The following is a 71,725-nucleotide window of genomic DNA, read 5'->3' as shown; positions in this document are numbered from 1 at the left end:
CAAAATGCTGTTTTGTTATTAGCAAAGTAGTCAAATGTAATGTAATAAGTTGAGTAATTAATATAGTAACATTACCTATTACAGTTTAACAGGGTAACTAGTAACCTATAACTTAGCCCTATTACATGTCATAAGTGGTAGCTGTACGTTATACTACAATAGGACATAATTGAAACATAATGCAATATTGTACAGTGTTAACTACTAATGATATAATTAGGCCTTCCAGTAATAATAATAATCATATATTTTTGAGAACAATGTGCAAGTGTGTTATAAAGTGCAAGATTAAAAGTCTGTACCCCATTAGGTACAGAACTTATTTCATTTCATTTTTACTTGTTCCAGTCACACCAATGCACAACAAACAGATTTAGATTCAAAACAACCCTAATACACATTCCATGACCGAAAAGAAGCAGGGAGAAGAAAAAGAGATTATGTTACCTGCCCCTTTTTGAAAACATATATAATCAAAGCAGAATATGCTCTGTCAATTACAGTTACTTAACAAATAACACTTACAGGAAACCCAGATAAAAATACATTAAAAAAATCAAGAGCCGTACACCATAAGTCACCTTCAACAAGGGGACAGATTTTATCCAATAGCTTCATGTAGTGTAAACATCTGCTTTAATGTAGTCTGATAGTCATGATGTTATAGGTTTTGTGTTACATTGTGGACTTTGTTTTGGGGATTTCTGCTGTTTTCTTTTTACTAATGTACTGTTTCCTGTTTTATTTTGTAGAACCACTCCCCATGTGTCATGATATTTCCTGTCTTTGTGTGTTTTCCCACCTTAGTGTTTCACTGCTTACTTTCACCTGTACCTCACTAGGTGTAGGTTCCCTCATGGTTTTCCTGTGCCTTTAGTTGTCCCTGGCTTTGTCTGTTTCCTTCCTGTTTTTTTTATCAGTCTCATTTGTCCTGTCCTGTTAGCAGTCTTCCCTGTTTGCTCCACTCGTGTCCCCTGCCACGCCTTTGATTGTCAGTCAGTCCCTGTGTTTCCCTCCTTTTACCTGTGTCCACCTCCCCCAGCTGTGTCTCATTCACCTTATTAGTTCCCATATACCAGTGTGTTTCCCTTTCTTCCTCTTCAGTATGTCTGTGATCTTCCCTGATGTCTCCACTATGTTTGCTGCTGTCTTCAGTCTTCACCTGAGTTCTTCCTTGTGATTCTGGTTGGTTTCAGGTTTTTGGGGGTTTTTTTAGAATATTTTTTCTGGCTTTTAGCCTTTAATAGATAGGACAGCTGAAGCGTGAAGGGGGAGAGGGAGGGGATGACATGCAGCAAAGGGCCAGGGCCAGAAGTGAAACAGTTTATTTTTTTGTTCATGTTTCATGTGTACTTTGTGTTTTGGTTACCTGCTTGTTTTTTTTTTCTTGTTTTTTTGGGGCATTTTTGCCCCATACATAGATAATATCTTTAACTAAGCTTAATGTTTAAATCTCAATAATCCAAACAATCGTGACGTAATAAAAAAATCTCCTTGTATGTTCTATTGGGTCCACATTATGAATAATTCTCACTGGGTTTTTTTTTGTATTAGAAACTATGGCTTTGTGTTGCTCATGTATGTGTTGTCTCACACTTCCACACAGTAACTGAGATGCTGAGATTCATTAGCATCAACTGTATGAAAAACATTATTGCGGCACCTTTATGTAAATAAGACTTTTGGGATATGTTTGGTGACTCCTACAACATTTCCTGCTGCAGCATTACTTAACCCAGAAGATGCAATATTATTTTCTTCTGATCAGTTAACATGTATTGAAGAGGTGTTTAAGAAATAAAGCATAGAGCTGATGGGCAGTAGAAAGTATAGCAGCCAGTCTTTCACTCTGGTCACTCTTCAGCTGTAACAGTCTGCCCTTGTGCTGAATCTCCTAGCAACAGACACCTGTTTACCTACAAAAGCAGAACAACAGAGAGCTGCAGGTAAGGGAAGCTTTCCTTTCTTTTTATGGGATCATTTAAATCTGGTGTACATGTGTGTGTGTGTGTGTGTGTGTGTATATATATATATATATATATATATATAGAGAGAGAGAGAGAGATATAGATATATAGATAATATATAGAGAGAGAGAGAGAGAGATAGAGATAGATATAGATATATAGATAGATATGAATTTTCTCCTCACTCAAACAGCATTTGATAAAGGGAGCTCTTATTGCATTACAGACTCTGTAATCACTTCTTCAGAGAGTTGTGTTGGATTCTGTCAGAGCTAAAAAAAAAACAAAGGAGTTAACATTGATGCGGCTTTTGTTTGTGGTTACAGCACTGTGCACATGCCCTGAGGATTTTTGCCATCCATCACTGTTGTCACTGAGGGTTTCCATTACAGCAGTCACAGATGGCTGAGCAGGGGAGGATAGTCACGCTTAGTGTCGGAGCAACAGGCAGCAGGGGACCACTGACCGGCAACGCAGACAATACTTCTTACAGAGCGTCCTATGGTGAGAGAGTGCACGATGATGAGGGGACACTTTTATTTCACATTAAAGGATGCCTCAGTGTAAACATGAATAACTTTCTTAACTCTTACTGATCAGGAATAAGGTCAGATCCAGGCAGGTTGAGCTTCAACTCTTTTCTCGCACATCCCAGTAAGACTGGCTTCACATCAAACCAGAGACCAGCCATATATTACAAGCCCAGTTTGGACCTCACAGACAACCCTCAGTTTGGGTAAGAGTCAGAGCAGAAGACTGAAACAATTAAAATATGTTTGTGACTTGATTTAAAGGCCCAGCACAGGTGTTTTCACTCACCCTGTCTGACTGGACCTCTAGTGAAGTGGTAGCTGGGTGGAGTTATGCTGGAAATCTTGTGCTATACCAAAATATGATACTCAGATAAACAAGATAAAAGCATAAAGTGAGGATGTCAAATCAGACAAAATAAGTGAAAACACTTGTGTCAGCACACTATGTGTGTGTGGATTGTGTCAGGGGGCCTTAAAGGGCCAGTTCAGCCAAATCGCAACATGTCTCAGTAGGAAAAAGTATATGTGTAAATAAAAAAAGTAACAATGGCTGAGTTCTTTTAGCCCTTTGATGTTTGAATGTTTACTGTGTTCACAAGAAGAGACCATATCGTCGCCTCCGTGTTGTGGTATCCATGACCTCATAGGTGGAAATTTTCTGAGAGCTCAGACTTCACTTCACTTCATTTTTCTCGTGACATGTCACGTACGACACTAGCATAGCATGCTACACAAATTAGCATACTAGACTACGCTCTGTGGGAAAAGGACAACTGTCTCATTGGTGAAAGTCAGGCGTTTGTTTGACACCTCGTTGTGTCCTGCAATGGCACATGACTGGAAAATTACACCTGTTTATCTCAGTGAACCAACTCCCAAAGTTTTGCATAACAATAGTGAATGGAAAAGTGCGGAAATTTTCTTTTTCTGTGTGCCAATTTAAAAAAAAAATTGTTAAAATTTGCGCCATATTTGGATGGAAACCTGACTATCGTCATAGCATACTGGGACACTTGAGTATAACATCGTTAGTGTCATCACCTGCGCTTTTCTTACACTGTTAAGTCAAAGTGTCTTCTGTGAAAAAAGCTTTGTGATATGCCTTTTTTCCACAGCAGACGCTGTGACTTGCCAGTGTGAGTGTTAGTAAAGACACTAATTATGACTTTGTTTTATTCAAATGTTCCAGTGAGAGTGACAGTGAGCCAGCGTGCACAATATCAGGACCTTGGACCTGGAAACATTATTTACACCTGTGCTTTTCATGCAGTGACAAGTCAATATGCTGTGAAAAAGGCTTATAATAGAGGTGATATTTGTTCAGCCTCAGCAGGTGCAACAAAGCTAACAAGAGAGCTCAATGAAATGTTAAAAATCATGCACTGTCTCTACATGCTAACAGCCTGGAGGAGAGCTCTAATCTACTGAAAGGATTAAAATCACCAATTTCAATTGCTATGAGTGTGCAGGGCTTTTAAGATATACATCTAGTGAATAGAGGTTCATCTGCAGTGCTCATTTGATTAAAATATCTCTATTAATTGGATAATGTACAGACTTGGCTGTGAATATTTGATTCTTTCTACCACAGAAAAAGCCCCTATTATATGACACTATTACTGCTTTAAAAAAAATCAACAATAAGCCCTGAAAAGACAACTTTCCTGACCTCCGTTTGAGGCAAAACTCCTGAGAGGGGTGTCTTTAAGGCCCTGCACGCACACAATAAACACTGAGAAATAATAATAATCAAAAATAATTATAGATATTATAACAACAATAGTAATTACAATAATCAATAATAAGGCAAAAACAAACCTACAACTAGAATCCATTAGAAACAACAAAACAAACAAACAAAAATGTGTATTTTGTTATTTGCACTGTAAAAAATCCCAACAACTTAGTTTTTAATTTTAAAAAGTTGGTGTTCCGATTTTAAGTTGACTGAATTTTTAAAGACAAATTGAGGAAGCTTTTGATGATTCAAATTGTCTTCTCAAATTTCATCAATTTGACAATTTATAGCAGTCTAGATCTTTATTAAGTTAAAACAAAACATGTATTTTTACAGTGTGGATGACACTTTCATTTGATTCATTTGATAGCACAGATTCTTCTGTGTTTGTATTTTTGCAAACCAACTTCCTGAACTGATTAAATTGACTGTGATAAATAAAACTTTGTTGTTTATGTCTGCAGACACCTGTTGTCTGACAGCTTCATGTCACAAACTAAACTCCACTACCAGCCTCACATCCACTCTGATTGTTCGGGGTCTATGCCAAACATCATTAACAAACCCAGAGGGAGCGGCTACCATCAGCTGAGGAATCTTCCGAAGACAGTGAGCATGGAGGAAAAGGTAGGATGCGGAAAGAAAACAACATGCTGGAGATGTTGACAAGTGTCAGGTGTGCAGAAATGCTGAGTAATAAATTCCTAATTATCTCTCTTCATAAATATTTCTCCCCAGACGGAATACCAGAGATTGTTTGTGCCACATCGACTCACACCAACAGGTAAAATAATAAAGTTTGTAACTGTAAAGTTTAAAATTATTTTTTATCTTGTTTGCTAAAACTGTCACAGTAAATTGTGAGACAGATAGCTTGAAAATAAAATATGACTTAAAGTTATTTTTTTATGAAGGTTACATATTACAGCTTCAAACACATGACAATTATGAGGAGATGATGTGGGGAAGTGAAAAAACAAATAGTATTTATTTTCCAGGCTGCAATAGTTGCAATGATTAAGAGAATGAGGACTTCACCAGACCAGTTCTATAACTATTTTTACAAACAAACTCAATCAGCAAGGCTGTCCCACTATTCACCAGTCTACCATATACAGGCTTAGATTTTCAGGGCTCCCGCAGTATTTTAAATATGTGCATCTCCCCCCCCCCCAAAAAATATAAATAAATAAATTACTTTTATTTTGATAAGATTAAATAATAAAATATAACTGGTGCATAAAAATTCTCCAGAGGGAAGGAAATCAAGTATTTGATGATCAGGATTTTCATGCTGAGGACCTCCAAACATCCCCTTTGTGTACCCCTGATGCTGAAACTTAACTTACAACCCAGCTACCACAGTATAAAATATCATTTTAATAGATATTTTACTTTATTCCTTTATTATAGCTGCTGCAATATTTTATATTTTGGCTCAGATCAGATTTACTTAAATTATTTTTTTACACATACTTGTGGAGGCACTGTTGAAGGGAGCCTGAGAATTTGTCGATCAATGAAGTGCTTCACTGTCATCGCTGTGTGTTTGACAGTAAAGAACTTGCGATGACCTGATGTGATTTGTTTGTTTGGTGTGTTTATGCTGTTGCATTTCCTCCAGTTTCCCAGCACCATGTGATTGTGGGTCCAAAAGTACAAACTGGATTCACTCAAGAAACAGATCTTCAACTAAACACATTTCAAGATAAAAACTCCCACATGGTAAGTTTTAGCCATTCTTGTAAATTTAATCAAACATGCAATACATAAAAATGTAGGTACACCAGTTATTTCTTATGTGTGGTCCATCTTTCACTTTCAATTTCTTTTTTTGGTCTTGTTCAGGTTGAACTTCTGCAGGCTCCCGGCTCGGTGATGAAAACTGACTTCAAACGACCATCATTTCTGCAGGTTGACCCACAGGACTCAACCGCTCTGACCTTTCTTTTCAAAGGATGCCATTTTTAATAATATTAAAATATAAGGATTCCATATTTTTTAATAATATAGAATCTTCCAGGTTTAACGGCATCTTTCTGTACTTTGTGTTTGAAGTGCACTGAGGCGACAGCGAACCTGTGCAGCAGCCATTTCTCACGAGAATCAGGATACACTCGAGGTGCCACCGCTCCTCTGGCCTGGCCAGTGAGTATTCAGTCAGCTGTATTAGATCTGAATGATATCCCTTTAACTTTGAACATTCCCTCCTCTGCTCCTCTAGTCGTCCCTTCTGCCATCACCTCAGACTAAAAGTACTGCACCAACTGAGAGGACCATTGGAAAAAAGGTTTTATATTTTTCTCTTGTAGTTTTTTCCCAATAATCGTTATTACCTTTGTGTTTGGAGCTGTTATTTCAGTCTGTTGTTGTTTTCTAGGAACCCACAGGGCATCTTCTTAATGCTCCAAACAACCAGGTTTTCCCTAACACACCTTTTGATGGCTCACACTTCACTACACATTATAACAACATGTATGTATGTTTAACACTGTCAGATCACGCTGTGATTATAGGATATCATTCAAGAATCTGTTTGAATGACAAATATCCTCATTATTTTCCAGGTTCTGCCATGATGCTGGTTCTGAAAAGTTGAAATCTGGACACACTTGTTCAGGAATCTTCAGCGCAAAAAGAGACAGCGGCTTCAGTCGTCGAAGTGGACAGGTACACAAATAGGTGACAAACAAGCTGCACACATGAACTATGTTTCATTTGACTCACATGAGCTACTTTTAATTAACAGGTTCACCTCTAGGGGCTAGAGCTTCACACACCTATGTTGGCACCTGCATAATTTAAAATAAAATGTAGGTTTTTCTTGTTAACACTTTACTCTGATTCATTTGTGTTGAGAGAAAAACTGTGGGATGGATGGATTAATGAATGGGCCTAATGGGTGCAGGCCCAGCGGCCTAAAAGTGTCAGACGCTACCCTGGTCTTCACCTGGAAAATATCATATTTACACATACACACTAGTATTTCTAAAAATGACCACAAAGAGATGTAAAGGAACTGCAAAAAGACACAAAATTACCTAACAAGACACAAAATAACAACAATAACAATCTTCAAGAGACACAAAATTGCTACAAAAAGGGGCAAAGCAAATGGCTACAAAGAAACATAAAAAGTATGGAAAATATGCAAAACGATCTTAAAGACACAAAACAGCTACAAAGAGACACACACTTGACTCAGAGACAAAAAAATGGTCCAAAAATTACTTCAGAGAAACTTAAAAAATCTACTAAAGGGGGAAAACAACCACAAAGAGACAGAAAACTACAAAAAACAACAAAATGAATACAAAAAAGGCAAAAATCAACCAACAAAGGACACAAGATGACCCCAAAGAGTCACAAACAACTACAAAGAGACACACAATTGCTTCAGAGGCATAAAATGACCAAAAAAAAAAGAGAAAAAAATCCACACAAAGAGACACAAAACCACAAAAATCACAACTACAAAGAGAAGACCTCAAAATTACCTCAACAAAACACAAACCAACTACAAAAAGACACACCATTGCCTTAGAGACACAAAATGACAAAAAGTCTGTGTCTGGCTCCTCTGTAGGAGATGTGTGTGTGTGTGTGTGGGGGGGGGGGTTACATGTTTGTACCCAGGAGCCCATTGTCTCATTATCCGTCCATGAATATTATATATCCTTATAATCAAATCCTAAGAACCTTCTTCACTCAGCCGTCTGCACTGTGTTTACAATAGTCCTGTCAAAATGCGGCTCATTTTCATCTCTTTGTGAAGTTATTTTTGTGTGAGCTGAAAAGCTGCCAGTCAGACAGTTTTGTGAAATGAAGTGGTGTAAAAAGCCGAAGAGGGAGTGAAGGCGACGATGCATTGTCTTTGACTGCCTCGCTGTCACTGACCTTGAGAGAATGAGAGGAGTGTAAACTAATGAGCAAAATAATTACACTAAGACTCAGAGCATGGCACCGATTCCCATCTACGTCTGCGCTCTGTCAAACTGTTGTACCACCCACAACTGTGGAGCGAACAGCAGAGCACGGAGCGAGGAGGAGGGTCAGGTTTCCAAAAGCATCACATTATGTGTCGTATATTGCAGCTTTATATTCTACACCTACTTTAGGACGACTGTCAGAATCTGCAGTGGTGTTACATTGTCAACACAAGTCAAATAAACATAGGACTGCTGTGTCAAAATAAAAGACACATGAAACCACGCGCTGCCTGTAAAGAACTGCTGGTGTCTGCAAAGCTTAGACAGTACATCATGTTTAATTAGCTGTCGAAACATGTTCTTCCCAAGCAGTTAAATATTCTTTATGTAAGTTTGAGCCATGCTAGCGGCTCTAGTGATAGCAGTGTTGGTCTGAGCACGACTTTGCTTTAGACCATAGACTTTATATAAAGGTGGAGAAGGTGACAGCTCTCCAAAGTGAAGCCAAAACATTTCTATCACCCCCTGGTGGCTGGCTGTTGTAAAGGTCATAAACCATGCTGGCAGATGGGACATGGGTCAAACTAAAAGTAAAACACATTAAGTACATTTTTCCCAAAGATGATTTTTGTTGTTGTGAGGTTGTTCTTATCACCCTGATGATGTCCCAGGGTTAATGTTTCAAACCTATAAAACCTGGATTCTTGTACAGTGTTCCGTTGCCTTTTGCAAGTATTTAAACCTCTGACATAGGATTTCTGCTGCTATGCCTTCTAAATTACCTAAATCTTAGCTAAAAGAGAGAGAGAGAGTGTTTTATAATTATCATAAAATTATCAAAAGACAAGGGAAAGATACTGAGAAAACAATATCTGTAATTAAACAAGAAATAAGATAAATTAGCTCATTTTTCAGGTCAGGTTTGTTTTGCTTTTTCTTGTTACCTTTTTTTAAATTACTAATTTCCAGTAATTTTCTTGCAACTTTTTACACATTTCTTCACAATTTTTGGGTTAAGCTGCTTATCGTCTTCTTTCCACGTTTTTGCAAGGAAAGCAAATTTGTTTCATTTTCAAAGGGTTAAATCTGATATATGATGCAACACAAAAGAGGTGTGACAACATGACTATCAGCTCTGTGTATGTGTTTGCCATTAAAATAGTTGTACTATTAATTTTCTCTGATCAACTTCTGGAATATTTAACTAATTCTTGCAGATTCTTGTTGAGGCAAAAATGTCAAAATGTCAGCTCCTCCAGTATGAGCTTCTGGTGTTTTTTTATGATAATTACTGTAATTTAGTATCTTTGGGTTTATGCCAGACAAAACAAGACATTTGAGAGTGTTACATAAGATCTTTTTTTGCAGTCCTCTGACATTTTATAGACAAAACTGTTACCCCGTTAGTCAAGAAACAGCTGACATTCATGATGAAGATAATAATTAGTTGCAGCTCTACTGAAAAGTTGGCAACAGTTTGGGAATTAATTATTTTGTTGTTGTTTTTTAAAAGTAAAATTACAAATACTGAAAAGTTCCAGTCTCTGAAATGTGAAGATTTGCTGATTTTTGTCCTTTTTATGTAAAAAACAAAACAAAAAGAGCAATAGATGTCAGCTTTGACCTGTTGATCAAAGAAAACAAGCACCTCTGGGAAACTGACACACAATTTTCAGTTTTCTAAAATTTTTATAGATCAATCAATTAAGGCCACATTTAGACGAGAGCAGCCCTACTAAAAACAAAACTCTTTCCTTTGCGTTAGAAAATAAAAAGTGCATACAATAACATTGTGAAAACGATTCTCATGTACATGGATCTGCAAAAACAACCAAAAAGGCTGTAGTATGCATGCCAGGCCAGTAGTTGGTGGTGTAATTTTGTCACACAATAGAAGATCACTGTGTGAATGCGTGACATGTGGCCAGGACGTCACCGTTCTTACATGATCTGCACAATATAATTTTACACAGCGACAGAAGAGGTTATGTTTTCATAAGATTACACCCTGGAACCCATTTTCAAAAGTTTGCATTTTCAGGCCACGCTGTTGTCGTGTGAACGAAAGGCCAAACCGCAACAAAAGTTAAATGTTTCATGCAAGAACTGTTGTCATGTAAATGACCCTTTAAATGATAAAAAAATGTAAAAATCAGAAGATCATGAGATTACAGAATTAATAAATTGGAGCCACAGACAAACATGAGACATTAGAAATTTAAGAAAAGCAGTCATCAGTTTGAGTCTGTTCTCCAAATGTTTTCCTCAGCACAGACACGGGAGTTGAGTACGAGCATAAATATTTTAGCTTTGGGATAAATATTTCACTCTTTCAATGAGACGTGGGAAAAAGATACGTGGAGGGAAAGAGGATTGGATTACATACGAGCCCCGCATTAATAATGAGTGCAGAGATGAGAGGAGAACAAGGGCTGGGCCTGCTTCATGTAAGAGACGGAGGTAGAAAAGGGGCAGTCACCGGCGAACAGGAGTACACAAAGGTCATGACGGACCTGAGAGTCTCTGACCTGCGCACCTCCTGCTTGATATTTTTGTGAGTCCATTTCATGTTTGGAGCCTCCCTATGGACTTACCTTTTATGGTGAGGCACCCCAGCTATTCATCGCTCTGATAATCCAGCTCGTCTCCCTCTCTTTCTTGGCACTGACACCTACAGGGCTGCTTACACAACACTGACACGGGTTGGAGGGGTTGTGTTTAACATGTCATAAATATATCTAAATCCAATACACACATATACATGCGTGGTTTATAACAAAGAGCCGAGCTGAGGTTCACTGGAAGGCACATAAAACAGACATTGACCATGATGAGTGGAAATACTGTGAGTGTCAGTGAAGTAAGCTGGTGCATTCACTGGTTCACAATTAAATATTATATTATATTATTATTATATTATATATAATATTATATTTTCCTGTAAGTGATTGAGACTGACTTCATCAGTTGAGTTAATATTTAATAAAGGAAGACACTCAGAAAACAACCTTAATGTAAAACACCCACCCACCCACCAACACACACACACACACGCATTCCACCTGAGTCCTGCTCTGATTTGGTCATTTTCGGCTGATTGAGATGTCACAGGTGCTTTCAGTTAACAGTGTCTTAATGCCTCAACGCTCACTCAGTTTCACAGTTGATGATTTAGATTAGGAATTAGCAGCACAACTAGGGATGTCAGTTGCAGTTAATTTGGATAGCCCGACATGCATTAACCAGTAACTAACGGGTTAATTTTTTAGATGAAAATAAAGTAAAATGACTTAAAATACGAGAGGCCTTTCCTTTTGGTCTGGCACTGCAATGACTCGGTGAGTTTTATCTCCACATTTCAAAGTGCTATCTATTTATTTTCTGTTGACTTTGCTGACAGACAGCAGGCCAGTTGTGTTAACAGCTGAAACATCGTTCCCACTGCCCACACTCTGGTTCCTACCAGGGTTTCCAACACATAGATTTATTTGTGGACTCCCCCCACAATCAAAACATCTGCCGCCACTAATAGATTTTCTATTTTTGGAGCTGGACCTTTCATTAGGATTTTTTTTTTTGGTTGTACTGTTGGTTATTCATTGCATTACTTTGCAGATGCAGTGAAAGAAAAACTTATCTGTTAGAGTGCATTTGCTCTCAGCAGCTGCTCCTCTCATCCATCGATCTGATCTGATCAGCTCTAAATAAACGTAATAACAGATCAGCTGTTGCCCCCAATGCTAACAGCAACACTTAAGGGGGTTTAGTGCTCAAAACTGAGCCTGTTATTCACTCACTGGGGTGACCTGGGGGGAAGCGAGAGGGGGGTATTTCCACAGCAATGCACATGGATCTGGACAGCGTTAATAACGAAATCGCCAAATGAGCGACGCCGCTAGCTTACTCCCACTAGACCCAGTTGGTGCACGGTGTGGAGCAGCCAAGGCTAGCTGGTGGAGACCAGAGGCATTATGTTTCTGCTAGGTTTGTCACAATGTCAATGCATTTTTTAACTGATCAGGATCGGTTATTTTGAGCCAGCGCCCTGCCCGATCCTTTGCTTGCATCCGTCGTCACACAAGTGTTGTAAACAAAGAGCACAATTTGCAGCAGTTTTTGGTTTTTTTTTTCATGTTCAACCTAGGTTGCTCCACCAATTTAAGTGGAACTGAAATTTTTGTTGTTCACTTTTAGTGAACTAGTTTTACTCTAATGCTGTAATAAGCACAATTGTGACTGATTTTTATTTGTAGTGAATGGGAATGTTAAAGTTCAGCTATAACACTACTTCAAAGTGGAATTGTAATTATATTACTTAGATAAAGTGCTCTGTTTGTTTATTACAATGCTACACTAAGTGGATCTGAGAGCAATTTCTGAAGACACATTTTACTTTGTTTACTTTGTCTTTTGAAAAACCAAATGCTGAACTGAACTGGAATTATGATAAGAGCCAAAAAATATTTTTAGTTTGTTTCCTTTGTTATTTTGTAAAAATTAAATTACAAAAACCCTTAAGGAACTGTTTATATGCAGGCATTTTTCTTGTATTGCAGAGCTATTAAGCTGTCACTGGATTGATTTTAATAACTTTAAAGTACTTGAAGTGGGCATTGTGCAGCTGTGTTATCCAGCTAAATAAAAGTATCGGATCAGGACTTGATATCTGCAGATATTAAAATCTAATGACTTGGATCGGGATCGAGTGCAAAAAAACATCCCTAGTCCCTGCATGTTAACATGCGCTGGCCAGCTGTCTGTCTCCCACTAGACCTGGTGTGCAGTGCAGTAAACTGAAGAGCAGCAAAATGAACCATCAGACCGACATGCATCACAGGTCAAAAATATTCTCAACAGTCAACTAATTAAGCTGCTATCTGCCTGCAGATTGTCTGAGTCTGGATGTATGAGGGGTTATTCAGGCCCTCTCATCTTGTCTCCTCGTGTCGTCCTCCAGCTCCTCGTACTCGTAGTCCATCTGAGCCCTCTCGTACTCCAGCTCGTCCCCCTCATACTCAAACCCCTCTCCTTCACATATCAGCTCCTCTGTCTCATACTCAACCCCCTCCTCGTCATATTCCAGCTCAGCTCCTTCATACTCAGTGAAAGGCTGCTCCACACCCTCCTCCTCCTCCTTTGCCGCCTCCTCCTTAATGTCCGCCTCCTCTACAGTCACCACAGCTTGTTTGGAGTTAGAGTTGCTGTTCTTGAGGATGCCGTGAATCACTGGCTCCTCTCCTACAAGAGCCAGCTCCTCAGCCTCCTGCTCTGCAGCCTTTCTGAGTCTCTCTTTCCTGGCCTCGCGTGCCTCCAAGAACTCCGCAGCGCCTTCCCCTACCACCAGCACTTCATCATCCACTTTCGGAGGGCCTTCCACTGGGTTGTGGTCATAGGAGAAGAGGCGCAAGGCATGGAGGCGCTTCAGGCTGGGAAACTCTGAGATCTTGTTGCGGTCCAGGTCTAAAATCTCCAAGTGCTCCATGCGCAGCAGGACCCTGGGGAAGGTTTCAAAGCGATTCCCGTAGAGCCATAATCCCCTCAAAGCCTCCATGCGCCAGAGGTCAGGAGGCAGCGTCTTCAGCCGGTTGTCCCCGATCTGAAGGGACTTGAGGTGGGGCAGGTCGTAGAGCTCCCGGGGAAATCTCTGGAAGTAGTTGCTCTCCACCCACAGGCAGCGCAGACTCTGCAGGTTCCTCAGTTCGGGCGGGAGGCTCATGAGCCGGTTGCTGCCGAGGTAGAGGCGGGTGAGGTTAGTAAGCTGGCAGACGGCCGGGGGGACGTCCTCCATCTTGTTGAAGTCGAGGGCGAGGATCCGCAGGCCTTGCAGCTGGGAGACGGCATCCGGCAGAGTGCGCAGACTGTTTCCACAGACGTACAGCTTCTCCAGATGCAGCAGTCCACTAACACGGGACGGCAAGCGCTTAAATTTACGGTAGCTCAAGTCCAGAACGGGATCTCCACTCTCGAACAACTCCTCCACCCCCAGCGGTAGCTCTTCCTCCACCTCCACCTCCTCTTCTTTCATCTTCTCTGTGATTTCTGCCTCCTCGCCATCCTTCGCCCCCTCCTCTTCCTCCTCACCCTCTCCCTTCCTGGAGGAGTTACCCATGCTGTGGCCTGCAGCCCCTGACTCCTATGTGAGTCAGGACAGAGTCATTTGATGAGGCAGTGTCTGTGACAAGTTAACCCTCCGCCCGGGAGCTGCTGCTGTCTTGTTTTTGAACCCACCGGCTGCAAACAGCATCACGGTCCGGTACAATTAACACTTTTGCAGCCATGTCATAGCAGATTGTCAGGTGTCTCTCCGTCCCTTCATCTAGGAAATATCTAGTAAATATCTAACAAATTGTGGAGTAATAATAATAGTAGTAGTAGTAATAGTAATAGTAATAATAATAGTAATAATAATAATAATTGTAATAGTGCTGCTGGTAGTTGAGCTCAACAAAGTACAGCTGAATTTTGAGCTGAAATTCTTGCAGTTCTTACCCTCTCTCTCCTCTTAAACTCCCTGAAGGCTTTTAAGAAAAAGATAACGCGCAGCTCTGAGGTCACCTGTCCACGTGAGCCGGTCTCTCTTTCACAACTGGGAAAAAGTGCCACTTTAGGAGTCTAAATAGTCAGTTTAATGTCCCTCTTCCTGCCGGGTGTCGGTGGATAAGCCCACAGTGCTGAGCGCAGCTCTGTGACCTGGCCGGCGGCAAAGAAAACCAGTTAATGGAAGTCAGTGCACTAGTTAATGCAGCTGCTCCCCATTAGAGGCCGAGGGCTCCCGGAGTTTTAATCCGCGCCGGAGAAGAAAAATGCACATTTTGGGAAAACTGCAGCGCTGATAGAGTGAGTGAGAGAGTGAGTGTGCTCCTGATGTTCTCCATCGGTGTGAAGGTTTACATTGCTGCCGTCCTCCTCCCTCCCTCTGTAACCAGAACAGGGGGCATTACCATCACATGGTCAGTGCGTGCGTGCGCGCGTGCGTGCGCTAAAAGTAATCCACGAACAAAAACAAACTGTCCCCTATCACTCGCGTTTTTTAAACACGTGTTTTAAGACCATTTAAAAGGAACCAGCAGCTATTTTAGAGCTAAAACATAAATGTTTATTTTTATGAATAAATTAATATTATTTACATATACATAAATATAAATATTTTTTCTTTTTGTAGATTATAATTAATTCTAATTACTTTATTCTTGTTTTTGTGCAATAATAGGCCCACACACACACACACACACACACACACACACACACACACACACACACACACACACTGGTCATTCACACACAAATGCAGACAAACAATCCTTTTCTCTTATTTCTGATTTTTAAGAATAACTCATTTTTCCTTGTTTGTTTGGTTTTTATTTACTTATATAAAAGGGACCATGTAAAAAAATGTGTGTGCATTGACATGAACAGAAAGAATTAATAACACCAAACCAAACTCATCCTGCAAAACCCTTGAAATGTAACTAAACCCAAACGATCAACACGTGTCCTTGTCCTGTCTTTGTTTTCCTTCTTGTTTATTTTTTAAAAGTCTCTTTATATTCATTTTTGTTTTTGCTTTCTTACTTTTATCCAATACCCAATCCAATATCATTGCATTGTTCACTTCGTATTTGGTTATATATGTGTGCACTAAATGGTAAATAGCAGGTAAATTTTTTTTTAAATTAAAATAGGAACGAAATTTTAAAAAGGGAACATGTATGGTTTAAAACATAAATGTTACCGTTTGATGCATCGCACCAGATTATAGTTTAGGGCTCATTCTCATTCTCAGTCCCTTGGCAGGCAACAAAGACACAGCACAATAACATATTATTATTAGGTTGTAAAATACACAAGAAAAAGAAAAAACCCACTCAAGACAATAGACAATAGCACATGATATCAAGTGATACAAAGAAGATAGGAGACAGACAGTGCCACATAAAACTACACAAAAACGTTCATCACACACGAACACATGATAAGAAGCTACACACAATTGCATAATTTTGTTTGTTTTGTTTAAATATACACAATATGTAATATATTTTAGCCTGTGGATTTTTTCCTGTGTTTGTTCATGGCGTTATGTTGTCGTCATCCTCTTTCCAGTCTAGAAGTACTCCAATCTTTAACATAGGAGAGATACCACAGTGTAGAAGTACACTGCAAAGGTCCTGTATCAGAATGTTACTTAAGTAAATAAAGAAATACTCAAGTAATGTACAAGTGCTTCAACACTGTACTGTAGTACAGTACTTGAATAGCCTAGATGTAGTTATATTCCATCACTTCTTTTTCTTCGGTTATCTCTGTCAAATCACACTTTAATGCACTAACAGTGCAGGTTATGTCTGCACTAATGTAAGAAAATAAATAGTTTAAAACCTTAACCAGAACCCAAAATACACAGTTTTGAGGTACTTTACTTCAATATTTCCATGTTACCCCTCATAATTCTACTTCACTACTATCAGAGGATAACGTTGTACTTCTTATTCCACTGCATTAATTTGACAGTTAAATTACTCTCCAAATGAAGTTATAATGTAAAAAAAAACATACATTTCAAAAATATGTTGCACTGTTATGGATCATACACTGTAACTTTAATGGTCTGGAGTCCATTAAAAATCTGAAACTGAAAAAAATCCTGAAAAATACACCTCAGCCAGTTACAATAATAAAACACTGTATAACCACTGTAAGTACATTTTGTGCTGATGATACAACTGTGCTTGTATTGTATTTCATTTCACTGCAGTATTTTTTTTCTGCTGTCATACTTAATATTCGTTCCACCACTGTAAATACACAATGCTACATAACACATTATAGTAAGAGGCCAGGAGACTAATCACCACACAGTCTCCTTGACCCCCAAAGATGGGAACTTTAGAGCTGGTTTGTATCAAACACAACAGACAGGAGCTCCAGCAGGTTTTTACAGACCAATTAAAAAGCTGTGACGACAAACTTCATACGACTTTGTTTTGACACAGAACAGACACAAAAACAACCTGAAAACTGCTGCCAACCTTTAAGTGTTTAGCCTGAGCACTAAGAATAATCAGTGCATTGTTGTACATTTTTTGATATTGATTTGCAAAGAATCATTAGATAGATGTGGTGGAGTAGGTTTAAAAGTTTTACCAGCTGCCACAGTGACGTTGTGTGAATGAATGTGACAGGACTGGAATATATTCATACACTGTGCCTCAAAATAGCTCTCAAATTCGGATGAGCCCAGAGCAAGTTTTAAATGAAGGAGCAACAGCAGTTACAGCACAAGCTAACTTTATCCAGTGGAGGAATATTCACATCATCCTCTAGTTAAAACTGTGTAAAAATACTCCATTATAACTGCTTACTGAGGGCACAAAGAATTGAATATAGCGACTCTGCGTGCATTTATTCAAGTACTATAAAGTATAACGTTGAGGTACTTGTACTTGGAGATTTCCATGTTATACTTTATTACTTTGTACTTCAGTTTCACTAAATTTCAGAGGGAGATATTGTACTTTTTTTTTCCACGACGCTTATATAACTAGTTATTTTGCAGATTAAGATTTTACAGACGAAACATATGAGGCGTTATTATTGACCTTGACATCCTCAATAAGCGACAGCATTATAATGTTGCTTTCAAAGTTATGCATCAGTAGTATGAATCCAATAATGCAGTAAACTCAGTAAACTTATTTATTAATAATTTAAAAATAATAAAACCCCGACAGATGCCGTTGTGCTGCCTTATTATTACTTTTGCTGCTTACATGCTTTTAATTGCCTACTTTGCCAACTTTAGTACTACTTCATAATGCAGGACATTTCACTTGTGATTCAGTATTTTTAGCAAGTGATTATTGTTCATTTTAGCTGAACAGGTAATGGTATTCACTGTAAATAAGCATCTTCTCTAAAATTATGAATGCCTTAATTTCTTTATATTGCTTTTTATATATATATTGCTCATAGACTTTACGTAGTATTGTATGTTCTATTGGGTATAATCTGGAGCAATACATCATAAGAGGTCATCACATGTTTTGAATATAGAATCCTAATCCTACAAAAGTAACAACAAAGTTTCAGCCATGAGATAAATGTAGTGCAGTAAAAAGTGCAATATGTCTGTTTTACAAGGCAGGAGAGCTGGAAGTCTCCTAAAATGCAAAGTACCACTACCTCAAACTTATTCCAAATAATCCTTTATTGAATTCTTGACAATAGCAGACATGTGTTGTGATTGACAGCGTGTGTTGTTGCTTGCGATACTGAAGAAAAGCCTAGAAAAGCTGCTGGGGTCAGATGTGCAGCGCTTCTGTCAGCCTGATGAGCTGTGGCAGAAGAAGCGGACAAACAGGGAGACAGGCCGCACGCTGCTTGAGGATAATCCTGTCTGATATGCTGAGGACCAAAAGAGCTGATTTGCAAATTTCTGCATCGCATTCAAACGACCCTGAAATGACACAATGGACTGTAAGCAGCAGACAGACAGACAGAGACCCGCGGCCCTGAATGGATGTGACTGCTGAGGTGAATGTGTTGAATGCAGATGAAGCAGTTGCATGACCCAGCCAGACACAGAAACATACGGAAGGACAGCAAAACTATAGAAACCCAAAACAAGTGTGAACTTCAACGGTTATTTTCCATCAGCTAAGAGTATTAATAATGAAACATCACATTTGGGTTATATTACATTGTTGCATGTATTTCTGGATGATGACAGATGTAACACAATACTGAAATGACACCTGCTGTTGCATCCTCGGGGTTAAATCAGGGCAAGCAAAGTGTCTGAATAAAGGAGCACATCTGCATCATCTGCTGGTGGAGAGGGAGACTGCAACACACCTAATTCATAATTTATAATATATATCATATTGTTAACAATAAGAAAACAACATAACATTAAAAAAAACTCTCCAGTCTTTAAATTTTCAGGCCATGAAAACATGCATGAGTTTAAGGGATGGCAACAGTCATGTGCTTAAAATACAGTTATATGACCTCTGACTGTGCTGGCTCTGTGGTTACTCATCACTGAAGTGTCAAACTGCATTGTAATAAGACGGTGATTGCTTTGTCACAACAAAAATGCATTTAAGATCCATATAAATGGCTTTAAAGATATGCTGTCCCCACAAATGTTCTCACATTAACCAGTTTGTCCATTTTTTGCAAAGTTTTTGCAGATGGATGTTTCAAAACTGCAGGGACAAAAAATACATTATGCAAAACGTTTACTTGCACATTTGACAACCTGTTGTCATATTATGTTGTTTTACAACATTAATTCAAGGTCAGTGAATTTAGATCATTTTGAGGAGATCTGTTTTCCCATTTGACAGTGTTGGTCAGGAAAAAAAAGGCACATTTAAACTACTTTGAACTAAACAACATAAATAAATAAAATATTAAACATTCAGATAGATAGATAGACTGTAAAATGTTTGTGCTACTAGCTACTTTCACAGTAAGTCACTGTATCATTTTTATAGTAATTTACTGTGAAATATTAGTGCACAAATTTCCAGGATTTTACAGGGTGTAACTCCAATATGCCACAAAAAATATTGTAAAAATGATACAGTGATGTAGATATGGAAATGTTGTGATTATTTCCAGGGATTAACATGATATTACTTGTATTAACAGTAATATTTTACAATAAATTACACAGTGGCATAACACTTAAACATTTGACTGTACATTCACAGTTGGTAACTACATCATAGGGGTAGTCCCCCTGATGTTGACTCCATGGCTACAGCCCTGAATGGATAGATAGATAGATAGATAGATAGATAGAAAGCCGTAAACTATAATGTAATGGAATAAATATCTGAGAATGGAGACTAAGCTACTGCTATGATCATATTTGATATTGTACAGTGATAATGCCAAGTAACATTGTAATCAATATATAATAAAGTATATTGTGTCTCAGTATTAATATAATATAGCCTAGTGTTGATGATCTAATGGTGGATGTGTAGGAGCGGCTGTTTCCGTGTGAGCGCACAGACAGAGCAGACTGTGTGATATTCAGACGAGCTGCTTGTTGAGCCTATTGCACATCAGCCAGCGGTCCAGGATATACTGTACGCCGATTGGCCCAGAAACCCTCGAATGATCGGCTCGGAATTTGTACTGAATGAGTGGGTGAATGAGTCCGTGAACATATTGGGGAAGACAAGAGGATGAATTTTGGGGATGTTTACTATCTGAAATGGCTCTGAAAGGAACGGGAGCAGATAAAGTGAGCCGGTGTGTCAGTGTGACCGAACCCCGGGGAGAGTAGCCAAAATCTGGAAACTGTAAGTGTGGAATATTTTTCATCTTCACGCAGCGGGCCTGCGCAGCGTGCCAGCCGCGCTCTGCGATTATTGTTGAATCAATACACGGGTGATAAACGCCAATCGATACGCTGTTTGAGGTTTGATGGGTTTGTTTTGTGTCCTGTTTTCACACATTTAATGCTTAGTATTGTGATCAAGTGCGACTTATTGCGTAAATGCGCCGCTGTGGACATGAATACTCGCACAAAAACGCACCTACAGGCTAAATATAGATTATTTTCAGTGTCTTATTTTGTTGCATGTATCCAAAAGGTTAGTGTCGACAAATGATGCAAACTCCATATGTGAAAAAGCGCCATGTTTCACCAACAGCCTACTGGTTGTCGGATTTCATCATAAATTATTAGTGAAGATGTTGCTCTGCTCTTTGTCTGACTTCTCTGGTGTTACAATCATTTGGGTGGTTACAGTAAAGAGAGCAACAGGTTAAAAACCTCTCCCTCTCAGTGCTGCTCCCTCTGCACAGTCTCTGACCGCACTCTCTCCTTCTTCTCTTAACATCCAGGTGTCAAACTTTGTGGCTGTCTGGCCCTTCAGTGTGCAGGTGGAGCCAGAGGCAGCAGTGAGGATGGGGGGCGGAGGCCAGCTGACGGAGCCAGCAGAGCAGAGCGGCAGCGGGCGAGCTGGTGGTGTGTACACCTGGGAGGAGGTGCAGAGTCACTGCAGCAGGAATGACCAGTGGCTGGTGATCGATCGAAAGGTTTACAACATCACGCAGTGGGCCAAGAGCCACCCAGGAGGGATCCGGGTCATCAGCCACTATGCTGGAGAGGATGCCACGGTAAAGATGTTGTTTTAATGAGGTTATTGTATATTAATACAAAGTGGTGCAGAAGTACTCGGGGTTTTTACTATGGTAAAAGTACCATTATAAAGTTACAGGTGCTGGTTTTAAGCCCTTTAGTACAAAAGTATTAGCATCAAAATATGTTTCAAGTACCAAAAGTAAAAGTATTTATTGTGCAGAATTATTTAAATCTGGCATACTCAACTTGCTTTGCCTGGGGCCCACTTTTGCAATATGACAAAGGGCCAGGGGTCAGTAAGTGAACAAACATTATTGTTGTTTTTCAGTTTGTGTAATAAATTAATTGCCTGTTTTAAACCTTTCAGCGTTTGCTGTCCTCACTCATTTTTACCACACAAGGTGGTTTTCCATTAACCCTCAAATTGCACAAATTGAAATTGCGAATGTAAAATAATGGAAACATCAATTTAAAAGAATACTCCCATTTATCACAAAAAAGGTTTTTATGCTCGCATAAGGTGGTATTTCAGGGAATTAGAAAAAGCCATATTTTGCAAAACTGCAATGGAAACACGCCTATGTGGCCTTCGATTGGAAATAATGACAACTAGTGCTGTGGCTGCAATAGAAATAAACCTGCTAACATCCATCGCCATGCCAATCAAACGTTTCAATCAATCAGGAAAAGTTGCATAACATCACTCAGTGGAAATGCAACTATCTCTGGCAACATTTTAAAAGTATTGCGTAAGGTTTGTGCAAATCTGTACAGTAAAACTGCCTACTGTCACATCTGACAAGTTGATTTTACAAAAAAAAAATTAGGAAACCGATAACCTCGAAGTATGTACGTAAATATATCTGTTAATCTTACCTGATGTTTACTTAATGTATAATTGTTAGGTTACTTTAAATGAAGCTAAATATTTACTTAATATTGTGAAGTTGTTGCAACTTAAAAAAAATGACAAGTTTAACTGAATCAGTCTGTCTAAGTTTTAGCGACTTAGGTAAACCAAGTTTACTGTGCTATATATCTGTATTCTACTGGCTGTAAACAAGTCAATCATGTTTGTATATTCATAAACATGTTGAAAAAACAGAATCGCATACGTAGGCATCTTGGACATAATGGCAGAGGTGTTACTTCTTCACACTCTGTTGAAAGGGTTAGTTAATTTTTGTAATTTTTTAAACTAAAATCATGTCCAGATATTACAAAATGCACATTAAAGAGACTTTTTCCATCTAAACTCCATCTGTTTCATTTAGATAACTGTTATTATCTAGTATTTCACAAAAATATCAAATATTTGAGAAAAGTCTGAAAATTAGTTCAAGTTTTTTTTTTTAATTTCTCCTGTGCCCCATTGATCATCTCACGATTCCTAATTTCTCATTTGTTTTCCAGGAGGCGTTTACTGCGTTTCATCCCGATTTAAAGTCTGTGCGAAAGTTTCTTAAGCCCCTGCTGATCGGAGAGCTGGCAGTGACAGAGCCCAGCCAGGACCGAAACAAAAATGTGAGATCAGTCTCATTCTTCAAATAAAAAAACATCTCATTATTGATGAAGCAGTTTTAGTCTCAGTGTAATTACATGGCAGGATGGATACCGTGTACAGAGACACCTGAAGAAGAAGAGTCGGTCAGATCATTCACAGATCTGTTTTGTCATTCATGAGTCTGACAGTGTTCCGGCACATCTGAGATTCTGGACACTCGTGTTTCATCAGCTGTTAAATAACTCAAACTGAACTTAGACGCTGTGAGAACATATTTCACTTAAAATACAGGCAAAATGTATTTCTTCCTCTCTGCTGTCAGGCAACAATCATACAGGATTTCCACACTTTACGTGCCCGGGCAGAGAGCGAGGGCCTGTTTGAAGCTCGGCCTTTGTTCTTCTGCCTCCACCTGGGTCACATCCTGCTGCTTGAGGCCCTCGCCTGGCTCATCATCTGGGTCTGGGGAACTAGCTGGACAATGACGCTTCTGAGCTCCATCATGCTGGCGACCGCTCAGGTGACTCGAGCAGCAACCCCTCTTTACCTCAATGTTGCAGACAAACCACAAGTTAATGCTTGTTTCTCTTCTTCTTCTTCTGTAGTTGCAGGCTGGGTGGCTGCAGCACGACTTTGGCCACCTGTCTGTCTTCAAGAAGTCCAGCTGGAATCACATATTGCACAAGTTTGCCATCGGCCATTTGAAGGTGATTTGCAGTCTCAGTGGTATATTTTTTCTGAAATTTGTATTCTAGTGTATGGTCAACATTAATCATTTGTGATGGGGCATAAATTCTTAAAAATGCATGAAAATGATTTTACTTTACTTAACACCAACATTGACATATTATGATGAAGCATACATTATTATAAATGCATTAACCCTTGGAAACATGGGCAAATTGATTTATTTTCCTTTGAAAACATGGTAAGATGAGCCACTAAGCCAAACATTAGCAAGAGGTTAGTAAAAATTCAGCATTAGCAGGGCAAGCAAAACAAACCCCAAGGAAATTATCTGAAAAGAAAATGCTAGAAAATAGCTATAGCTATAATTTAAAAAAACTGTAACATAATTTTCAATATATGATTATGTTAATTATAGATATAATTTAAAGGACATTTTTCCCTTGCTTATTTTTAATAATTTCAAAATGTCTTGAGATTTGCGGAATATTTCTTGTCAACTTGTTCATTGTCTTTTCCCCACATTTTTTGAAAGAATTCAAACATTTATGCTCGAGGATAAACCTTTAATGGTATTAATACTTAGCACAATGACATTGATCCAGGTTTCTAAGGGTTAATATGTAGCTCACTTAACTTGACACATACAATGATACCATGATAACTGATAACTGATACTGCATGGGCTGTTATATTACAATATGAGTCCTTACTACAGTTGATTGTTAATGTGTGAAAAGGAGAATTTATGTATTTATAATGCATTATAAGCTCCATCAGTCAATCTCTACTTTTTAACTAGTCAAGAGCATCCATAAGACACCTGATACTCATTATAAGTCATGTCTATAATGCTTTATGACTTTTGATATGGTGCATCAGTAAACATTATGTGCGTTTATGAGTGTAGTCATAAAGAATCATCAAGGCATTATCATGAAAATGAGATGTGATGAGATAAAATTTGTCTTGCCTTCTAAAGATCTCAACTATCAACAGAATAGCATAAAAACAATAAAAATAAATACATTAAAAAAAACACATAAAAAACATCTGTATGAATACTGTCACAATGCATTATTGATGTGGTCTTTATGGAAAGTGTTACTAAAGATTATTTTCTCAGGGAGCGTCTGCCAACTGGTGGAATCACCGGCATTTCCAGCACCATGCTAAACCCAACATCTTCAGTAAGGACCCTGATGTCAACATGTTGCACATCTTTGTAGTTGGAGCCACTCAGCCAGTGGAGGCAAGTTATTAATATGTATGATTTTTTAAAACTTGTAGTACTCAGTCTTTAAGTAGCTGCTCATCCTAACGCAGTATTCCTCTCTGTTACAGTACGGCATAAAAAAGATCAAATATATGCCCTACCACTACCAACACCAGTACTTCTTTCTTGGTATGTTTCCTAGAGTCATTTAAAAAGCTATGGAAACTTTACTAGAAGTTTGTACCTGTTTTGTGTTGTGTTGTACTCTAAATGTTTGCTTCACTCACACAAAATCTTTCACTCATTCATGCTTTTTGTTTTGCACCAGGTACTGGGATCAACAAAATTTTGCATGTCAATATACTGTATACAGATGGCTGACAACAGAGTTTCTCTGGTATTGAATAATCTTTATCTTCCTCTCCTTCAGTTGGACCACCGCTGCTCATTCCAGTTTACTTCCACATTCAGATAATACGCACCATGATTTCCCGTCATGACTGGGTGGTAAGATGCTGCCGTCATTGTTCATATCAAGAGTTTCTTTCTAATCAAGTCATTAAATGTCTGGACCTGCAAAACATATATGAGAGCCATAATAGAGCTGCAGCTGTTTACCAGATTCAAGGTATATCGTGGTATGAAAAATAATGCAACCAGACAAGGCATCACTCCTTTATTTTGTTTATTTTCTAAATTGAGATGTTTTATACATATTTCTATTAAAAAAAAACTGGTTTCAAGTTTCAGTTATAACAAAACGTTTGTTTAACCAAAAAACATCCCTCCAAAGGTAACTAATAATAATAATTTTATACCGTGTACTGTGAAACTGATATATTTTCTGACACTGTTTCGCACCATGAAAATCTCACACCATTGCAACCCTAGAAGGTAACAGCATATTAAGTCTAGAATTGCCCATCAACATTACTAATAGGTGGAAATAAGTATTCATTAATATGTTTATCCACAAGGTGGCTTCTCTGCAGTGGACTGCATATGATTATTTGGTTCAGCAAATTTGTCCACACACTATTAAATTCTCCATTTTCTTTTGAGACTACCTGTTTTTGGATTTTAAATCTAGCTTGCTCTGCAAGGGAGACTCAAAGCTAACTATCACTGTTGAGGTTCGGCAAAATTTAAAGGAAAAGGCACCAGGCCGTAATGTTTGTCGTGAGAAACACATTTTAGTTGAGGACATTTATTTTATTTTATTTTATTTTAAATTCTGTGTATAGACTACACAAGTTGTAGAATCTAAGAATCACCAAAAATGAAAATAAATAAATGAAATTTAAAGTAATTCATTTTATCTGCCTATCATTTTTAGTCAGAGCCATAGGGGCTAAAGTGCTGTATGCAGCTCTGGAGCTGCAGGTTGCCGGCCCCTGGTCGAAGATATGTCAGGTTATATGTTGGCAAAGTAAAGATAAGAGTTGAGATTTAGAAAGATATGAATCTTAATAAATATCGTTCATATTAACCTTCCTTTCTTGTGAAGGATCTGGCTTGGTCCATGTCTTACTACCTGCGCTACCTGGGCTGTTACATACCCATGTATGGCCTATTTGGCTCAGTGGTGCTCATCAGCTTCGTCAGGTAAACACCAAGCCTTACACACACTCGACATAATGCTGCATTGCCATCAAACCACACGCACACTGACAAATATCTTGTAACACATGCTCTGAATGCAGCACTGAACATTTTAAAACACAAATGAAACTTACAGTGAAGAGCTGGTTTGTGCTAATATAAAATTCATTAATAAATTACTTACTGATTTTCTTTTTAAAATACCTTTAAGTTCAACTAACAAACTCCTTAGAAAGAATTAGGAAATGACACGATGTTTATATTCAACACCTTGATGACACGGTGTAACACATTGTTCAGCTGCTGTGATGTTGTGAATGACAGGTTTTTGGAGAGTCACTGGTTCGTGTGGGTGACTCAGATGAATCATCTGCCGATGGACATTGACCACGAGAGGCACCAGGACTGGCTGTCTATGCAGGTACCTGCTTTATGAGGAAACAGTCAGCTGAAGGCTCTAGTGATGTGTTACCTTATTTTTTGTCTCATCCTCTTCTTTAGTTACATGCCACCTGTAATATCAAGCAGTCCCCCTTCAACGACTGGTTCAGTGGACACCTCAACTTTCAAATTGAACACCAGTAAGTCAGTGATTCTGAGTCTGAGCAGAGAATGAGTTCCCCAGTACAAAGTTTGTAGGAAAAAAACAGACACAAAACTCCTGCAACTGAGTTAAAAAAGTCCATCAAACATCTCTGAAGGAACCTGCAGCACACAGTTATCTTCATCAACTGTTTGTAGTCAGTAGTTTTATCCTTTAAGGGGCAGAGGGCAACTATTACAAACTCAAACTGTGCAGCCAAACACTGCTCTAAACTACTCATCTTTATTTTAAATGTCAGTGGAAATGGTCTGAACTTAAGGGAAACATAACACGTAACGAGCAAATGTAGAGTATACCGAATATGACATTTTAACAATCTCATAGCTGCATAAGCCCCTGAAAACTCTGAAGTGTTAGTTTAGTACATAAGAACTACATGACTCAATAACATCAAAAAAATATTTTGGGGGAAAAAACCTTGTTAGCTAATCTTCATCAGGAAAAATACAGAAAATCTTTAGTAAAAAAAAAAAAAAACACCACAAAAAAACATAATAGTTCTCTGTCAGAAAACAGAGAAAACAGGAAACTTAATTTTAAAAAGCTCAAACACATTAGAACTGCAAGGATTTTGTTGTTTGTCATTTCTTGTTTGTCAGCTATAGCTTGAATATCCAACTAGCATTTTACTGATTTGCACTAAAAAAAAAAAAAACTTTATTAAAAAAATATATTTCGTATCACGTATCTCATTTGCTGTGTTTTTATTCCTTAAACAGCAGAGTAAACATATTGCTTTCTTCACTGTGCAGTATCATTTATAAGATGATAAACATTCAGCAAATCTGAACTCCAAACTATTACTTTTTACTCAGTGTGAACTGGTTTACTTTTAGTCGGACGTTGCACATTTTGCTGCTTACAAGTTAGCAGCCATCCTTCACTGAATGACATTGCTTTGATTTTTATTATTATTCATTTTAATTGAAAAACGGCTATTGAGACATGTTGGATGACTTTTTCTTTTTTTACTTTTTTGTCTCTGCAGTTTGTTTCCCACAATGCCGCGCCACAACTACCACCTGGTGGCCCCACTGGTCCGTGCACTGTGTGAGAAACATGGGATTCCTTACCAGGTGAAAACAATGTGGCGAGGCCTCGCTGATGTTTTCAGGTAAGTCTGCCATTAATAATAGCTTATTATTTACTGCCAAGATGAGACACACTGAGGTTGTTAAAAGCGAGAGAACAAATGCAGTGCAGCTGACAGACTAATGAGGACAGAACGAGGTGACAAAAAGACAGTAACTGTATGTTGTTGGGTTTTTTTCAGGTCACTGAAAAATTCAGGCGACCTCTGGCTTGACGCATATCTCCATAAATGATTTTATTCTCAACAGCCTACAAGGAGTGCTCTTTTTTCTCCTCTTCTGCATCATAAATCGATTGTATCCGTTTGGTTTTATAATCCAGTTAATAGTGTGGGAATGATCTTTTCTTAGCCTTGGTGTTATAGTTCAGTATTTTCATATTCTGTACTGTTTTTTTTAGTGCTCACAAGATTTCTCGGACTTGCCTTACAGAGTCTCGAACAGCAGTAGTACAGTGTTATAGATACAATTGTGAAAACTTATGTGAGGTATTTAAAGTGCTGTTTTTTTCATTATCTATCATGTGATACAGTTTGAACAATAAAATATGACAATTATGCAGACAAATGACAAATCCTGTGTAACTGAGGATGAGTTAAAGGTCCAATGTGTAGGATTTAGGGGGATATAATAGCACAAATGTAACATTATATAAAAATGATGTTTTCTTTAGTGTATAACCACCAGAAAATTGAGTTGCTATGTTTTTGTTACCTTAAAATGAGCTGTTTATACCTACATAGGGAGCGGGTCTTTGTACAGCCCAGAATGGACAAACCAAGCATAGATAGGTCCATTTGTGTTTTTTTGTATCAGTCAGCAGCCCCTCCACAACAAAAGAAAACACAGACTTTTTTAACATGACAGTTTTAATCAATCAATCATAGGTTTCAACTGGTTGCAATCTGCAATCCCCACTGTTAGATGCCTCCAAATCCCCCTAAATCTTACACACTGTCCCTTAAATGCTGATTTAACTTCCAACTTTATTTATGACTCTTATTCTGATCTTTAACTATAAAATTAAGTAACTGCACTGGCTGTCTGGTATCATTAATCCAGTCACAAACACAAGAATGATGTACAAAAAAAAGACGTGGTATCAAATATTTACCAAGTTTTTATTTTTTGATTATATTCTTTTAAAACAGTTTCCCATAATATTTACAACCCTCTTGAATGCTTTGTCTAAATTTAATTATTCATATCAGAACATACTCTCATATATTCCTTAACATTTGTGTGTGTATGTGCAGTTCACAATGTAAAATATCACGCTGCATAAAAACACATGAATGACAGCATCTCACTGACAAAAACTTCATGCAGGATTATTGACAGTTTCTCTTGCCACATTATTAATGTTAACACCTGCTGCTCGTGTGCAGTTAGAGACCAGGATGAAACTATGTCTGACATACACAGAGCGTGCTTTATTATTGATTATACCTGTAAACAGTAATATGAAAATAATTGGCTATATATCAGAAAATGTGTCAGACATTGTGGCACAGATTTAGATATGTGATAGCTACTTAAGTCATTCAGTAAACAGCTGCTATATTCACAATGAGCGTTAAACACTATCCACACTGCTCGTACCAATACGTACATTAAATGCATGTTGTGCTCTCTCGTACACACACACACACACACACACACACACACACATACAACTGTACATAGATTCATATGTTCCTCTTTTCATATGAAAACAAAATTGAATGAAAACAAGAGCAACATAATTAGATAAGAAAACACTGGAATACATACACGTTAGGTTATACAAAATAAATATACAGTGACAAATGTATACAACATTTCAGTATGTGCTATTGCAGGTCGTAGATTGATCAAAGGAGCGGCTGCAGGGGAGAGAGTGAAAGCGTATGGGTGGGTTGTGCTGGTCGGCAGGTTCAGTCTTTGCTGCCAGAGTCGATCCTCTCCTGCCGCCGCTTCATGATCTCTTGCAGCTCTGAGTCTCCGCCAGTCTTTTGTGAAGGAAACACAAGAAGAAAATGTTTTTTTTCTCTTTTAATTTTTCCTATTACAAAGAGACAAATGATTTAAGAGCAACATAGGCCCTAAGCTTGAAAAAAAGCCATCTTGGGAATGTGTGATAACTGTACTGTTTAGACAGAGATCTGCAGAAGCAATGGCAACAGACTTTTCTTATTTTCAGCAGAGCATTTTAAATCAACAGTAAATGATCCTGTCAAATGTCATAGGAATAAGAGCATCACACTATATAATTAATACAAATGTACTCCAAAGAGTATGGACATTTTGCAATAATACTGCATTTAACTCATTAATAAATGGGTCAGAACATCTCTACAGAGATAAGGGATGGACATAAACTAGAAGTACCCCCTCCCAGTTGTACCAACTACCAAAAAAAACTGCATAGGTTCTGAACTTTGGATATCGTCTGAGACTTTAAATAATCTTTGACTGAAAGATTCATAATTCAGGAGCCATTGCTTTACGCTCCTTTTTGTCCCATGTGTAAACTGTATTTATGCAGTTAAATTTTATTTTTGATAAATCATATCACACAGGCGTGTAACAAAGTTCATATCATTAATACTTGCTGTGTCAGGAGATTTAGCCACTGTAATAAGGCATAATTGCGTTTTGTGTACTTATTAATTGAGATAACTGCTTGTTATGATGTCGTTATCCTTGTGGGGAGTTGTCTTATTGTCCTGCCTAGTTAGTTCTGACCTGAATACAGAATATACACACCCACTTTCTGGAGTTTATTGGCTTGTACTAACATGCCCAGATACACACTGAAAGCTGAGACAGGTGGGTATTGTTCACATCTATTCACTGTTAAAACTCTTTGCAAACAAGATTGTTCATTTGTGGGGATTTCCTTTTTTTTTTCTCTCAGTGTAACTGTAAATGAAACAGCTTTGTTGTGAGAGGTGTGTGACTGACCTCCAGCTGTTCTTTCTGCACCGTGACCTGACAATAGACGCGACCGCCTTCGTCTCCGCACACCGCCTTCAGTTCTTCTTTATTTAGGGAAAACAGCTGAGCTCCAGTCAGGATCCCCAAACATTCAACAGTCCTGCAGACAGACAGGCATTTCATATACATATTGTTATTATCATAATACATACATTAGTACTCCATTTCTTAATATGTACACAGTTTCCAGTAGTGAGTACACCATTTAAAAGACAGCCTTTGTGGTATTTTCACATTGTGTCTGTTCTGGCATCTTGGTATAGACACAGTCAGCATATTTAGGAGGCGTGACAAAGGCAGAGTTGGCGAGGCTGGAAAACATGTTTTTTAAACTCACATTTGACACTATTACATTCACTCAAATATATGGTTAATTAAACATACCATGATATCAATGCCCTACAGCCATTATGTATTAGTGATGTAACAGTTTAGCATGCTTTAGTGAATTCCATGTCCATTTGGAGACAGTTTAGCAGCACTACTGTCACTCAGCGCCATCAGCCTAATGTTATGTGCAATAACATCACCACACAGGAATTTGCAACCTCAACAACTACAGGAGGTTCAAAGTGGTTAAACAATCTAAGACTGTGTGGATAAAATGTAAAAAAAAAAATTTGTTTAACCAGAAACAGCCTCCAAAGTCCATTTAAATAAACAGCAATTTAAGTGCAGTGGTGGACAAAGTTCACAACTTTATTACTTGAGTCAAAGTATAGATACTCCTTGTCAAATATTACTCCAATACAAGTGAAAGTTGTAAAATTATTACTTGAGTTTAAATATTGGAGTACTAGCTTTTTAGAAAACGTAAGTATTGGAAGTACTTTAAAAAAATATCTCAACACATATATTATCACAATACATTTACAGATCCTAATGACTAAAACAACCCATTAAATGCACCAACTTGCTTTTAGAACCTGTAGAATGAAAAACTCCTTGAATATGGATGGTGAATTAATTTATGCCGAGCAAACATTTAGAACGATATGAATCATTCCTCATCTCAAAGCTTCAAACATGGCCATGTGTGATCTGGTGGGGAATCTTCACTCCATCTTCTGCTGTAGCCGTTACTAACACCATATACCCATATACAAGTGCCTGCTGATGACCTCCCCTCTCTATCCGTCTCTACCGATGAGGTGCCCAATCTGAGTTGCACATGCGCAAGGTAGAGGTACAGGAACGCCACTTCAACAAACAAGCTGCATGCAGAACTGCATGATCACAGTTTATGTAGTACTTTTGCATTTTAGATAAGAAAAAAACAATTTGCTGACTTTAAAGCAAATGCAACAAGTCACAACTGCTCTCATGTAGTGGAGTCAAAAGTACAATATTTGTCTTTCAATTGTTGTCAAAAGCAATACGTAAAGTAAATGAACTCTGTTACTGTCCACCACTGCCTAAGTGTGTAAAGAGCCTTTATAGTTTCACATCTAACTGGTTGAATTAAGGGTTTATTTTAACCAAACCAGAGCTGGTGATTTTTAAAACACTGGAAAGACAAACCAAGATGTTTTTTGTGTGTTTTGTATGATACAACTCAGCTTTTACTACTTCCTGACACTGCAGTCAGACCTTGAAGGGTTGTGGAGGTATTTTGATTTGCTGGATTGATGACCATCATGGGTGACTTACGGTTTAGAGAAACCTTTGGAGCTGAGCCACGCGGTCACCTGCTCTGGGCTTGAGTCAAAGGCGAGCGGTACATGGCTGGCGGATGATCGCTCCACGCGGAACTTCCTGGTGGGCGGCTGGCTCTTGTTTGCAGTAATCTTAATCAATAACTCGTTGTTGACCTCATCCATCACTGCAGCACAGAAATAGGACGGAAGCAGACATTAGTGCAAGAACAACTTTTTAGAGCTGCTTTTTCTAAAAACATATTTGCAATTCCTAATTTGATTACTTTTTGTGTTCACTAACTTTTGTCTTTGGGTCTTCCCTTGTTGAAGCTGTCTCCATGGCTCAGAGTACCAGGAGGTGACGTCCTGTAGCCTTGCTGCACACACACAAACACACTTCATGAGAAAGCAGCTGCAGCCTCTATTATTCCGAAAACAGGTTTGTCTTTCATATCACTGGTAGTTGATAGATTTTTGCCCAGGAGCCAAAAGAGAAAATATGTGTGTGAAAGTATTTGACAGCAGGAAGAGAAGCTGCATGCAGCACCTGCTGCAGGGCGTTGGTGATCCTGTATGCAGCGTGAATGAGCGCAGTGTGTGTCTGCAGGAATGAAGGCTGTCGGTGAGGATGGGAAAACAATGCTGCACAATCACAATGAGAGCAGAGTTTGTACACAAAGCTGCACTGACCCAAGACCTGTATTCATATGATACGACTGCAAATATTCCTTTGACACTGTCATTTAGCTGCGATAAACTTCAGATCAAATCAAAATGATACATAATTTGTACATACTAGACATTGTTTGTTATATATCTAGGCTTTTTATTTATCTGATTGTTTATTTTTCTCTGGAAAATCTCTTTATCATGACTCTTTGTTAGCTATTTGTGTACTCATTATCTCTTGCACTTTTAACCCGGATGCAGAAATTCCTAGCTGCAAAACAAATTTAGCCAGAAACAGTGATAAAGGAACCTTGACCTGTATCATGCGTTATACTTCAGTTAGTGATTGCCTACATTTCCCAGAATCCATTGTGACATTTCTTGACAACACGTCCGAGCTTGTGCAGTTTAAAGGATTGCGACTGCAGGCAAAGTAACTGAAAGTGATACGGACCGTCATAGCTAACAAGAAACAAAACACTGGAAAAAGTCTATTCAAAACACAGCATGTTCTGAGGCCGCAATGCATTGTGGTCCACTGAGTCTAAAGCAGAAAAACCAGAATCTTAAAACTGCTGCAAAACCTACAAGTCTAAAATGTTTTCTTTGTAGCTGGTGGAAATATTGCCTGTGTGTAAAAATACACAAAGTGTGAGTTTTTAACAAAGTTATAAGAAAAAGTGTTTAAGTGAGTTTCTTCCTTCAAGAAATCATACACTTCATACTCAGACAAAGCTTTATGGGTATTCATCAAAGACTGTAATGTAATGTAAAGCTACACAAAAAACGTGGGGCCACCCATGAAATCTGATTGGCCACCTCAGGTGCCACCCCATTATGATTGACTATCTGCCTAAGCAGTCTCAACTGTTTTCAAATTGAATTTTCGTTTATCTGACTTATTTTACATACAAATGAACTAATATGACTGTTAAAAAGTTCACACAGGCTTATTTATTATTAATTATTTGGCACTTTAATTTTGTTGGCACTTCATACTTGCTATTGTTATATTTACTTGAAGTATGGAAGCTTTATTTTACATTTGTGTGGTGTCACGCTGTTGTGGTGTGACTGGTAGGTCTATTTATCTACAACTAAACTATAAAAAAAGAAAGACAGTGCAATGTTTGTAATTATATTAGTTATGGGCAGTGGAGATACTATGCCATGTGCCTGCAGCTGTGCTCATACTTCATTGTGTCCAGGACTGTTTTCCCAGTTGATATGTGTTTCCCCCTATCAAAACCAAAGTCAAAACTAGTTTTTTTATGGTCTGATACTGTTTTTTTTTTTTTTTTTTTTTTTTTACAAACCCAATTGTGTTTTAATGAATTTGGCACCCAGTATTACTTGAAGCACTCGTATAATTATATTTTAAATTATTCATATCTTGTATTTATTGATTCTCTATTTATTTTTTGTATTTATTTCCTTATATTTTTAATATTTCCATTATCCCCTGCCTCTCCTGAGAATGTGGACCAAGACCTTTTTATTTTATTCTTTCAATAAGCATATATGTTGTTGAGGAAACACACTTTGAAACAACACCTCAAGTTTAAACGTTCAGAATCTCAGTTTATCTGCTTATTTGTTTTTTTCAACAATAAAAGTGCCAAAAAAAAAAGGAGTCCAGATCAGTGTATTACAGGAATCAGTTCAAAATCAAGAGCTAGTGACGTCATCATCATTACCACCTGTCTTTGCAGGTGTGCACGTGCGTCATTCGACCGATTGTGACCTCTTTGAATCGCAGGCGCGTGCACGTTGTGTAGCATTTAAGCTACAAGCTAGCTAGTGGTTTGACGGTTAAAATGAGGAAAAAAGTACAAGTCGGGCGCACTGAAAGGTGAGAAGAAGAGGAGAAGACGAGGGCGGTGAAGTTCACATTACTGTTTATAGTGCGGTAATATATATTTTGTATTGTTCAAACGTGTCGGAGTTTACGGATATGTCGTGTAAACTGCAATGGACTGCTCCTCATTTTTGATGTGAGTCAAACTGAAAGCTGCGGATGAAAACGGATGAAAACGTCACCGGTAAGTCGTTTAATATGAATTATTTGTGATAGGGTGGGCTTTTAATGGATGCTGGCTACAGAGTTGTTGGTTGCTGCTTGTGTTGCAGACCGCCGTGTCTGTTTGGCGAAGACAGGAGGCCACACGCTGCTTGTACACTGGTACTTTGTGTGGGTTGATTTGTGGCTTGATTGTGGATGCTTTATGGCTGTAACATCACAGAATGTCAAACCGTGTGTTTATTTGGCTTCTGTCCTTGGTTTCCTGCCCCTCCAGTAAAGTCTGCCTTACTTGCTTGAGCTCTTCTTGTCCAGCCTGCGTCTCCCAGAGATAAATCAACTCCATTCAACATCATTATGAGATTTTGACCATTTCCCTCATACTTCTTAAATTCAGCTAATAGCTCTTGTCTCATCTCAGCCCAAAACTAATTTAAGATCTTACAGGCAAGGCAAGTTTAGAACATTTCAGCAACAAGGAAATTCAAAGTGCTTAACATCAGAGCATACATGCATGTGTGGTAAAGGTCTGACAGACCAAAAAGCTCAGAATAAAGTTAAACATTGCATAGAAGTAAGTGTGCAGAAATATTTTCTCCAGCACCTTGCCAAAACTTAGCTGGCTGGAGCAAATGTATCAAGGTGCTCTACATTCAACCTCGAAAAAGCCTTGAAACATAGTGCAAAAAACACATTATTAAAGGACATTTAAATTAAAAAAAAAAAGAGCTATATAATAAAAAAAAAGACAAGTTAAATAAATACTAAGACAGGTAAAAATATAAAAATAAAATTTACTGTGCAGTGTAAGAAATGAATAAATATTCAATTTAATAGAAGTGAGCGGCAAAGAGAAAAGTAATCAGCCTTGATTTAAAAGCTGCAGTTGCATGCTCTTTTTTTCTCTCTCACTGCATCAGTTTTTATTTGTCTGAAGTAATCCGCTCTTGAGATAGTGCTAAGATCCAAAAGACACTTGATTCCAAATACAAGCTGATTTATTTCTAATGAGCCAAAGAAAAGACTTTAGTGAGCACCAAAATTTTCCTTTTGAGAAATGATTGGTAAAATCTTCGCTTTGTTCCGCCTCTCTGTCTGCATAGTTCCCCCCTAAATCTTTATTGCATCTCCATACAGTCTATAAGTTGTATGAAGACCCAATACAGGCCCTTGACCCCTCTGCAAAGAGCCATAGCTGTAATGCACAGAATGTGTAGTGCAGCAGGTCACCTGGCCGTAGATGTTTTCTGGCTCCTCTATCTTCACAACGTCCAGGATGTTAAATGGGACGTAGCCTGCCTGACCGCTGCGATTCCGTAGTTTCCACCACTGTTTGTCATCCTCTATCACCTGCAAGACACATTTCACATCTCACTCGGCAGCACTGAAAACTGCAGTTCAACTCAAGTCTTGTGTAACACACACACTCTTGACCTGGATGCAGCAGATATGTCTTCAGCGATGGCAGTGGCTCTTTATGCTTTACCAGTGGATATGAGTTCATTTTTACAATGTGTTTTCAGCAGACAAAATAAAATCTAGCAAAGTGGATTAATCAGAATGCTATCATTGCTGGCGTTGTCACAAAACACTGGATCACTTTCTGTTTTCTTTAAAGCCTAGCAACTAACGCAATACAAGGCACTCTGCTAGGGATGCACGATATTGGATTTTTTGCAGATATCGATATATAACAATATCAATACCAATAACGATATATCCACTTTTTTTCCATTTAATTGAAGAGATCATCAGGTCTCTTCTGTAGTGGAATTAACGTCATACTATGCATACTCTTATTGTGAAGGGTCACCAGCAGATGGAAACAAACTTTGTCCATGAAAAAAAAAAAAAAAACAATATTGGTTTGTCATGTCAGCAGAAATCAGATATTCTGATATTTAATTTTAAGATGTGCCAATATTATTATTGCATCCCTATACACTGCATTTTGATACAGTGCCAACCTCTTCCTGTTCTGGTTGCAAAATGGTTGACGGACTCCCTTTGTGCTGTAAATCTAGCCTTCATTTTTTAGAGAGATCGTACCTGGTGGCAGTGACGCTTGAACAAATCCATAAACATGGATGCTGTTATTATTCTGTAGCCATTATGTTGTGCATCAATATTTACTTCATAACACTAAGTTAAAGCAAAAACATTGTCTGTTTCCACTTAAACTTCACAGAAGGTCAGTTTATGTTTCTTGAGCTGCAGAAGGCGAGGGAAAGGTTTGCAGCATCCCTGCTGGATGCCACAATGTACATCTGAACTTGGTTTAAATTCAGCTTTATGTGTCAACCCTCACATGAAAGATGAGTCAGTATAACTTTGTATTTACCTCGAGGATTTCATCCTGCAGCACTGACAACTCGTTGGCATTCCGTGCCACAAAGTGGTAGCGGATTTTGGCATATTTTCGGGTGACGTGCATCCCATTGTAAGACCTGTTGAGACACACAGTTTCCTCTCAGCACAGTCTGACATGTTTTTGTGTTAAAGAATCAGCAGAGTGTGTGAAGGATTTCTTTACTTACCCATTCGATGAGTTTGAGGAGTGAGTTCCATAATACTGAAAAAGCAGACAGATTATTGTTACAGCTTGATTACAGCCGGTTCTTGTTGCTACTTTCACAGATGGTGGATATCAAGCAAAACTCTTACGTCCTCAGCTGAATGTTTTCTGTAATCAGGGCTGGTGGGAGACCCCAGTGGCCCCATGGGTCCCTCTGTTTCCCATGGGGCCGTCCTGAAGAGCTCCGCCGGTGGTTCCCAGCCGTTACGAAACTTTGGGTAATAAGGGGGAGCGCACTGATCCCTGGGCCACTCAGCTCTGCAGGAGGAGGGACAGGATGGTCAGAAAGAGACCTTTTAAAGGGATAGTTTGGGTTTTTTGAATGGGGCTGTATGAAAAACTATTGTAGTACAAACAGTAGCTGGCAGTTGGCATGCACCCCCAGCCCAGCATTACAATGCTGTATAGAGGGGTTTATATAAAACATATTTTGAACACTTTAGCCCTCAGGGACTGTTTGGTGCATTTTACACGCTTTTCATTCCTCTTTTTTTTATATATATAATTTTGGCTGTTTCCATGCATATAGCTTAAATTTTAGCAATATTTTGTATTTTTATTTAATCTTGGAATTTCCAGCTCAGCTCCTACAATAAGTATAAAATACAGGGTGTAAAAACATTGTTACATTCATACTGTTAAGTGCACAAAATGTATCATTGAAACCCATTCAAACTGCAATTTTTGATCCCACAGCCATCAAAGCATAAAAAGGCATTGTATTATTTCTGGGTGTCATTCTGGGCTTTTGCCTTAGAATTTGTCATTTTTACTATTTTCCACCTGATGACGTCATTTTTACCATATTCGGCATATGGAGAAAATACATGCTATTTCCACTAGGTGCACTGTCACAATCAATGTTGCTGCAACTCACTGACATATCCCAGACTGAGATCATCCCCCAAAAAATCTACTTTGCATGTAATATATTAAAAAATAATTCATTTTGTTTAGTTGTTTTTTTTCATCTAAAAACATTGTGGCATCATGACAAAAACCTGGCATAAGAAAGAATTTTGAGGATTAGGACTGATGCTCATTAAAAAAAAAAAAGAAAATAGAAAATAATATGAAGGTGTAATATTTTTTATAGCTTGATTTTTAAAAGCATATTTTGCGCACATAGCGATACGTGTATAATATTTAGGTGGGCCCTTAGGGTTAAAAAAATGCCTACTTCAAAAATAGAGTATCCATCTAAGTAGACACTGTATTAAGAGTGCTTTCAGCATGAAGTTTTGTTTCAGTTGGATCGTGTAACAGCCACAAACAGCACTCTCTGACCCAAACGACTGGTGGTGAATGAAAAATGCAGTGCCAAAGGAAAGGGCTGTGTGATGGCGTGGTAAAGGTGAAAATACTAGACTGATATTGATTTTTTAGGTAGGCCTTTTTTAAAGTGTAAATACGCTAAAATACGTTGCGATATCAACCCCTGTGGGGTGTGTGCCCTGTTTGTTTCTGCAAACCAGGAGAATGCCGACCACTAACTAGTATATGTAATATACTGACTATACATAAATATCTGATACAGCCCTACTACAAAATTCCACAACTATCCATACAGACAGAGCCAGCAGTAATAATGTACCCATGTTTAAGTGTCCTCGGAACAGACACAGAAACCCCTGATGTCTCCTGACGGTCAGGCCAGCACCCTAGTAGCTCACTGCCGTCAGTGTGTGACTGTGTGAGTGAATGAGAGACACACTGTAAAGCTTTGGATAAAAGTGCAGTCATTTATGTACCTGGGTTTGGTCCATCCTTCCCCAAGCAGCTCAAAGATGGTCATCTCTTTGGGGGTGAGGTGTCCCCGCAGAAAGTCAACAGTGTCTTTAGAAAGGTGAGGGGAGATTACTGAACGCACCAGTTCAGGACTCCCACAGCTTTGCAGCACCTGTGGACACATTGAGAAGTTTACTGATCAACTGAATGTGAGCACTTGGTAGAAAAAAAATAGTTACCACACGAAACGGTTCACAACAAGGTCTGTGGATTATCTTGAGTAACTGGGTCATGGTAATGTCTGGACAGAGACATTACTGTTCAGTATTACAAATGTATTTTTTTGGCACCACAAGCCGAGTGCCATCTAATTCCATTATATTGGAGAGAAGGCGGACATCTACACGGCTGATATCTTCAGTGCTTGTTAGCTCACACTGAAACAATCTAGATTGATAAATAGCACCACAGGTGAGAAGAAAAATATGTTTTTTTAATTGGGGTGAACTGTCCCTTTAATCTTAAGACGCTTTACGAAAAAAGATATCACCAGCAGTAAATAAAACAGCACTGACCATTTACTGCATCTCAAATCTCTGCATATCATTTATGTTGTAAAACAATTTAAAACTGACTACATGTGTCTAAAGCTGCTGCATGTTGAGGCTGATTGTTGAGGACAGCTGGGGGCCGCGGGGCCACACACAATATTACTGCTCCTGCTTTATCTCGACCTTATCAAGCAAATCCTACATGTCCAGAGGTTACTGCACCATATCAACTGGCAGAGCCTAATCTCAGCGTTTCTATCCAGCAGTATCGAAGGTGTGGCTCAAACACCAAACCAACATTACATAAGTGTGGCTGCACCTGAGTCAGAGCTGAAAGCCACGTCGCTCCAGTCCGGTGAGAGTTTAGCAGAGCAGCAGTGGGTGTGGTGCCAGAAAAAATAAAAACAACAAGAGGAATGTCTGATGGCGACAATGCAGATGCCAAACTGCTTTGATTCGGTGCATTTAGAAAAGCTCAGAGTGTTTTTGTCAGATATGCCTGTTGGCTCAGTCAACATTGAGGGTATCCAATGACATGGACAACTTATTTAGCGTGACATGGATATATACTGTTGAAAAAAACTCAGCAAGTGTTCAGGATGATTATCCATATAAACCTGTTTGACAGTGGACACACTTTAAACAGATTTATGGCTCTTACCAGCTCCAGAGGACCGAAGAGGAAATGAATCAGCTCCGACGCACTCGGGTTCTGTATGTGTTTCTTCAGTTTGGCCTGTAGGGGGCGCCACGACAGATAAGACAGTGAGAAGGTGATGAAGAGAGGGCAGCTGATGAAGGAGGAGAGGTTAGGAGCTGTGATATCTCACCAAGAGGTTGAGGGCCAGCTTCAGTTTCTGCAGGCTATCAATGAACTCTGCTTCAGTGGGGGGCTTGGCTCGCAGGGTCAGCATGCCCTCTGTAAACAAGCAGAGCAACAATGACCACACACAGACTCCAGAGTTACCAGCCCGCCACACACACATATTACACACAGGATGCAGCTTTCACTCTCTGGCCACGGTTCAAAGAAATTGTATTTTTTCAGAGGAATAAAGGTTAGCCATGGGTGGATTATGAGACAATAGGGCTCAGATATGCAAAAGGCCCCACCCCCTCTCCTATACTGTATATGAGCGGGGAAGACAGACATTGTGGTTGTGCTCTTTTACTGTTGTTTGCATCTCTTTATAGTCATTATGCATCTTTTTGTGGTTTTGTGTCTCTTTGAGGTCATTTTATGTTTTTGCTGGGTTATTTTTTTCCTTTTGTAGTTCATTAACATCCCTTGATGGTCATTTTGAGTCTTTTCCTTGTTGGTACATGTAACAGTATTTGTTTTTCTTCGTCTTTCTTTACATTTTTCTTTTAATTTGAATTACACATAGCTACTTCGTTGGGAGGTAGGAAAAAAAACTATGCACAGTTCTGCAAACAAACATACAAAATGAAATAATTAAATTAAATTAAAACCAATATCAGTTTCAGCAAAATTTACATTTCATCAGTACACCAACTTATCACTTAGGTCTTAGATCTAAAATAAGTAATTATAGGAGCCCAAAGAAAACCTGTCTATCTTTACACAGAGTTTTGCCATCTTTTTTTCTATCGAGCACATTTTCATTAACCTGTCTTGCCATTGAGGAAGGATGTGGTTTGACCTGAGATAGAGTTGTCATTTTTTTAAAAATATAAAATAAAATAAAGTATAAAAGCAAATAGTCTGTAGCTCCATCAGAGATTGCTCTTAAAATACAGCAAAATTGTTCTAATGGTAAATCAGTTTTCAAAATGGCCAGTATCTCTGTATGAATCTCCTCCTAGCATGACTTCAGTTTGTTACAGTAATTTGATTTTGCAGACAAAGGCCAGGAGGGGCCCTGACACTGTGGGCCTTTAGGCCTCTTCCCAGTAGGCCCGTTCAGTAATCCAACCATGAGTTTAGTAATACAGTGATGGTTAGTTAGTTACAACTGTACAGATAAAAAATTAACTGTGGCCGGAGAGTAAAAGCCCAAGAAAAAATGTGCTACATCAGGGTTTCTCAACAGGGTCCAAAAATGAGTTATATAATGTGATTTTGACTATGAAATTCTGTGAAATAGTATTTTCAGGGCTGTCGCTCCCAGTTACATAAAGGTTATGATATTTCAGTTATATTAGTTTCAACCCTAAAAATATATATTTTAAAAACGTAGCAATCACTACATCAGTCTTATACATCTTTTGATACACATGTGACCCCGTGTGAGATTCTGACCCTAAAGTTGAGAAACTGATTCTCTTGACAGAGAATACGTCATTTTCAGCACATCCATCTGTGGGGTAGGGATGGGAATCGATTCATTCTAAATTGTTCGATCCATAGGAATCGTAGATCTCTGAGCTTATCAATTCCTTTTTCGAAGCTGATATGTTTTTTTGACAGTTGCGAATTGCAAAACAATGATGTCAAACTCTGATTTCTACACTGCTGGAAACTTAACAGTAACAGCAGTGCGATACAGCTCTGTGCTGCCTGTGTGTGAGACAGAGCTGCTTCTTGATGGTGATGTGTGCAGGTGAATCGATAGTGCACAAATACTCTCCCTCATTTCATTTTCAGTGTTCAGACTCAGAGATAATAAAACTGTTGTGTTGATTTGTGTAGACTTTTTTTCACCCTAACAGAAGATTGATCACGAATCAGTGATGGAGTCATAGAATCGGTCCGATAACCAGAATCAATATGGCCTTAGTACATTCCCATCCCGACAGTGTAGTCACAGACAACACACATCTGTGTTACATCTTACCAAATGATGTTTGGGAAAGTAACACGTACAGTATGTGTGTTTGCACCTGAGCAGGTACACAGAAAACAAGGCATCGTTTAGCCTCACATGAATGTTACATGTACAGCATGTCTCACTGCACAGGGAACGAGGTGTGTTCAAGTAAAAACACAACACCACATCACTGCCAGTGTTGGTCAAACGTTACTCAGCAACATGTTAAAGTAATATTATCATTTTGCACAGTTATAATTAGGGGTTATAATTAAGTCCATAAATAAGGTGACAATTTTGGTTTCAGTCTCTTCAAAGATTAAGTGCTGGGAAAAGGAAAGTTGCTCTGCCTTGCAGGGATTTTTTCCCAGTGGTTGTTCGCGCTATTGCAACAAAAAATCCCCTGCAGCCTAGAAAGCATTTTCCCCATGGACCAATATTCTAAGACAGACGTCTGTAAAACGGTTGACATGACACCTCCAACTGCAAACAAGGTCAATTATTACTCTTTCTATTGTGAATTTTTGAGCCATGGTGGTTTTATGTTTGTAAAGCTCTTCTAGAGCCGAGAAACACAATTTAAAAATCTGTGATGTCATCACAATATAAAGTCTATGAGGCGAGCGGGAACTTGTAGGCAGGGCCAGCTGATGAAACACTGCTGTGCATATTCATTGGGTTGCATAGCGTGGAAGTAAAGCCAGAAGACAGAAAACTTTTTTTGGCGTATGCTCCAGGCGAGCAGCTCTATAAGACTGAATAGGTGTGAATAGGTAGGAATGTGTGTTAGGCCTAAAATATTGTCTGTGGGACAGATGTAAAGCTCTGGGAAGCCCTTAAATGATCTACTTCTCCATTTTTACCAGAGACTGATATTTACTTCTTTCACAGCTGGGCTGTGAAATAAGTAAGAGTACTTAGGAATGCTTGTGTGCTGCGATTATGTCATTCTGGCTATGAAGCACACCTGCCACGCGTCTACATTGAAAAAAAAAGATTGGAGAGTGCAAAAAACATGTCAGGTGTACGAGTTTTGACTAATCTGTATCTCATGCCAGCTTCCACATAAAATTTCAATGAAATTTGCATTCTTTTGGTATTGCCAGTATTTTGACTGGCAAATAATAAAATTAAAATCACCAACATGACAGAAATGCACCATCAGCACTCCTAGGGAGTGAAGCAGTAATAATATTACTTCAGCCATGACATTTGAGTAATGAGTATTATTATCATGTAACAGAACCCTAAACTGGCCACCGCTACCACACATGCATCACTGGATGAGAGTCCTGGGCCACAGGACACAAAAGAAAGACACAAACATGGCGACGTGAGCAATATGAACATATTGTCACTGCACTGGTGTCACCACATCAGAAGAAAGGGAGACAGACCTGCTGGTCCTTTCTTCTTATTCTTCTTACTCTTGTTGCGCTGGTTGAGCTGAGAAAAGGCCTCTGCTGCCTTTTGCAGCCGCGCCACAAAGATCTCGATGTCATCCAGGGCACAGTTGAGGATTTGCTGAAGGAGAAAAATCCCAGGGTTTAGTGTGAAGAATGTAGCATCACGAGATGGTGTAATGTAATGACAGGTGTGAGTGTGGATAAAAATACACTCACCACATCCTTCTCAATGCGCTGGGCCAGCTTTTCATGCGACTCTGTGTCATTTTGTGGAGAGGCTCGTCGATCTATATCCAAAACCAAAAAAAAAGGCTCATGTGAACTGTAGACTAAAATGTGAGGTGTGTGTGTGTATGTGTGTGTGTGTATTCTCACCCTGTGTGTTCGTGGCTGCCACTCGTCCCCTCGCAGCAGGTGAGGGTCCCTTCGGAGCTGAGGGGGGAAGGATGGTTTCTCTGTGACGCTTCATTTTCTCCTGGTTCACCCTGGAGGAAGAGGAGGCGGCATAGAGACCTTGAGCACCCCCAGTTGGAACTAACGACCAATTTCAGGTCGGTGTCACCTCCTTCACACTGTGATTGTGTGTGTGTGTGTGTGTGTGTGTGTGTGTGTGCGTGTGAGTGTGTGTGTGTGTGTGTGTGTGTGCTGCAGTACTGTTCTCACTTCAGAGTCTGAAGCCTCATTTTCTTTCCATGCTTGTTGTCTCCAATGGCACTGTCTATATCTGCATGAACCATCTCAGCCTGAAGAAAGTGATGAGAGACACACAGAGCCAGACTCAACGTGTTTGTACAGAAGTTTCACTGTTAGTATTCACTGATCAAGGGCTGAGATCAAATTGCAATATTGCCATATCAAACTAAATGCTTAAAGTTTGAAGTTAATATCTCATAGCACGCTGACAATAATATTACAATTTAATCAATTAGATTCTATGTTATAGGAATGCTATTAGCGTGCATGGTGAGAATTGGTTTATTTTTTGTTACTACAATAATGTCATTTGGATTTCAAGTCTACAACCAAAGGCACAGAGTGGTGTAGGGATGGTGCTTATTTGTAGTGTAAGTGTTCCCTTGACAGACAGCCAATAGGATTTTTTATTGGATTTTGGATGATTACACAAAATAGGCTCTTCAGCAAACAAATGTTTATGATTTTTACACATTTTATTCTGCCAGACTATACGATTTTTATGCATAAATGCAATCAACAGAAGTAAAAAGCTAATGTTAGGCTATAAAGCCTATACACCATGGCCACATCACTTCAACATCACCACAACAAGGCTGTGAAGTCGTATCCCGTGTTATCATGCTCTGTAGTCTTATTTAGCTTTTTTTGTTAGCAACTGTCTTTTTTAGAGCCTGTCTTCCAAAACAAATTACAAATTATAAAAAAATATTTGTTATTTGTTAAACATATAAAAAGACAGGGACTTGTTTACTTCATTCTAGAGTTAAACCATTAAACTGTTTTTCAACATTTCTTTCTCAAGGATGTTTTTGGGCAGGCCTAAAAACCCTCGATGATGCACTAGAGCCATCCTTGACATAATCCCTCCCTTACTATATATAAATGAAGAGCTGTTTCAAAGCAATAGACTTTTCGTCAGCTGCTCATTCAGTAGCACAAAGCAAACACTTCCACTGAGCCAAAGAGCGAGGCGCTGTGCAGCTACTCTAGTCTCTCATTCAGCAGCTAATAGCAGCTAATGTTAGCACCAAACACACACCCAAAACAATTAGCACTAACTGCTTTATCCGGACAGACCTTATCTCAGGCGTCTAATCAAAAACTCCTTCAAAAAACCTATTGACTTCAAGACAAAGGAGCTGTAAGTGCTAAAATGCAAACTAATTTTCAGGTTTTAGGTCTAATTCCTTCAGCCCTCTGTTGGTGTAATATAGTCCATTTATATTTTTCAGTCTTTTTCTATGATCATCTATACCACAGTATGAACTTTCTTTGAACTACATCTGAAAACCTACACTTGCATTGACAGTTTTTACTGTTGTTATGTATGTATGTATTGCATAGTTTGTCTATACTGACTTGTGATGCTTGCTTAACAAAAGTGCAACTAAATAAATTTAATTGGTGAAATTAAAACTTTAGTATATCACAAAAACACTTCAGCTTTTCTGCCAAAACCAGGCCTTTGAGATTTCGAACAAACTCCCATTTTTCTCACATTAAATTACAGAAGAGTTTTGTTAGAAACTTCAATTAAAAGACACAGGTGAGCAATAGTTCATAATCCAAAGGCTGTTATATTCACCCAGTAAGTGTTTATGAACCCATTAACAGATTATCAGTTTCTCACTCTTAGTGATTCTTAGGTCTATTGTCTTTACAGTAAGTTATAGTATTACATCCTTTCAGAGACAGATCCTCCCTTGAACAAATATCTCGAAACTAAGCTGCAAAAAATGTAAAAGGATACACACAACTACCATCAACAGACTGAAATCTGAGCTGGCGCTGCAACTACAGCAGCTTGGATTTACAAATGACATAAAATACAAAGCCAGCCAACCGTGCACGGACAATAAAGGATGCAAACTGAGCCGAGCCTGGATCATTTAAACCGAGACTCACCTCCACCTCGTCACAGTGGAAGAAGTGGATGTCGGGCCTGTGCTGCTCCTTGTCTTGACACACCAGCAGCAGCACAGAGGGGTAACGTGTCTGATTGAGGACCGTCTGACTCATGTGGATGGTGGGGAGAGGGAAGTTCTCCAACTCTTCCTGCAGGAGCACAGCAGAGGAATGTTAGAGGGGAAGAGGTGGAGGAAGGGGAAGAGCAGGATAACATCGGAGTAGGCAAAGTCTTCTGTGAGATAAAACAATACAACAATAAGGCTTCTAAATCTATTGAGAGACGAGAAAACGAATACCATTCTCATATCTGCAGGGCTAATATGAAGCTACTACAAGCATCCAGTTTGCTTAGCTCAGCACAACAGTAACAAAGGTCCCCTTCCAGCACCTAAAACTCACATATAAACATCAATATACATTGTTTGTTTAGTTCTTACAAAAGCCAAAATGTAAAAACCAAAAAATGTGTGGTTTAACGTTTGTGCTTGTGTGATCTTATTATCTTTGGACAGAGCCAGGCTCGCTGTTTGCCCGTTTCCAGTCTTTAGATTGACATGAGAGCAGTATCAATCTACCCATTTAACATTCGGCACTAGAGCAAAGAAGTGAATTCCTATAATGTCATTCTTTTAAAGGCTTTTCAATGTATAAAGGCACATAATCATAAACATGAAAAAATCAGTTTATTGTTTCACTGAAATGTCCATTATCGTTCATTATCTCCCGCTTATCCGGGGTCAGGTCGCGGGGGCAGCAGGCTAAGCAAGGCATTCCAGAGGCGTTCCCGGGCTGGACGAGTTATATAATCCCTCCGGTGTGATCTGGGTTTACCTCGAAGACTCCTTGGAAAAACCTCAAATGGGAGGTGCACATTATATGTTGCATTTCCCATCAGATTGGAACACATTTACTTAAAGAGGCACCTGAGTAATTTAGTTTTTTTTATAGAAACAATAGACCCAACAATTAAAGTTGCAGATGGTCACTTTTACTTAAAAAAAAAAAAAATTCCCTACTCTATTGCCCTGTAGAGCTTCTAATAGCCTTACTGCATGTGAACAAAAACAACCAATCAGAGCTGCAGAGTCTCTAACACAGTGGTCAATCTATTAATCACTGTTTGTGAATTGCGGTCAAACTGTCAAATTAGCATTGTGTATTTCTTGCCTCTATTGTTCTCAGATACCAATTTCAGTGTGCTGTTTTGCTGTACAATGAAAATGTTTGTGCCCCCACTGCCATTTTAATGGGAGTACCAAGCAACGCTCTCATGCTGGACCAACTTTCTTGTTTTACAGCCGCAGTCACTAAAATATGTTTCCGAAAACATTTGAGGCAAGAAGCACTGCAGTCGGGGTGTCTGCAGGTCCTTAAAAAGCCCTACAATGTCTTAAATTCAATTTTATAAATATATGACCAAAAAAGTCACTAAATAGTCTTAAATTTGAATTTGTGATGTCTTAATTAACACAAACATTTCCATCCCATGTCCCAACTTTCTACTGCAGTTTTTTTTTCATGTGCTGTACAGTTTGAGATGCTGTAGATCACAAATATAAATCAATGACTAAATTTGACATTTATTGTATGTTAATATAATGATGTGCATGATGTGTGAACAGATGTAGAGCCATACCTGTGTGTCACAGTCCAGCAGCCTGACTGCCTTGTCAGTGACCTGCAGGAGCATCTCCTGGGTCCAGATTTTGTCTTTTGAGTCCAGAAGGACCAGTTTCTTGATAGCATCGTCCACTGTGGCAATGGACTCTGTCTTGTCCATAATGAACGTGGAGAGATGCTGTGGAAAAACCAGTGAATGGGTGAATGAAGGATAACATTTTTTGGCTGTGAGGGTACTATTATCTGGTTTGAATTAAAAACAATGAGTACATTTACATGTACAAAAAAGTGCAGTTTTTCTCTTATTCAAAAAATGACAATATTCCTACTAAGCTGTGTACATATCTAATGAAAACGAATATTCCACCACTAATATTCCTTTTTACATGCAGCTGTACATACTCTGATTAACGTGCCCTGACATGTCGTTTATCACGTCAAAATATGAAGAAGTAAAACTGCTGGAGCCTCTGGTCATTATGCTTCTTTGCATCAAGATAGGATTTTTTTTTTCACTGGACCCTAAGCTCTTCCTGTTGGGCTTATATCCAGAGATACATAATTATAGTAAAAATGAACGAGCATTTATAGACCTCAGCTTACTGAATGCCAAAAAATGTATTGCACATTTATGGAAAAATACTCACAGACCAAATACAGCTCAATGGATGAGACAGATGCTATCAGACCTTCCATTAGAAAGAATAACTTACATATTAAAGGCTAAACAGCACATATTTGAGAATATCTGGAGACCTTTCATCAATTATGCCAAGAAACTTGATTTAACAGATGATCAAGGTGCCTGATTGCTGTAGACGATACAGTTCCTAAACTTTTACAAGTTTTATTTATTTTTTTTTCTGAAGTATGTGCTATATTTTGTATCTACTACAATTTAAAATCCACTTAGTATAGATTACCATTTGTTAATATAGGAGGAGCAAATTATTGTTGAGTCTGTGTTCATTTGTCGGTTTTTTGTTTGTTGTTTGTTGTTTTTTTTTTTGTTTTTTTTTTAGAGCTAAAACAGTTTTTTGGATAGGCTGTTAACTGCAGAATTGATAATTACGGTTTTTTTTATGATCAATTGTTCAGTCTGAAGACTGTCCTTCTTTAAAAAGGATCAGGGATGTGCCTCAATTGTGAGCAGGGGAAAATAGCTGAGGATGCCATTTTGGTCCTTGGCAAACACTGATATCTTCTCAGTTTTTCGGACATATAGTGGACGGTTCAACAGATTGGAGATCAGGAAGATGATCAACAGGACTATTGGACAATATTTGGTCTTAGATTGCAGCCCTCTTTATTTATTTATTTTTGTATTTTGTTTTTGAAATAATGAAGCAAACTGTCAGCATACACTGAATGTAAAAGGCTGATCTCATGCTGTCATGCTGGTAAAATGTTAATAAAAATATTGTGGAAAAAAAAAAAAAAAAAAAAAGATCGGATTTTTTCTCACAGTTTCCTAGCAGTGGCGGAGTTGTTGGACTTTCTCTTTCCTTCTTTCACCTTCTTCTATTGTGCTGTAATATTTGCACATATCCCAACACCTGTTGATATCCAAGTCCTCCATAATCTTTAAAAGCAGGTGTGTTTCTCTGTCTGACCAGAAAGGTGGAATTTTTGTCTGCTTCTCCACCCTACACTGACTTTACTGTATACATGCAGAAATAATACTCCTAAAATCTGAATTACACAGGCATATCCCCCATGTCTTTTGGAAAATGCCAAATTCAGAAAATGTCCTAATTCGGAATATTAAAACGGAATATGCTGTTTATATCAAACTCAGAATATTGTCTTTTTCAGCATAATAGGGGAATATTTGTGTGCCTGTAACCATAGCCACTGACTGTATGAAAAGGAGGAAAGGGAGACCTATGCTTTAGAAAGTTGAAATACACATTATTTGTTGTTAACTGGCTGTATTAAAGAAAAAATTTGACATTTTGGTAAATTAACATATTTACTTTCTCACATAGAGCTAGATGAGAAATACAATACCAGCAGCAGCCAGTTGGCTTAGCTTAAGCATTAAGACTAGAGACTGGAGCCTGGCATGGTCCAAAGGGGACATAAAATCTTCATACTGTAACCTCTAATGCTCACATTACATCATTACTGCGCTACACTCACACATAACCCTCCATAAAACAATAACTTGTCATTTTTACAATTTTTGCAAAACAAAAATTATAAATAAGATATTTCAAGTATTATTATGTGAGTTTTAGAGTTGCTGTAGGCAGATTTTGTTACATTTTGACTGAGTCAAGCCGCTGATCCCTCCGTTTACAGTCTTTATGCTGAACTAATCTAACCGGTTGTTGCCTCCAGCTTCATATTAAACATGCAATGAGAGTGGTATCAATCTTCTCATCATACTCTCAACAAGAAAGCAAATAAGGTTACTTCTTAAGCTATAAAACAATTTCTTAAACTTTAAGTGTTCTGTATATTTAAGCCCATTTTTTGCCGCTATTATCTGTAAAAATCTATCTGATATCAGAACTGCAATGTTACCACTTCCATGGCTCTGTCTGTTGCACGTGTAACCTGGATGTTATCTGTGATTACACGCCCATGTGTGATAGTGGAGAGGCATTTAGAGAAATCCTATCCGCACAGACACAGGACATAGTTCAACACAATCCCTGACCTAAAAGCACGTCTCTGACTCAGTCTTCCAAGCATCAGCTCCCTGCTGCTGCAATCAGAGGCCTGATTGCTTTATTATCAAAGTGTCCCATAAATGAGATGAAATCAAGACATTGTGTCAGCTTTTATCTCTGGTCAAGAGAACAATACACCATAACAATATAGCAAGTGCTCTACTTTTATCTTTACTTTTCCCATAAGGTTCAGTAACTTTTTTGGTTAAAAATCTGTACATTTGTAGACCTCATTTGTAGACCTTTTTTAAAGTCTCTTTTTGCCTTTTTTTCTCTTTTGTTATTTTTAGGGCAGTTTACGGTTAAGTGTTACAGGACACGTTAAGAAAAAGAGAAGCATGAGTTGGAACAAAGGTCCTCAGAGCCATTAAAACTGCAGATGCAACACATATATGTATAAAACAACTGGGTCACCAGAAGTAAAACTAGATTTGCTCATTTTGTGTGTTGTTAGTTTTTATGCATTTTGTTAAAATTCAATATTTAAACAAATATGTATTCTATTTCTATTTGGCTAATTTTATGTTCTTTCCACATACACTAGCAACAGAATAAAAATAATAATACAGTAAGTTAGAAAATAAAAAGTAAAATAAATGTTAAAATAATATAGAATAATAGAAATGTCATGAGCTGCAAATGTTTAGGATCACTCAGTGAGATTTCCTATTTAAAACAATATAAACATTAATTTTTTATTTCACTAAAATGAGCACTTAAATGATTTTCAACCTCAAAAATAAATAAAAGTAAAGTTTGTTTGAGTGCCTCATAAACTGGTCAGCTTCATTTCAAATTTTCAAAATACAGGAACAGTCAGAATTATAACACTGTACTTTCATTTCTCAGATAATCAGAACCGGGTCTTACCTCGACATGGTATTGCGACGTCTCATGCATGATATAATTGGAGTTGGAGTATTTTTTCCTCTGTTCTGTTGATGAGAAAACAAAGATATTAAATGTTACAAACAAACAAAAAAACAGCAACGCAGAATCCACCAAGTCCTGCCTGTGATCTTACTGTAGATTCTACTATGTAAACATCCAGCAGTGACACTAACCTAAGCCCCACATGTTGCACGTCTCAGCGCAGTGAACTGATGAAATGAAACACTATCGTGTGAGCTGAAGACACCAGGAGGGCAATAAGGAAGTGGCAGGGACACGTAATGTGTGTGTTTTTTTTTCATGGCTCAACTTTATGCTTCAGAGTTCACGATACTGTTAGATATTCACATAAATATTGTATGTATTATCAGGTGATAGTTCTTAACCTGATACTGTAATTTACAGCAGGCTATTTTAGTAAAAACGACAGCGGGTATTCTCTGCAAGAAATGCTACACTTAAACATACTTAAAATGTGCACATTATTCTTGTGAAATTTAATCTTTAACATCATTTTGGTCCAAAAATGTCTTGCCAAAAAGCAAGTAACATGAAAAGAGACCTATCTCAGAAGTTAATTTTTAAATGTCATATCAAAGAGCCCCGATTTTCCCGTCTAACATTATAGTTTTGTTGGTCACATTGGCATAAATCTTGCTCCATCTGGGGCACTGATTCGAGGCACAGATTTACTGCAGGGTCAAAGATCAGGGAAGCTGCTTCTCGACAGCACCATGCTCACGTTCTCATCTCGGGCACTGTAGTGTAAATTGTAGAAATCTGTAGAGTACTACGGCAGGGAAGATTGCAGTGAATAGTGACATGACGGAATGACTTGTGTCAGTGATTTTCACAGAGATCATAATCGTGTAACCACACATACACATAATAAAGATCCACTCTACATGTTTTAAGACCTATTACATACCCTGCTCTGAATAATAATTGGTGTCTGGTCTCAAACAAGGATTTAATAAATTCTTCACACAGCCTAAAAATCAAATCTACTCCTTCTCTCTCAATTAAAACTCCAGAATGTAGAACGTGGAGCCTCACACACCTTCAAAACTTGTGGACAGCTGCAAAAGAGGAAACTATCCATAGAGGAAGAAAATAGGATTCCCGCGCACTGTCCTATTACTTGCAATAAACTTTATCATGCACACGTTTCACTTTATCTGATTAAGGCCTGAGAAACCAAAACATGGTGTGCTTAATAAAGTTTGTTTCAATAGGACAGTGTGTGGGAATACTCTTTTCTCCAAACTCCAGATTCTACATGACATGTATATATCGTCATTTATTGAGTTGATGTTGCAATCTTGTTCGGGGACAGCTGGTTATTTACACATCCAGCAGTTCCAGTGTACAGTGGGTTTTTGGAGCTTTTCCACTGAAACCAGTTGCCTGCTGTACCTGAAAACAATGTTATATGAGCTCTGTGAAAGTGAACCAATACAGTTTTACTGAAACAAACTACATGCACGCGCAGTGCGCAACGGTAGCCTCGCCAAACTGCTGCATCATGCACACTTGTGGTGTTTATACTGGCAGCGTTGTTGCTGCAATGCTTCTGCAAAGCTGCCTGCCACCATGAAGATTAGAACCATGTAACCACACATACACAAAGATCCACTCTACATGTTTTAAGACCTATTACATACCCTGCTCTGAATAATAATTGGTGTCTGGTCTCAAACAAGGATTTAATAAATTCTTCACACAGCCTAAAAATCAAATCTAGTCTTTCTCCCTCAATTAAAACTCCAGAATGTAGAACGTGGAGCCTCACACACCTTCAAAACTTGTGGACAGCTGCAAAAGAGGAAACTGTCCATAGAGGAAGAAAATAGGATTCCCGCACACTGTCCTATTACTTGCAATAAACTTTATCATGCACACGTTTCACTTTATCTGATTAAGGCCTGGGAATCGTCACAACCCCAATGGTGACACGTCAAAAGTTTGAAAGACGTATTTTCGAGACGCCTTTGTTCGCAGTACTGCGTGTACTGTTGGCTGGGACCTTTGTCTTGAAACAGGCCAATGTTTAATGAGTGTGCCAGTGTGCTCATTGACCTATTTACCAGGTGAATGGTCTGCAGGTAACAATTACGGTTAAATGAGAGGATGTTCCTATCAACTCCACTGCCAGATCTCATATCAGGTCTCTTTTTGTCCCCCACCCAACTGAGTCAACATTTTGATGCTATACAGGTTTTCTTTCCATACAGACATTTAGAAACATTTTACTTTCTGTGCTTTGTAATGACACAAAAGATCTGCTGTTTGTTTAACACTTAAGAAAATGTGTGTCAAGCCTCTTAAGTACATTCTAGTATTTAATATCCATTTATTGATGATTCAGAGTGTTGTAGACATACTTCAAAAAGCTCCGACCCTTCTCAGCACCTATTAATTATCCATGCAACCGCTGTACCTGGGTGGGGTTCCATACGCAAATCTTAAGCAATACTTTCTAAATTTCTATAAAACACAACTGTGAGATGACTGCATTTCCACTGAGTGATGTTATGCAACTTCTCCTCTGGCAATAACGAAGCATGGCAACAGATGTTTGCCACATTAGCAGGTTTATTTCTATTGCAGCCACTGCACCAGCCGTCATTATTTCCAATCGAAGGCAACGTAGGCGTGTTAAACGAGTGATAATGGAAAGGCAAGCCTCTTATATGTGGGAGCAGCCACATATGAGGGATTTCTAGGAGGTGATAGTTGACAATTTCACAGAGGAATTGTGCATTCAAAACTTATGAATGATCCGTTCAACTTTGGAAGAGTTATGCATTGCAATAACACCTCTTATACGATGCAGTAACACCTCTTGTGGCGCCAGCTGCATCATGCCAGAAGGAGCCAGTTCATACTGATGAGCACATAGCCTGTGACCTATAAATAGCAAAAAAGTGTTTCCATTGCAATTTTGTGAAATATGGCTTTTTCGTATTGCCTGAAATACCACTTAATGAGAGCATAAAAACTTTTTTTGTGATAAATGGGTGTCTTTTCAAAATTGACGTTTTTCCTTTGGGCGTATTTTCTATTCCCAATTTCAATTTGCACAATTTGAGGGTTAATGGAAAACTGCATAATGTCCTAATGACGCAGGCACGTTCCTGCCGTTTCCTCTCTGCTGATTCCTTCCTGCTTTGCTCCTCGCAGGTGAAACACAAGCGTCAGGTGTTGAACTGAAAGTCGAGCTCGCCTCATGTCTTATTAATGGCCTGACATTTATGCCAATCAATTCACAGCGCTGCAACAGCTTGCAATAAGAGCCACTTAGCAGGCAGATGGGCAGACCCTCAGGGCTCTCCAGAGTCAATGACCAGTGATAAACATGGCTGTTTGGCAGATCATCAAACCAATACATGGCCCAGATCAATCAACAATTTGACCTCTCTAATAACTGCCCTGTAAAGGTTCAGTGTGCAGGATTCATGGGGATATATTAGCAGAGATGGAATATAATATAATAAGTATGTTTCCTTTAATGTTTAATTACCCAAAATGTCTTGTGTTTTTGTTAACTTAGAATTAGACATTATATCTGCATAGGGAGTGGGTCCACATCGACAGAGATCACCATAGCCTCATTTACTGGTGCAGTTCAGTTGGAACAGTAGAATGGTCATTTTTCTGTTTCCATTGTACAAAGTTGTGTATGGTACCAGCATAATCGTACCCATTTTCCATCACCCCTCTGTTGAGGTACCAAGCACATTGATTCAGTACTAAATTGTGTAGCTAAAAACACAACAGTCCGTTAATTGGTCAATGGAGAATCGATAAGTTACAACTGTTCATACCATGGCAAGTTTTTAAAACATTACTGAACTATAACCTATAGTATTATAGATGAAAAGGTGTTTGCTGCCTCTAACAGGAGCTATAGACTGAGGAAAAATAGTTAAATTCATCCTGCTGTTCAAAGGCTACTGCCAACAGCTAATAGCAGCTTTTAAAGTGGAATGTTTTCTTGCATGTTACTCAGTCCATAAACTGATGACTTGAATCAATCAACACACCTTAAATGTCAGTATAACAACTCTAACCATTTCTTTTTTTTGTCTCCCTAGGATGACATATGCTTTAGTGATGATTGGCTCTTTAGCCTGCTCTTTTTTGTTCTGAAAATGTCAGTGTGAAACCCTGTTTTGTGGACGATAAAAGAGGTGCAGACTTCCCTCTGTATCATTGATAAAGAGAAAAAACAGGGAGAGCTGGACAGATCAGTGAGTAACAAAACCCCATATTTAAGAGAACTTTTGAAGGACTGTCTGAACAGTCTGACTGTCTGAAGGAAACACTAAACTGATCTACAGTCAGTTAGGGTTACATTTGGTTCTAATGGTACTATACCAAAAGTTTTTGGTGGAAACAGGGCTTATGTTGCAGCACCGTGTTTCTACTGTATCCCAGAACAGACAAACAAAACGCTTGCTCTATATATGGCAATTTGCATTTCTGCTTTTCACATCAGCTACCGTGATTAACAACCCGTCTGCAATGAGAGTGTATGCGAAACACTGATTTTTTTAAAATTGCTTTATTCAGTGCTTTGACCAGTTTTAATCACCTGGCTCATTAATTTGGCTTCTGGTAAAAAAAAAAATCCTGAACAAACACTGAATAATCCTAATCGGGAGAAGTTTCAGCTGATAGCAATCTGCAATCTTCACAGCTAGATGGCACTAATCCCCCTAAATTTTACACAGTGTTCCAAACAAACTGAATTTGTATTAAATGTGGCTCAACCCAAAAACTAAGAGAGTAACAATGTATTACAATGTATTACAATGTTATGAAACTGAGGTAATCTGAACAATAGGCATTGTAGCAGTGTGCCTCTGTGTCCACAAAGATTTGGTCATTTGTCACCTGAAAGTGTCACATCAACACATCTGTGAGAGTTGTCTTCTCACACTACCATAAAAAAAATGAGTACACATTTACATCGTGCATTTGTTTAATGAGAGCAAAGTGTGAAATTCCACCTGTAATTCAGTCTTCCAGCCCAAACGCATTTTACCTGACATAGAAATGCTCCTCGACCACAAACCCAAAAATAGAGGAAAGTTGCCAGATGGTCTGAAGCGCCGGGATGATGAATCTAATGTGGCACCTCTTTGCTCAACCCCACAGTGACTGACAACAGATCAGGTGGGAGGACCTGTGCATCATTTACATCATTTGTCTGCTGCCCTGCACTGTGTGGATGACGGGGAGTTTTGCATATGAGAGACCGAGCTGGGGCTTTTGGAGTTGTCGCTCTACATGTTTTGCAGCAACAGACCTTTATCTAACCAAATATCTCCCACTGTTATGGATGGCGCACAATATTGTCCACTCTCGTGCCACTGTGGTTCGGGAGGACAAACACGCTGCTGTCAGCCTGCAGCGAGAAGGTAGTGGTGACCATCTGCTACGCGAGATGATATGAGCCAATGAATAACAGCGCACGCATACAGTGTGATATTTCACAGCGATCACAGGAGTGGGTGCATCCTGTGGATATTTGGATGACTTAAATATTTCACCGACAGCGAGGAGCACAGTCAGATGCTTTGGAAACATCTTGCATCTCTACAATACCATCATCTGTCATTCGAGGCTATTATTGGAACAGTGCGGCCATGCACAAGAGCAGATTGTCCTGTCATACCTCAGTTTAGATTTCTATGTGGGCACATAATATGCTGCACAATGTTCCTCTATGTTGGCAATGTGGAAGGAGGTGCTGGCAGAAACCAGTGAGCTAATGTCTGAGGCAGCGCGGGGAGGACCAGAGGTGAGTCCGCCTCTTCCTCTCCACTTTTCAATGCGTCTTTTATTCACCTGTAAAGCACGGGCATCCCCACCCTGTTCCAACCACACATTAAAAACAGGCACACCCTGCACTCCCTCCTACTGTAAATAGCACACTAACACACACACACACACACACACACACCCCAACACAAGTATGCAACAGCTAAAATAAAATGTGTCATGCCATAACTGTGTTACTGAGTTTCACCACAGTCGTGACAGGCCAGTAATGCAGCCTGACAACACAGGTACAAATAGAGCACTACAATAACACAGACACAATTCAAAGTATGCACAAAAGACTGAAAGTCAGACAACATAAATATAAATCTGCACACAATGTGACAGTAAAGTGCAGACAAACTAACAAAAGCCATACGCATCTGACAACAAATCCCAGCATTCTGTGCAGGCACAGAGCTGGAACCTCATGTTCCCTTCAGGAGTCCTGCCTCCCTCCCACGTCCCTCAGTGTCTGACTGAGGTGACAGCAGCCCGAGCATGACAGGGCCCCTCAGCAGGACCTTGGCCCCCCCTCTTATCACTGTGTGTGTGTTTTAGAGAGAGGACTGTGATAGTCCAGCGAGGTCGCGGGTCTGCAGGAGCATCTGCAGAGTGAAAGTGTTGGATTTCCGGACAAAGAGATTTGCATGGCAATTACCATGCCGATACACACAAGTTGACTATTGACACAGTTTGGAAAGGTATCGAAAGATAAGACTGGCGTTATATGCTGTGCGGTTTAGGAGAAAGATAATACAGCATAGTATTGCAGTATTTTGCATGGGAATATTGTAAGTATTGATTTTTTTAAATAATACAAATTCAACTTTTGGTAACCAACTAGATTTTTTTTTCTTTCAGTCCAGTCCAATAAAAATGATTGAACTGAGACGATCAGACTGAAAAAGTTTTCCTTTAGGGGCATAATATGCAGTCGGAAAAAAAGGTAATACATCTCAATACATCACAGTATTTATTATCGTAATACTCAATAGCATATTGCAAAACATTAAAATCACATTAATATTGTATTGTGAGTTAAGAACCATTATAATATCATATTGTGGGGCCTCTTGTGACTCCCACCTCTGACATACTGAATGCCTTTTATGATTTTTTCCTACTTAAAATGTGATGGCTTAAAAATGGGTCATAATTATAGCGTCATTTTCAAAAAATGGAAACAGCTGGGTGTGTTCATCGCAACAAAGCAACATGTCACCAGTGACACCAGGCAACAGTGTGACTCATTTATGTCCGTTAATAGTCTATTAACAACAATCCAGCTTTGGCAACACAGGCATTAAGTAAATAAATTAATTAGGGCTTGGCGTTATGGCTTAAAAGTAATACTGCAATATATATATCTTAATAGACTGAAATCCCATTTTAATTACTTTAGACTACTAAAATGCAAAATAAAGTTAAAAAAAGTAGCTACATTCGTATCATAAAGTTTGGTAAAGTAGTGTTATAATAAAGTTAAATACAATTACTTAGTATTAGGGCGTTAACGCGTTAATCGCGATGAGATTAAGGTCAGTAATTAATGCTTTAAATATTTGTAATTATGTTAATCGCTGACCAACATTCCCGTCCTTAAGAGGCTGTACTGGGCTGAGTCAGGAGCCTTGCAGATACAAAAACACACACCTCCCCTGCTCATCGCTCAGGACAAAGTGGTCTGGATGGGCGGAGGAGTGTGTGTGACTTATCATGATTGTGACTCCTTGTTTTGTGTGCGTGTGTGTCTATGAGAGGACTGTGGCATTTCCTTTTGCAGCCTGTTCTTCCACTGTGGAGAGCCAGTGAGTCTCGTGCTGGTGACTTTAAAAAAAATGATGAGAAAATTTATAATCGATGTTTATAATTGTCATTTTATACATCCCGTGAAAAGCAAGTCCAGATACAGCAACCATATTTGATATACTGCCCACCTCTAGAGCAAATTAATTCACAACATCAGTTTTCATGTGCTGTGTTCAGATCCCTTTCATGAGCTATTTAACCCTTTGAAACCTGAGAAAATTGGTTTGATGATACACCCAGCTAGAAATTTCCCACAAATTTCAAGAAATTAGTAAATAATGACAAGATAATGATTTGCTCTGGTTTCAAAATGTTAATAAACAGTGAGCACATTTTCATAAAACTATTTCTTGACAATTAGGAGCTCCTTAATATCGAGCTATAAACTGTTAACAGTCTGTGGTGACTCATGCCGCAGAAATAAAGCCAGGTGTAATTACAGGTGAAGGGCATGTAAAAACAAAGTCTTGAAAAGAGGCCAATGATAAAATACTCCTTCTGGCGAGGACAGTGATTTCCCTTCACACTCTCATGCAGTCACTTACCGTAGAGGGCCTTGGCGCTGATCTTGCTGTCCGATCTGGCCACTCCACTGCAATGACAAGAAGAGGAGACGGGGTTACGCTGCATGCTCTTCATCTTGTCTCCTGCACCTTTTGGGTGTCACAGACCCTCTGAAACTCCCACACTGTCACTTCTCATGAACGCAAGCCCACAAAATAGGAGTGATATACGGTGAGCAGACTGGCCGGCACTGGATGAGATTAGCCTGAGATTCTGAGCATATGGACCAGCTGGGGAGAGAGAGAGGGAGAGTGGGAAAAGGAGAGAGAGTGGGGAGGGAAAGAGGAGGTGTGTGGGGACATGGAGGGAGAGCCAGGCAAAGCAAACAACTCTCAACAGAGCCGCTCTGTGCCGGAGGTCCCTGACCCACACCACCTTCTACATACTGGGTTAGTGATTCTCTCGCGCCTGCGTGACGGTAACAGAAAGGTAAATACGTGAGGGGGAAAGCAGGAATGTGTGCGACACTTACTTGGCTTGCCTCGAAAGAGGTCCCGGGACACTCATGATTTAAGACATCCACCTGTAGAAAGAAACAGATGAGAATCAGAGAGAGAAAGAAAAGTGGGTGTTAATGAAAGACAGAGAGAGGGAGATGACGGCTGAAGGTGGGTAAATATTTTCCACTGAAACAAACATGCATTATTTATCCTTTTAAATGCCCTTATATACAGTCCATGGTGTTAAAGGGATAGTCTGCTGATTTTGAACCGGCTTTGAATCACAACAAAGTGAGTAGAAAATGAAAATGAATGTAATCAGCACCCAGATCTTCCTGCTCATTTCTCAGTTCCAGTTTTTGCTGGCTGTAGGGCTGTTGTTGAAACTACTTCAGCTTTTTCCTATACCCGCCACTACAGACACAAAGAGACTAGAGGTGGACAGAGAGAGGTACCACCAATCGAACTGCAAAACAAGGCAAATCAAATATAATTGTAACCAATATTCTGTCACTCTTTTGCCTATTTCTCTAATATGTTTTCAGAAACATTCTTTAATGCCCTTTTGACTGTAATATTGGAATTTGTGAACAGGAAGTGGATGCAATACTGCTTCCTGTGTTTTTGAGATCAAACAGTAAAAGTAAGCAGTGCTGATAAAATAGGAACTGGATACTGTGTTGCCTTTTACTGCCCTAAAATGTTTTTAGAATCATATTAAATCTTAATGTTTCACTGGAATACGAGATCGTTTGTTGCCATAAATCTATGATAAAAACTAGGTACCAGTTCAGTGGAATTACAAACCTGGCACATATGCCTAAAATCGTTTCTAGCTTCACAGTTTACTTTCCCCTTGGCTCATAGACTTTAGATTGTGATGATGTCACAGATTTTTAAAATTGCTTTTCTCAGCTTGAGGAAAGTTTCATATATATAGTGTGTCCGGTTTTCTACCTCTTGAGCAAAAGGAAAGGCCACAGTCCTTTTCTGTTTTCTCTGATAATCTAGCACCAATATTTCTATTGCTTTCTATTGCACAGGCAGCCCAGTTTTATGAAAAGACCATCTTTCTAGCTTTGAAATGCTTCCTTATGCAAAGTTAAGGCGTAGTCTGCTTAGCAGCCTGTTCTTCCACTGTGGAGAGCCAGGTGTTGGGCCTGTACTTCTGGTAGTTGGAGAGCTGATCTGGGACAATGGCAGACAGCAGGCTGATATGCACTGTGTAATTAGATCCACTTTGTTGATGACTATATCTGCATAGCTACAATTAATTAATTTGGTCTGGTTTTACACCCAGCCACACTAACTATTTGATAATTAGCGTGGAGCGCCACATCTAAATCTGGTTAGTGGGAACAGGAAATATGACAACAAAACTTGCCCTCACCGTTCCCTCTGGGCCTGGAGACTCTGTCGAGTCTGTCAAGGCATGAACTGACGCACTTATGTAATGTATATCAGGTACGCAGCACACAGTGGGGCTAAACACATACTGTATGAGTCTGACTGTGGATCCGAACTAGCTGTTACACAACAAGGTGAAGTCGGCGTGGTTTCCTGTATGATAAACACAGATAAGTGTTCTTAATGGCTGAAGTTAATTGTATTTCACTGGAGATAATATCACCTTTTACTTATGTGACTTTTAAACTCCAAGTGGCCATGTATCGCTTTAGAGAATCCGTTTCACTTTGTATTATTAATTGGTAGCAAGACATTTGGATCCTGTGTCACCTGCAAGCAATTTAAGTGTTCTGCAGGAACACGCGACCTTGTGTCAGTTTGTGACATTGGGCATGCTTCCCACAACAGCTATGAACATTTCAGTATCGTTTTCTAACCACTTGCTCATGACAGTGTTACGAGACAGCCATTTCCTCATGACATGTCTTATCTCCCTCCTCGAGTATAAAACTGTTTTTTTGCATAACAAGCAGCGGTAAACTACACTAGGTAAATAGTGTGTATGACGGTCTACAGGTTACAGGCGCGGTCACTCGAGCTTATCTCGCAGCAGATCATAAACGTAATCGCCCTCAGCAGATAATCTGCTGCTCATATCTGCTGAAACAAAGTGAGGCCAAATCATTACGACGGCTCAGCAGATATTACCAAAGTTACTGCAGACAAAAGACGTTTTTTTTTCACATACATCACTCCATGCAACCACTTTTAACACTTTAACATCTGGATCGACATCAGTTTTGCTGCATTCAGAAGCCTTTCACAAGCATTTAACCCTTTGAATCCTGAGCATTTTGGCTTAATGTCTTTTGAAAACATGGGAGGAACACGAGAAACAAATGAACAAAAATGGCCCAAAAATTATTTTTAAAAAAACAGTAAAATAAATGACAAAAATATCCTGAAGATAAGCAAAAATGTAATAAAAAGTGAAAAATGAAAAAAAAAAAAAAAATTCTGTTTTTCACAGCTAAATTTCAGGTCATTTTCTCATCACCTTTTACACTTTTTTTGCAATTTGAGCAATTGCTCATTATGTTTTTTCAAAATATCAAACCAATTTATGTCAAATGCTAGAAAAAGGCATCTGAATGCAACAGAAGAAAACTGATGTCAGTCCAGGTGTTAAAGGGTTAAAACTCCTGAGAGAATTGGTTTGATTTTCTTTCAGAAACACAGGAAAAACATAATGAGCTACTTGTCAAGAAACATAGACCGCAAACTGAAAAAAAAGTAAAAGGTGACAAGGTCATTATCTAAAAATTAATTTGAGTGATTATTAGATATGATAAAAAAGGGGGAAATATCCAGAAAATTATCATTAAAATTCTCTGAATTCTATATTAAAATTATGTTACAGAAAAAAATAGGATTTTTAAAAAAAAAAAAAATTCAGCTATTTGTTTGTTTGTTTTTTTCCTTATTTTGTGTGTGCTTGTTTACAGGTTATTGGTTATTTTCTTGTAACTTTTTACTAATTTGTGGCTAATTTTTGGGCCATTTCTTGTTTAGTTACTCAGTCTCTTCCCATATCTTTAAAAGAAATCAAGACAATATTCTGAGGTTTCAAAGGCTTAAACGCTCACCTACAATAAATCTTACCGCAAAATACAAAAGAGAGAGGAAAACTAATCCTATTTATTTTGTCAAGCCTGCACAGAAGGTGAACTTCCTCTTTCTGTCCTTATCTCTTTGGTCATCACCCCTCGGCGCTATTGTTCTCAGCTCTGGCCCGTCGCCAGGTTTCAGGAGGGAGGTGAAGCCGGAGCAGGACATGCTGGGTGTCATGTGTTGTCAGCCTCAAGGCAAGAGGCCCTCCGCACACCTCTCCTCCACTCAGCCTAAGGTTCTTATTGTTCAATAATGACAACCCCTTATTCAGAGGTAATTACACGGCATTAGAACAATAATTACACAAAAACAGAAGCACAGTGTGCAGGACGTTTATCTTGACTTAATCGTAACGGCAGCTGTTTGACTCTGTCCTTTCTCAATATTACTGGCAATGTGTGGCTCTTAGATTGCCATATTTAAATAAAATGAGGTGATGCAGGTATTGTCCTGTTTGTACATGCTTTCTGTGACAACAACTCATTTGAGAGTGTTGAGAGTAACAATGGGCGGGTTTCCATTAACCCCAAGAGAGTATAAAATACGCCTAATGGAAACACGTCAATTTCTAAAAAACTCAGATTTATTGCAAAAAAGTTTTTTATGCTCGCATGAGGTGGTATTTCAGGCGAATCGTAAAAGCCATATTTCGCAAAACTGCAAGGAAACACTTCATAGGCCACATAATACTTTGGCTATGCACTTGTGTTGGAACTGGCTCCCTCATGATGCAGCAGGAGATACAGGAGGTGTTATTGCATCACATCACTCTTCAAAAGTTGAGCCGATCATCCAGAGGTTTTGAATCCACAATTCCTCTGTGAAAGTGGACTATCACCTCCCAGAAATCACTCATTCATTCATTATCGCTCACACTACAGGCCTATGTGGCCTTTGATTGGAAATAATGACAGCTGGTGCAGTAGCTGCAATAGAAATAGACCTGCTAATACTTTGAACATCCATCAGCATGTTTCTTGGAATGTTCTTGCCAGAGGAAAAGATGCAGAACATCACTCAATGGAAACACAGTCATCTTGCAATCTGCCGATTGCCTCAGAGTGCGGTTCAGCCCTCCCTCATACAGTCTCGTGTTTTCAGCTTGTGCCATCAGACATTTGTTTTGGTTTTGTTTGTTTTAATTTTTGATTGAAACTCATAATTTATCATCTAACATGCTAACTCCTCAAAAAGAATCCCTGAAATCTTCAAAACAGGAAAATCTCTGAATATAAATCAATAACCATATAGTGTCATGCATGTCTTATAAATATTGTATCTTCTTTGATAATGTACTAGAAACTTCAAGTTTGGCAACAAACTGGCATTATATCATGCATCAATATTGCACATGGGATTCTGCAGTCAGAGTTTATGTTGGTCATAAGCTGTTACGCATGATGACAGTCTAACTTCACGCGCCAGGTGTAAACAAAACAACTGATTTGTAGCAGCTGAACTCTGTAGCACAGTCATCAGCACAACATGATAAATCTGTTAATGCAAAGCAGAATAACTACAACTTATACATCCCAACAACAGCGCTCTAACACACCAAATGTAACACACCTGAAGCTTCAGGTTTTGAAGAAAAGAGCGACAAAGACAAGAATCAAGACATGCACATTGATAGTGAAATAAAGCCAGCCTTTACACATTTATGCTCTTTAGCAAATGTGTAAGTGGGGTTTTCTTTTAGAGTACTTTTAGAACGAAAGTATTAGAGTTTTATTTTAGTATGACACTGAACGAAACACTAACTTTTAAGGTACTATTTGTTATTATGAGAGGGGAGAGTGTGGTGCAAAACAGGAAAGGCAGCTCAGATAATGTTTTAAGCACTGGGAAGAGAGCTATGTTTTATGATTTGGTTTGGGGAAGGGACATTTACCTTTAAAAGGTTGTATTTTGTATTTATTTTTAACACCCTCAGAACCCCAAAACCCGTAAATTGGTTTGAAAAGCATGTTTTTTGTCTTTAAAAATCTGCAAAATCACACCATTTATCATAGCTGGAAACTGTACAATTTGGTTATCCATAGTGAAAGGAGGGTCATGCATTTCTTCTCAGACACTCATGGATGCTCAAGGAAAAATGTCTGTTACTTCGTGAAGGGTCATGATATTAAAAGAAACAAAAGATAAATAAAGTACAGTTGCTTAGACGAGGTAACTTACAATAGCAACACTTTTCGACATTATCATATTACAAAACTAGAAAAATACTGACAGTGATAGCTTACGTAATGTGTCTGAAAAAAATATGAGTTTGCTCTGATATGAGCAACCTGGACTTTGCTCCATGCTCTTGAGTAAGCATTTTGAAAGACTTCACTGTCATCTGATTTTTATATACCTAAAGAAAGCCACACAGCCATCAGGCTGAATCACACTGTTTGGATATCTGGCGATAAGGGACAGGTTTGTTCTGAATCAGGACAAGCTGAAACACAAGACAAATCAGGTCAGATTTCACAGATATAATGTCCATGTGTTCACACAACATTCATACAATCCTCCCAGCACACGCACAACACAAAACACTAACAAGACTGAAATCTGCAATTAGTGTTTCTCATTCAGTGGTTAATGAGTAGTCATGAGGCTATTCTTAAACTTGTTGAACCAAAATGAAATCACATTCCTCTCGCCACAAAGCTAAATGCTGTAATTACTGCTGCTACAGCTGAGGGTGACCTCAGATTTAAATGTATGGCAGCAACAGGTAGTTTTGTGCTCCGCTGCAACAAGCTGATCCAATATGTGAATTAGTCCATTTATTAAATCGCTTCAAACCTTCAAATCTTCTCACAAAACAGTTTAAGAATTAATATGTTAGGAGACATTGTCTAATAACACATTAATTCACCATCCCTATTAACCAACCTCAATTTATTAAACTGACACAAAGTCATTAATGTGTTCACAAAAAATATGACATTAAGCCTTTGGAACCTGGATCGACATCGGTTTTCTTGTGCTGCATTCAGACACCTTTGACAAGCATTTAAAACTTTGATACCTGAGCAAATTGGTTTGATTTCTTTCCAGCAAGTAAGCTGTGGGGTAACTTGGCAAGAGAAGCCCACAAAGTGCAAGAAATATGAGAAAGTGACTATAAAATTATTTTATTTTATTTTATTTTTGTGCGCAAATTTTCAGATATTTTTTTTGTTTGTTTGTTTTAGCTTTTCCTTTATGTTTTCTGCTCATTTTAAGGTCATTTTTATGTTTTTTTTAGACTTTGTCCTTTTGTTTTCTTCTCATTTTCATATCATTTTCTTGTTTTGTTTTTTTGGTTTTTTTAGGTTTTTCTTTTTTTGCTAATTTTCACGTCATTTTCTTCTAACTCTTTTGTTATTTCTTGCTATTTTTTTTTTGTTAATTTCCTATTAAACTATGCATTGCCTTTTTCTTTGTTTTTAAAAGAAATCAAGCAATTTTTTTCAGTTTTCAAAGGGCTAAACAGCAGCCTCCTGAGGAAGATCATGATATGACTGAAAGCTCCAGAAGTGTCACTGAGTGGCCCTGTGGGAAAGTGTGAGCCCTGTATAAAGAACAGACCGAGAAAGAAAGAAGGAAAGAAAGAAAGAAATGAAGATAGAAAGAACGATAGATTGTATATAAGAAAGAAAGACAGGTAGACAGACAGACAGACAGACAGACAGAAGTGTTAGTCTTCATATGAACTCACAGTGCTGTTTTTCCGGACGGGATGCTCAAGGTGACAAACGTGGGCGAGACAGCGCCGGAAGCATCAGTCAGCCATCACAGGGTAAACTCCGCAGGAGATAGTCGATATTTGTTTTGAAGTAGAACCGTTTAGGAAATCCAAGACTGTAAACTACACAGTTACCGTCCAGCACAGAGCGCAGATGTTTGTTTGCGTGGTTCCCGCAGTGGTTGAGGAGGCAACGCGGGAGCAGGTGAGCGATAGGCGCCTCTGCAGGTAACTGAATCTGAGCGGGGAGGAGCTCCGCGGACACGTTGCTGCGGGGTGGGCCGCTCGGTTTCTCTCTCACGCAGTTTGCAGTGAGCATTTTGGTTTGGAGGCATGCTGCCGATGCAACTCGCTTGTCAGTTTTATAAGCATGCATTATATAAAGCAGAAAAAAAGCCACACTGAGCAGCTGCATTTGAAAACTTGGAGTGAATTATTCTGTTGTCTTAGGGACTGTCCGTTATTTATCAGAGGAGATGGTGGCTGGGGTGTGACTTTCTTTCTTTCTTTCTTTCTTTCTTTCTTTCTTTCTTTTTAATCTTGATCCTGTCCAGAGCTACAATTATTTTTTCTTGAGTCTCCCTGAGTAACTGAAACACGTGCTTGACCCCACCTCTATTTCCATGGTGCAAGATTTATGTTTTGGTAAAATTTTAAATGAGACATGGAATGAATTTATTTTGATCAAATATCACTACTTTCAGGTTAAATTTGATTATGTTGCTGAGGGAAGCCTGCATCGCTCATGATGTGTTCAGGGACGGTCGGAAATTTGAAAATGGTAAAGTATGCTTTTTCACTTTGTTCCTATGATGAATGGTGTGATTTTAGCAATTTATTTATTTTTCTTTTTTAAAGCATGCCTCTTAAGCCTGCTGGTGGGTCTCTCCCCTGAGCAAAAATAAAAAAAAACAAGTCTCTCCCCGGTGCTTAAAATGATCTGGCATGCCTCCACCATTTTCCACCACCCCCTCCCCTCTCATAAATAACAAACATTCTCTCATTACCATGTGTTTGCTTTTGTATCTGATGTATTGTAAATCTTGGCAGAAATGGTCCCAAACCTTTATGACCCCTTAAAATAAAACCATATCTACATTCAGTGGTGTAGTGGAGCACATACGCAGGTTAACAGAGTACTCCCAGCTCTTTTAATGTCTGTTTACAGTAGGGATGATAACAATCAGTCGACGATTGATAAGTGATTGCTGAGAATTTAGTCAAATGTGAAATTGAATCAATTAATCAATAGGCTATACAATGCCGTCAAAGTATATGTAAAATGTTTCTTTGAGCTTTGAGGAAAAATGCATTTGGTTGTTTGAATTACGCAGTTTTTTTTCATATAATGATTACTAAATTAATTGTTAATTTGACCAATTATCAGTTAAGGAAAGTGCTTACAGTTTGCAACCCTAGTTTATAGTATACCCAACCATTAACCAAAAAGCCATTGGGATTTGGAAGCATATACCCACTTCCTCCTCAGTAACCTTCCCATCTACCCAGCAGTACACCCACCTCACCAACCTCCTCAGCTACCACGACACCACTATCTATTTTATTTCATAAGGAAAAAGAGCAAAAATTATAGAAGAGTGAGAAAAGTACACGTCGTTTTTAATTTAATAATCTTGTGAATGTCTGATTTATCTTGGAAACAGTATGGGGAGCTCATTATGTGTCAGTGAAAACTGATTGAAAATATGCTTTTAATGATTTACAAATGCATAGCCCGAAATACTGTACATTTCATGTGCAAGCTCTTTAGTTGTGGGATCATTGCATTTACACAAGTTTCTCTAGAGTAAAAGCTAAGCTCAATTCAACCTCAATATGAGATTTCGATTTTGAATTCAGCTCCTGAGAAATAGCCTGCCTCGTGCTATTTTTTTTCTCTCTCATTGTGCTGATGTTGATTTATCGAAAAGAGAGGAACTCCCGCACACTGTCCCGCTTACTGCTGACATATTTATTGAGTAAAACATTTATCTGAAATAATCCGCTCTTGAGATAACAAAAAGATCCAAAAGAAAACCGTATTGGCTTATAAATTTAGCCTGCGCACAATTTCAGAATTATTTCTCAGACGAAATTCAAATCTCAACTCTGTGTTTTCTTTGAGTAATCTCCAAATAAGGAGCTGATTTATTTGTGATGAGACAAAGCAAAGACTATTGTGAGCAGCGAAATTTTCCTCTCGGCCACTTTGTGCAGCAAAGCAGTGACTGGTCTGAACTAGTTGGATTGAACAGGGGCAATGAAAGAGGAGCAACAGTGTGGAACACTGCCCAGGTTTCAGTGTCACTGGCTGGTAAGAATGACCACTCTTTGTCCAGCTGCAGTCAGCTGTCCCTGCAAAGAAAATCATTAAGATAATGTAGCTGCCCTCTTTTGGGTACATTACTGTTTGTGAACACCTGAATGACTGTGTTTCAACAAAAATGAAAAACATGAACACACTGCTCGTAAAGCCAGCAGTGAGAGACAATTTAAAAGGAAAAATAGAAATGCTTGCACACACTATGGCTTGGCCTACAGTCAGTGACAAGTGCTGCCTGTGTGCTCGGATGTTGCTCAAGGGCAGGCACTGAAATGTGATTTGTTTTGAAACCGGTTACTTTGGAAACCTTGCCATTTGGTTTGATCATTAACTTTCGCTGTCAGTGCTGAGAAATCACCTGTTTGAAGAATGTGGGGTAGGAAATGGCCGATCTATCGAGCTGACGGCAATAACCGCCGATTCGCCATACATATGCAGATATCTGTTTATAGAAATTAGGAAATGACTGAAAGTAACATAATAAAAAGCTTATATCTTCACTTGCATGAATAAAATGCAGAGGATCAATGTTGATATGACATTAAATGCGCCACATTGAAAGTTTAATGAGCCAAACTAAAACATGAACTCTCAACCCTAGAATGTGTCAGTGTCAGGTACTCTAAATTCAGTGCAGCACAACTAAAAGCACTTTATAGATCAATAGGAATATTGGAAAGTTATTTGCATGTACAGTCACTCATTCATGTTCTAAAACTGAAAACATGGGCTAAGAGAATAATCCTTTAACACTAAAATCCATGTTGTCCCCATTCAAATCTTAACCAAAACAATTCTGCCCTCTACTGGAGAAAAGAAACAAATATGAGACTTATTAAATTTGCTGTGTTTGATACAAAGAATCTATATGACACCAATAATCTCCAACACATGTAAGAAAAAATAAAAATCTGATATGTTTCTATAACTGCACCAAAGTGAAATCCTTTGAGTTCCTCGCAGCAAGGGCGAACCAGTGCTTCAAAAACCTATTTTTTTTCCACAATCAAGTACAAATTAAATTTTAAAACTATCAGTCCAAGCAAACTGTCTTCACCTTACAAACATTCAAATTTACAAACAAGTTTCTGGTTGAACCAAACAAGTGCAGATGGGCTGCGAGTTTAGTTGTAACATGCAACGTGAAGATAAGGAGAAGGCCTCTTCATTACACGACCCTGAAAGACACGACGAAAAACAAATTCACCTGTACCTGAACAAAGTTACAGGAAAAATCCCATATTGTTGAACCTGGACTCTATTTTCTTATGTTTTTAGCCCCTTTTACATGACCTGTTGAACGCAGGGATATTGTCCTGATATGATGTCTCACCTTTCTGTATAAAAGGTACAGTCACGGAATGGGGGGACAGAGTTGTCTCACCTTTGAGCTGCAACAGAGATAGAAACAGTGTCTATGTAAAAAGCCGGCAGAATGGGATTATGGGCAGGAAGGGTGTGACATGTTGATTGTGTGATATACTTTACCGATTCAGCACGGGAGATTTAAAAAGCAGCTGGTGGCAGCTAGCGAATAATTCAAAGAAGGCGAAAAACAACAGCCGTAAATGGGGAAAGCATTGAAATTTGGAAGCTTCTTACCCTCTGAGCAGAGGACGAGATCAGCTGCCATGGAAGGTAAATTATTGTAACTGCCATATTAATGACATTATTATTGCTTATCAAGCATTGCTAGTCATGCCTCTTTTGCTTCAGCGATGCAGGCATGCTATCTAAAATCACACACTGGAGCGGCGTGATGCCTTCTGTATTTGGTTATGTGTAAAAATTAGGGATGCATGATAATATCAGCACATCAACCATATTGGCAGATATTAAGATGGGAACAT

General features: G+C 38.7%; 4 protein-coding genes across 7 annotated transcripts; 2 read left to right on the top strand and 2 right to left on the bottom strand.

The window, feature by feature from the left end:
• The first annotated feature begins 1,083 nt into the window (after positions 1–1,083).
• On the top strand, positions 1,084–7,071 carry ppp1r32 (protein phosphatase 1, regulatory subunit 32). Of its 3 annotated transcripts, none has more exons than XM_042496732.1 (13): positions 1,084–1,185; positions 1,899–1,946; positions 2,294–2,471; positions 2,580–2,703; positions 4,703–4,865; positions 4,977–5,022; positions 5,863–5,963; positions 6,087–6,152; positions 6,297–6,386; positions 6,463–6,528; positions 6,619–6,713; positions 6,806–6,908; positions 6,988–7,071. In XM_042496732.1, the coding sequence occupies exons 3-13, from the start codon at positions 2,369–2,371 to the stop codon at positions 6,997–6,999; spliced, it is 969 nt and encodes a 322-aa protein (XP_042352666.1). In that variant the 5' UTR covers positions 1,084–1,185; positions 1,899–1,946; positions 2,294–2,368; the 3' UTR covers positions 7,000–7,071. The 3 variants fall into 3 exon arrangements, with proteins under 3 accessions (XP_042352666.1, XP_042352664.1, XP_042352665.1); XM_042496730.1 differs by having other exon boundaries at positions 1,085–1,185; positions 2,568–2,703; XM_042496731.1 differs by having other exon boundaries at positions 1,085–1,185; positions 1,865–1,946; positions 2,568–2,703.
• Positions 7,072–13,085: 6,014 nt separating this feature from the next.
• On the bottom strand, positions 13,086–14,276 carry LOC121949798 (leucine-rich repeat-containing protein 10B). The gene has a single exon (XM_042495566.1). It carries the CDS (start codon positions 14,274–14,276, stop codon positions 13,086–13,088), a length of 1,191 nt encoding a protein of 396 aa, XP_042351500.1.
• A 6,044-nt stretch (positions 14,277–20,320) lies between these two features.
• fads2 (fatty acid desaturase 2) lies at positions 20,321–28,325 on the top strand. The gene is made up of 13 exons (XM_042495628.1): positions 20,321–20,487; positions 21,035–21,310; positions 22,689–22,799; positions 23,102–23,299; positions 23,385–23,486; positions 24,593–24,718; positions 24,811–24,871; positions 25,113–25,189; positions 26,190–26,287; positions 26,609–26,705; positions 26,786–26,865; positions 27,877–28,002; positions 28,162–28,325. The coding sequence occupies exons 2-13, from the start codon at positions 21,098–21,100 to the stop codon at positions 28,211–28,213; spliced, it is 1,341 nt and encodes a 446-aa protein (XP_042351562.1). The 5' UTR covers positions 20,321–20,487; positions 21,035–21,097; the 3' UTR covers positions 28,214–28,325.
• A 553-nt stretch (positions 28,326–28,878) lies between these two features.
• Positions 28,879–67,767, bottom strand: eps8l2 (EPS8 like 2). 2 transcript variants are annotated; one of them, XM_042496517.1, is made up of 21 exons: positions 67,526–67,767; positions 60,786–60,836; positions 60,295–60,341; positions 52,088–52,152; positions 48,556–48,717; positions 46,917–47,066; positions 44,979–45,058; positions 44,691–44,800; positions 44,532–44,602; positions 44,307–44,433; positions 40,969–41,057; positions 40,800–40,874; positions 39,611–39,759; positions 37,949–38,117; positions 37,822–37,856; positions 37,626–37,731; positions 36,515–36,634; positions 32,897–32,972; positions 32,609–32,780; positions 30,926–31,058; positions 28,879–29,970 (listed from the first exon to the last, which is right to left on the bottom strand). In XM_042496517.1, the coding sequence occupies exons 2-21, from the start codon at positions 60,818–60,820 to the stop codon at positions 29,896–29,898; spliced, it is 2,046 nt and encodes a 681-aa protein (XP_042352451.1). In that variant the 5' UTR covers positions 60,821–60,836; positions 67,526–67,767; the 3' UTR covers positions 28,879–29,895. The 2 variants fall into 2 exon arrangements, with proteins under 2 accessions (XP_042352451.1, XP_042352450.1); XM_042496516.1 differs by lacking the exons at positions 60,786–60,836; positions 67,526–67,767 and having other exon boundaries at positions 60,295–60,669.
• Between the last annotated feature and the right edge of the window lie 3,958 nt (positions 67,768–71,725).

This window comes from Plectropomus leopardus, chromosome 11 (genome assembly GCF_008729295.1).
Source record: "Plectropomus leopardus isolate mb chromosome 11, YSFRI_Pleo_2.0, whole genome shotgun sequence".
NCBI classification, from domain to species: domain Eukaryota; kingdom Metazoa; phylum Chordata; class Actinopteri; order Perciformes; family Serranidae; genus Plectropomus; species Plectropomus leopardus.
Note: the sequence above shows the minus strand (reverse complement) of the source record. Positions and strands in the feature narration are given on the sequence as shown.

Excerpts from the sequence above, each read along its gene's own strand:
- LOC121949798 (XM_042495566.1), bottom strand. The coding sequence starts at position 14,276 with ATGGGTAACTCCTCCAGGAAGGGAGAGGGTGAGGAGGAAGAGGAGGGG.
- fads2 (XM_042495628.1), top strand. The coding sequence starts at position 21,098 with ATGGGGGGCGGAGGCCAGCTGACGGAGCCAGCAGAGCAGAGCGGCAGC. Across the intron at positions 22,800-23,101 it reads GCCAGGACCGAAACAAAAAT|GCAACAATCATACAGGATTT; the intron begins GTGAGATCAGTC and ends CTCTGCTGTCAG. Across the intron at positions 23,300-23,384 it reads TCATGCTGGCGACCGCTCAG|TTGCAGGCTGGGTGGCTGCA; the intron begins GTGACTCGAGCA and ends CTTCTTCTGTAG.
- ppp1r32 (XM_042496730.1), top strand. The coding sequence starts at position 2,369 with ATGGCTGAGCAGGGGAGGATAGTCACGCTTAGTGTCGGAGCAACAGGC. Across the intron at positions 5,964-6,086 it reads AAGATAAAAACTCCCACATG|GTTGAACTTCTGCAGGCTCC; the intron begins GTAAGTTTTAGC and ends GGTCTTGTTCAG. Across the intron at positions 6,387-6,462 it reads CCGCTCCTCTGGCCTGGCCA|TCGTCCCTTCTGCCATCACC; the intron begins GTGAGTATTCAG and ends CTGCTCCTCTAG.
- eps8l2 (XM_042496516.1), bottom strand. The coding sequence starts at position 60,388 with ATGAAGAGCATGCAGCGTAACCCCGTCTCCTCTTCTTGTCATTGCAGT. Across the intron at positions 48,718-52,087 it reads CGTCGCAATACCATGTCGAG|CATCTCTCCACGTTCATTAT; the intron begins GTAAGACCCGGT and ends GTTTTTCCACAG. Across the intron at positions 38,118-39,610 it reads GAAGGATGGACCAAACCCAG|AGCTGAGTGGCCCAGGGATC; the intron begins GTACATAAATGA and ends CTCCTCCTGCAG.